Source organism: Arvicanthis niloticus, chromosome 6, assembly GCF_011762505.2.
Source record: "Arvicanthis niloticus isolate mArvNil1 chromosome 6, mArvNil1.pat.X, whole genome shotgun sequence".
Classification (NCBI taxonomy): Eukaryota; Metazoa; Chordata; class Mammalia; order Rodentia; family Muridae; genus Arvicanthis; species Arvicanthis niloticus.
Window position 1 is genome coordinate 94,857,039 of NC_047663.1, and position 68,544 is coordinate 94,925,582.

The 68,544-nt window shown below is 49.2% G+C and overlaps 4 protein-coding genes and 1 non-coding gene across 9 annotated transcripts; 2 read left to right on the forward strand and 3 right to left on the reverse strand.

The window, feature by feature from the left end:
• Positions 1-1,310: 1,310 nt before the first annotated feature.
• Positions 1,311-10,054, reverse strand: Nagpa (N-acetylglucosamine-1-phosphodiester alpha-N-acetylglucosaminidase). Its single transcript, XM_034507884.2, has 10 exons — positions 9,924-10,054; positions 9,368-9,826; positions 7,429-7,568; positions 5,971-6,079; positions 5,643-5,771; positions 4,729-4,934; positions 4,573-4,620; positions 3,702-3,803; positions 3,545-3,608; positions 1,311-2,086 (listed from the first exon to the last, which is right to left on the reverse strand). The coding sequence occupies exons 1-10, from the start codon at positions 10,007-10,009 to the stop codon at positions 1,876-1,878; spliced, it is 1,554 nt and encodes a 517-aa protein (XP_034363775.1). The 5' UTR covers positions 10,010-10,054; the 3' UTR covers positions 1,311-1,875.
• A 1,853-nt stretch (positions 10,055-11,907) lies between these two features.
• LOC117712253 (U6 spliceosomal RNA) lies at positions 11,908-12,014 on the forward strand. Its single transcript, XR_004607301.1, has one exon. It is a non-coding gene; the product is annotated as a U6 spliceosomal RNA (small nuclear RNA).
• An 8,144-nt stretch (positions 12,015-20,158) lies between these two features.
• Positions 20,159-30,906, reverse strand: C6H16orf89 (chromosome 6 C16orf89 homolog). 2 transcript variants are annotated; one of them, XM_034507225.2, is made up of 8 exons: positions 30,647-30,903; positions 28,700-28,849; positions 25,908-26,058; positions 24,849-24,966; positions 24,070-24,205; positions 22,917-23,021; positions 20,975-21,055; positions 20,159-20,623 (listed from the first exon to the last, which is right to left on the reverse strand). In XM_034507225.2, exons 1-8 carry the CDS (start codon positions 30,840-30,842, stop codon positions 20,394-20,396), a joined length of 1,167 nt encoding a protein of 388 aa, XP_034363116.1. In that variant the 5' UTR covers positions 30,843-30,903; the 3' UTR covers positions 20,159-20,393. The 2 variants fall into 2 exon arrangements, with proteins under 2 accessions (XP_034363116.1, XP_076793461.1); XM_076937346.1 differs by lacking the exons at positions 20,159-20,623; positions 24,070-24,205 and having other exon boundaries at positions 20,996-21,055; positions 30,647-30,906.
• A 4,689-nt stretch (positions 30,907-35,595) lies between these two features.
• Alg1 (ALG1 chitobiosyldiphosphodolichol beta-mannosyltransferase) lies at positions 35,596-46,841 on the forward strand. Its single transcript, XM_034505643.2, has 13 exons — positions 35,596-35,851; positions 36,929-37,006; positions 37,140-37,243; positions 38,264-38,412; positions 40,462-40,551; positions 40,843-40,953; positions 41,874-41,995; positions 42,106-42,144; positions 42,387-42,446; positions 43,248-43,358; positions 44,511-44,625; positions 45,618-45,693; positions 46,352-46,841. Exons 1-13 carry the CDS (start codon positions 35,644-35,646, stop codon positions 46,481-46,483), a joined length of 1,395 nt encoding a protein of 464 aa, XP_034361534.1. The 5' UTR covers positions 35,596-35,643; the 3' UTR covers positions 46,484-46,841.
• Eef2kmt (eukaryotic elongation factor 2 lysine methyltransferase) lies at positions 46,058-57,242 on the reverse strand. Of its 4 annotated transcripts, none has more exons than XM_034505645.2 (8): positions 57,103-57,242; positions 53,669-53,731; positions 51,674-51,754; positions 50,514-50,615; positions 50,087-50,220; positions 49,740-50,005; positions 48,590-48,736; positions 46,058-47,117 (listed from the first exon to the last, which is right to left on the reverse strand). In XM_034505645.2, exons 1-8 carry the CDS (start codon positions 57,196-57,198, stop codon positions 46,999-47,001), a joined length of 1,008 nt encoding a protein of 335 aa, XP_034361536.1. In that variant the 5' UTR covers positions 57,199-57,242; the 3' UTR covers positions 46,058-46,998. The 4 variants fall into 4 exon arrangements, with proteins under 4 accessions (XP_034361536.1, XP_034361537.1, XP_034361538.1 ...); XM_034505646.2 differs by having other exon boundaries at positions 46,865-47,117; positions 48,614-48,736; XM_034505647.2 differs by lacking the exon at positions 50,514-50,615 and having other exon boundaries at positions 46,865-47,117.
• Positions 57,243-68,544: the final 11,302 nt, after the last annotated feature.

The window sequence follows — 68,544 nt, forward strand, 5'->3', positions numbered from 1 at the left end:
AACACCTCAAATACAAAATGTGGAGTATGAGGAGAAAACAGGGAACTTAGTATTGGAACCCAGGCTTGTTGTGAAGGAGGTAAGGAGGGGTGAGGTGGGACCAGCAGTGCAGAGAGGGGTGTTCTTGGGGCAACACCCACCTTAACTAGTCATTTGCCTCCAACTTGTGAAAAGGAAAGGGCTGAGGAATTGTCTGCTTAAACAACAACAACAAATCAAATTGTCTGCAAGTGAGCCTAAGGGGACCAGGGTCCATCCCATGTGGATAATGAAACCCGGTAGTGACTTCCACGTGGTTCTGACTTTAGAGTCATGAAAAATATACAAGTAAAGGGGTTTAGGATACATCCTCCTTGATTAAGGAGAGTCACTAAGTCCAGGCGTGTGGAAGGGGAGTCCCTCCCTGCAGGGAAGGCTGTGAGAGGCCATTGCATGAATCGGTGAAGGTGAAGCCTGGATTGCATTGAGAACTCCAAGGTGTTAGAGGTGCCACAGCCAGGAGGTCTCTGCCAAGGAGAGCTGCTCACAGGGACCCAGGCCAAGAAAGAGAAGTGTGTCGCAGGTGGCAAAGCTTGAGGGAGTAGGAGCTCTGAAGAGCCCTTGACAGCAGACCCTGAGCTGCAGTTTGGAGTCTGCCCTGTCAGGTCTCTGCCTTGCTTTGCCTCAGCAGTTCCTGGCAATGCCCCCAGTCCTCTCTTTTGGAATGGCAACATATGAACACATATGTGCTGTGTCATTGTATGTTGGGCCTATGTCATTTGCCTTTTTATTTTACAGGGAGTTACAATTAAGAGAGTGCCTTGAGTCTCAGAAAAGACTTTGAAACAGTGTTGAGACTGGGAAAGAGTATGGGGAAAGTTGGACTAAGAGTGTTTTTGCATTGTGATATGGCTGCCCATGGGGTGTAGGGATCGGTTTCAGTGAGAATAGCTCCCATAGGTTCATCTGAATCCCCACTTGATGGAACTGTTTGGGTAGGATCAGGAGGAGGGGCCCTGGAGGGAGGTGTATCACTGGGGGTAAGTTTTGAGGTACTGTCTCTCATCTGATCCTTTGCTCCACCATCATGGATTCTGACACTCTGAAACCGTAAGTCAAATTAAATTGCTTTCTTAGATAAGTTGCTTGGGTTGTGTTTTATCACAGCAATAGAAAAATAACTAGGACAACCGCCTATAGTAAATGGTTAGGGCCAATCAAAGTGTAGCCTAGCCTGCAGCAGCAGCACTTACTGGAGTTTGCAGGAACACAGAACACTGCTATATTGCTGCAGCAGCTCAGGACTCAGACCTCACACGCCCCCTGGTGGCTCATTTTAGTATCCCAATTTATTCAAGTGTTAGAAAACTCCTTTGGGGAGCAAGACAACAAAAATAGGTCTGTAAACAAGGCGACTTCCTTCCCTCCTCATCCCTTCTTATGAGGAGCTTCCTGTGACAGGATGCAGAGTTCCAGTTGGCAGTCCATCGATGAGGCTGCATAAAAGGCAGTGTGCCATGGCTGAGCCAGCGGGGGGGGGGGGGGGGGTCTTTCTATTCCACCCCTATGCAGGTAGCCCAGGAGAGTGGCCACTCTTGTCATGACTGGGTTACAGAGTTCCATTTGCTAGTGGCTTCCTGGGAGTCTTTGGCAGTGGCGAGACCCCTGCGGGAGACAGGCCTCTCTGGGCAGCAGATATAGGCAGGTGGGGAAGCAGGTGCAAGCTCTCCAGAGCTCCTTATTGCTGGGGTGGCATGAGCCACAGCATGGGTACATGGCCAGGCAAGGGGTGGGCGCAGAGCATCCATGCCTGTGGCCTTACACATCCCCTTGTAAAAGTGAGGAGCAGGGACAGTATTATCTGGAGCATGCCACTGGGGGCAGCCGAGGTCTCTGTCAGTCCTTGAAGGGGTTGCAAGTTTCCTCTGTTTGCTCCTTCTCTGCAGCCAGCACTTCCCCATTCAGCTCCTGCAGTGGGTGGTACACATAGTCCCCATCCAGGTGCCGGTTCCTCTCTGTCCTGGAGCCCAGGAACAAGGACACGTTGACCCCGGTGCTGATCAGCAGCAGAAAAATTAGGGTAAGGGTAAGAGCCAGCCACGTGGTCCTAAGGCAGAAAAGAGAGACTTAGGCAGGGGGTGGGGGGGTGGGGTGGGGGGGGTTGTCAGCCAGAACCCACACTGGGAATGCTAGCCCAATGGGCAGGGAGGGGAGTAGGTATATGGAAGACACATGCAGGGACTACCAGAGACAGTCTCTGATGTTTTAAGAACATTTAAAAATATTTTTAGGAGCTGGGGAAATAGCTCATGCTTGTCTTGTAAACATGAAGACCCAATTTAAGTCCAGCAGAGCTGGGTGTGGTGGGGCCTTTAATCTCAGCACAAGTTCCAGGACAGCCAGGGTTACACAGAGACACAAAACAAAAGCCAGACATGATGGTACACAGCTTGGAAGATTGGAAGGTGGGTGCTCACCGGCCAGCTAGTCTAACCTAACCTGGGAGTTTCAGGTCAATGATAAACAAGGTGGACAGCTACCGAGAATGACAACCAAGGTTGTGGTCTGGCACGCACACACACACACACACACACACACACACACACACACACACACACACCAATGTGAATGTTACTGCTTTCAGATATTACTAATGTATTTTTTGCAGTACGGGAATTGAACCTGGGTCTTTGTGTGTGCTAGGCAATTGCTCTACCACTGAGCTACATCCTAACTGCCCCCCCCCTTTATGTTGTAATAGGATCTCACTAAGTTGCCCAGGTTGGTCTTGAACTCAATCTGTAGCTTAAGCTGGCCTTGAACTTGCTATTCTTATGCTTCAGCTTCCTGGAATAGCTAGGATGACAGGCTTCTGCTAGAAGGTCCAGCTCAAGAATGTTCATTCTGTCTGTCTGTCTGCCTATTCTATCTCTTGTCTATCTTATCTGTCTGTCCTATCTATCTGTCTGTCCTATCTATCTATCTATCTATCTATCTATCTATCTATCTTGTCTTCCATATCTCCATAACCACATTAAACTCCTGATCCTTCTGCTTCCACCACCCAACTGCTGGAATTATAGGCATGTGCCACCATGCCTAGGTTAGGAAGTGCTGAGGACTGAACCCAGGGCTTCCTGCATGCAAGGCAATCAATCTGCCAAGTGACCCACAGCCCCTGATTCACAATCCTTTACATGAGTCATGTGGAGATGGAACTGGAGACTCAGGAAGCAGCAGAAAGGAAGCAACTGCAACACAAAGCCTGAACACACAGAGTCCAGAAGTAAGGTGAGGCCTTCCTGTCTCTACAGCCCTGCTCCAGCATCTAAGTGGAGCCTCTGTGGCCAGAGATATCAGGCCCATGGCCTGCTGCCTTTGACTTCCACTGGGCAGTGGCCCAGGGTCCTTCTCGCTTGCAATCCTGGATGCCAGTTTTACCTGTGACTATCCCTGAGCTTACAAAGTAGAGAACCACTTGCAACCTCCTGGCCTGGCTTATGCCTGGACGGATGCCACGCCTCATGGATGGGACCAGGGGCTCAGCCTGTGTTGGAACACCTACCTGGTGAAAGAGGCCAGCTCTCCTGCCCTTGGTGTGGCCTCAGTTGGCTGGAGACACTGCTTCACTGCAAGACACCAGAAAGAAGGGCTGAGAAGAGCCCACCCACCCCAGACCTGCCCCAAGGGTTCCCATTTCAAGAACCTTCAAGGCTCTGTACCTTGAGAGAAGCTGCAGTTGCCAGTCTGGGGGTCACAGGGACACTGGTGCTCACACTGGCAAGGCCTCTGGCAACCTGGCCCATACCAGCCCAGAGGACACTCTGTGGAGAGGAGATGGTGGCAGGTAGGTCTCACCTTGGGTGGCATGATCACTGTTATAGGACAACCTGGCTCTTGGGTGTGTGCATGGGCATGCTGAAGAAGATGCCTCCAGATCCCTGGGGCCCCACCCTCTAAGGTAACTCAGCTGTAAACAGGGTTGTGGCTCAGTTTCTTCAGTGCTTGTCTGAGATACATGGGGCGCTGGGTTTGATTCCTAGCAACCTATAAGCTGGTGCTATGCCTCTAATACTAGCACTTGAGAGGAGGAAGCAGGAAGCCGGTGTTTGAGGCCATTCTTGGTTACATAGTAAGTTAGAGAACAGTCTAGGCTGCATAAGACCTTGTCTCAAATAAAACCCAAGTATACTGCCTAGACTTAAGGTGGGCTCTAGAGTGTATGACCTTAAAAGAATGAAGAAACTGAATGGGAAGCCAACTGAGGCTGACACTGACAAGATCCGACTGACACCTAGGAGCACCAGGAGCTGCTTTCCAGGTGTTAAGGACTTTGGTGGCTCTCCCTCAGGTGCGTGGCATGCCCACACCTTGGTTTTTGCTATTGGTCCTTGGAGTTGAGTGGACACTACTGAAAATCTGGCCTCCTCCTTAGTGGGAACTTTTCAGCAGGGAAGACAAAAGGTGATTCACATGAGAAATGAGAAGCTCTGAAGGTAACTTCCAAGCCAGGAGGGATGAAGGCATCGTAACAACTGCATGCAGCCGGGCCATGCCCTCCAGGAGCATTTGCAGGCCACTGGCAGCTCTCACCTTCACTGCAGTTGGATCCTGTCCACCCAGCATCACAACGACAGCCAGCTGCCAAAGCAAGACCATGGAGGCCAGGTGAGAACAAAGGCAGGAATCTTAACATGGGAGAGCTAGGGTCCCACCAGCTCACCACCCTCCTGTGGGCTCCCCACTCACTCTCTGTGCACAGCCCATGCTGGCTGCAGTTGGAGGGGCCACAGTCCAGCTCACTGCAGGCATCACCCCGCCAGAAGTGGCCGGTGCATTCGCAATGGCCATCCACACAGGTCCCATGGCCACTGCAGTTGGGTGGCTGGCAGCGGGGTTCATGCACACACACCACAGTGGAAACACGGCGGGGACAGCGCCACATATTGTCCTGGCTGTGGGGGATGCACTGTGAGAAGAGGCCTAGGCCTTGGTGCTGGTCCCTGCTGCAGCCTATGAAGGCTGTTCCAGTTTGCCTTCATCTCCGTTCTGACAGTCGTGTGTGTGTGTGTGTGTGTGTGTGTGTGTGTGTGTGTGTGTGTGTGTGTGTGTATGTGTGTGTTTTCACTTACACACATATGGAGTCAGGACAACCTGAGGTACCTGCCATTTGAAACTTTTATTTTATTTATCTTTCTCTGGCTTAGACCTTGCCAACAAGTAGGCTAGGCTGGCGGCCAGAGTGTCAGGATTCACCTGTCTCTTCCTCAGCAAGGCTGGGATTGCAAGCATGTGCCATTCATAGCTGGCTTCCCGTATGGGTTGCTGAGTTTGAACTCAGGCTTTTCCTACTGAGCTACAGCTCCAGCCTCTCCCTGGGTCATTTATAGGATTTCCCCATTGCCTACAGTTTGCCTTCTGGTGAAGGCTCCCTCAACCCATGCCAGGTGTTTCCTCAGCTCTTACTTCACTGTCCTTGAGGAGGCCTTTCCTGACCTGTCCCAGTTTCCCATGTGTGGGTTCCCTGAGGAAAGAAATCGTGACTCTTCTGCTTACTTTTTTGTGAGGGCCCGGCACACAACAGGGCTTCAGTATTGATGAGTGAGACAGTCCAAGGGAGGGCATTACTTCACCTCTCTCAGAGGTGGTTCAGGTGCTCTTACCAGTGATCTGAGGGGTAACTGGCCAGGGTCCCATTGAGCACAAAGGTGGCAGAACCGCCTCCATCCAGGTTGATGGCATTAACCACATCTTGTCGCAGCAGGAAATCTGCCATCTCCCACAGGTTGAGGCTGTGCAGAGGGGGGATGTAGCTGAGTCCCCATGGGCTCTGGCTTAACTGTCTTCCTTCATAGATACTATTGCCCCCACTGAGGCAGATGAAACTTCCAAAATGGCTCAAAAGCTGTCTTGTCCCACCCACACCTCAGAAACTACTGGAAGGCAGAGGCAACTGAGTACAAACATTCTTGGGGGATCCCTGGGACTCACCCGCGCTGCTCCGTCTGCCCATCGGCATGGAAGAGTATAAGCTGCCCCTTACGGTCATGCCCCACGGCTGTCCTGGCTGACACCACGTTCACAAATTTGCTAAAAGAACCTGAAGGAGAAGGGTCCTGGGTGCTTACCCAGCTCTCCAGGAGACCCTTTAGGCTCCCCCACTTTCTTTTGATGGTACTGGGTTCCTTCCCTCATGCACTGAGGTAAGTGGGTCACTGAGCCACATCCCAGCCCCGCCTCCCATGAGCCTTCATGTCACAGCCACAGATTACACTTCATGTAATCTCAGTCTCCAGAAACTTCTATCCTGTGGAACAAAATCCACAGGCCTTGCCTGAGGTCCTAGGCCTCACTTCTGTTCTTGTTCACCCAGCAGCTACTCTCTGCTTAGGGCCTTGCAGTCTGCACTCTGCCAGGAACCACATGCCTCTGCCCTGAGTTCTTCTGATAGCTTGTTCCTTTGATCCAAAGACAGCCTCTTTAGTCTCCCTGTCCCCCTACACTATACCCTGAAATAGCCAGACTCTCGGGACCAAAGCATCTTTTCCCACCCCAGTATTTTCCACTCTGGAGATACGCATGTGTGTGCACATGCCCGTAGAGGTCAGAGGATAACCTTGGGTGTTGGTCCTCAGGTGCCATTCACTTTCTGTTTGAAACAGGGTCTCTTGTTAGCTTGGAATATCACCACGTGGCCATGGACCCACCCATCCCTGCCTCCATCTCAGCATCCCTGGGACTGCAAGTGTGCAGTGACACTTGGCTTTTTATGTTTCTTCCTGGGGTTCACACTCGGGTCCTCACACTTTTAAGGCAAACACTTTACTGACCAAGCGGTGGTTTCTGGATGGGAGGTGTAGGGAGGGTGGCCTCATGGTTCTGCATTAATTACAAACTCCCAGGCCATGTGGAAGCCATTGTGCCACAGATCTGCAGCACTTTGCTCACACTGGTGTTTCCGGTCCCCACCGGGTCCCCTTTCTCCGGTTTCTTTCTTGGCACTTGCCAATTCTTTCCAGCTTATTGCCAAGGATTCTCCTTATACATTGTACAAGACTGAATCCCCGCGATTCCCACTGTAGTGCTAAGCACTAAATAGCTGCTCAGTAAATGCTTGGGAACACTAAAGGACAGCCCACTCACACTGTTCCTGGGTCTGAAGAAAGCTGATGCTGGGGGCCAGGAAGGTGGCTTAGTGGATAAAGTGCCTCCTGTCACACTTGACAGTCTGAGCTCAATACTCAGGATGCATGTGGCAAAAGGAGAGAAGGAGCTGTCCCTTGACCCTCCCCCACACACCATGGCATGTGTGCCCCCCTGCACACAAACACCATGGCATGTGTGCCCCCCTGCACACAAACACCATGGCATGTGTGCCCCCCTGCACACACAAAGTAAATAAATCAAAACACAATAAAAAGAATGCTCTAGGTGCCTCTGCTTCCTGACCTGTCTCCTGCGTCTCGTCACACTCGGTGGCTTGGCTCTCGTTGATGTAGATGCTTCCATTGCGGATAAGCCACACAACCCCGCTCAGCAGCTGCACGAATGGATTCCCAGTGTCCAGAACCTCCTCCTCAGACAGGTACCTGGAAACGGGGAGGCAGGAGATTCACTCATTGGCAAGAACAGCTTTGGTTACCAAGGGGCTTCTTGGTGTTCATTTTTTTTTTTCAGTTTTTCTAACTGATTCTGAAATTAGCATCTGTTAGATTCTAATACCCTGGCTGCTTAAGCAAAAGTCAAACAGCCAACCAGACGAAGCATCTGTCAGCACCAGCCGTCTGGACTCCACAGACACTTTGAGTCAGCCACACAAAGACTGCATCTGATTGCTTAGGTTCCTGAAGGCACAGCCTCAGCCGGGCTGTTTGAAGTGGCTTGTGCTGGATGACTCTGCAACTCTTCCTACCTAGGCCAGAAGGAGAGCACATCCCCTGACAGTCTAGCAGGACTCGGCTGGGATGCATGCTAAAGAGGCAAGGCTGTGATCGGTGCAAACGCAAACTTCCATGTGCACTCGAGGAGTGCTCTGATTGGTGCATGTATTCAGTTCAGTTTGGAGGTGAGCTGGAAGTCGCTCTCCCGTGTGCCTACATTAGATGCAACCAAAGAACCTGCATCTCTTGCCATCTTTAGTAACATCTGCTGACCCCATAATACAAAGAAGTAGCAGTGAGCTATGCATGGACAGAATAGGCAGCTGCTTGGCAGTTAACAAGTGAGGACGGGCTGGAAAGACAGTGCAGTGGGTAAAGATCTTCCCACACGAGCATGTGGACCTTCGTTCAGATCCCCAGCACCCATGTAAAAGGTAGCTGAGACAGCACACACCTGTAGCTTAGTGCTGGGGTGGGGTCGACAGGGGGAAGCAGGAGGGTCCCTAGGGTTTGCTGGCCAGCCAGGTTAACTGAACCAGTAAGCTCTGGATTCAGACTTTGTGTCAGAAAATAAGATAGAGGAAAAGAGAATAGAAGACACTTGAAGTCAAACTCTGGCCTCCACATGGGCACACACAGATGCACACACATTTAAAAAAAGTAGGAGGTGAGCAGGCCTGACCACTGACCACTGTAGAAAGAGTAATAGGGGTACTGAGACGGTGGCCATGGCAACAAGTCCGGAACAGGAACCCAAGAGAGGAACAAGGGAGACAGCTGGAATGTAGAGAGGATGAAGGGCCGAGCCAGGGAAGAGAAACTGCAGGCTGGGCACTGGCAGAATTAGAATCTATGACAACCTAAGATCAACAGTGGTGACTCTGGCTGATGTTGAAGGATGAAGAACCAGATACATGGGCAGGCCCAGGAATTGCAAGCATGGGCTGCGAAGAGCCGGGGGCAAAGCCCACTTCCAGCCTTGGCAAAAAACCAGAACCTTAGAAGAGAGCTGGAACACTAGATGGCGCTACCTTCTATTCCTTCCTGCCTGCTGTCAACTCTGGCTGCTGTCAAATTTCAAGAAATACAGAAACTGCTAAAGGTAGCCCTCAACAAGCTCCTTGCCTACCCTGGATTTCTATCCAGGAGAGCAAAAAGCCTCCAGCTTGCTGTCTGGGACTGTTCCATAAACTTTACACTATTTCCAATTGGTTCCATGGCTTCGCTGAATACGAAATGTTTGTTTTCTCTAATACTAGGCAAAGTTCGCTATGGCACAAACTGTGTTCAGGCTCACGGTCGCCTCCCCAAGGCCCCACACAAGGCCTGATCACAGAAGGAGCGTTCAGTGACATGAGTAAACTTAAAGGAAGGAAGGTGTCAGAGTAACTACTCTGAAGATGAATGACAGGAAGCTTGGTTAGGTGACCTGGGCTCGGAGGCATGGCTCTAAAAGAACATCAGAGACCCTCTGCCCTCGACAGCCCCGGGACTCCCCGCCTCCTCACCCGGTGACTAATGTCCCGTCGCGTCGGATCCCGAACTGCGCGTTCTGCAGCCCCCCAGAGCTGCTCACCAGCCTCCCGTCGCTCACCACGTTCCCCAAGCACTCGCCAGTGCCCATGCGGAAGAAGCCACCGTTCTGAGCGACGCGGCAACCGGCCGGGACAGCTGTGTCCTCCACAGTAGCGCGGCGCCTCTGCGCGCAGCCTCCGGGTCCTCCGGGCTCCAGCACCGAGAAAGTGCGTAGGGGCTCGGCGACCCGCGTCAGGTGGCCGGCCACCGCGCGTCCCTCGAAGTGCGACACAAAGGTGCGCACGGCCGCGTGGTGGCTGGCGCCGGGGTTCGAGGGTGGCGGAGGCCAGCTCTCCTGCTCTGGGCTGCCTGCGCGCATCCGGGCGCAGTCCCGCGGGGGACGTCTGCGCGCGAGTGGGTAAGGCAGCAGCAAGTCATCCTCGCGGGAAACCCTGCGGGGACGGGGCGATCGTGAGGTCGGAGGGCTATGCCTAAGAGCACTCAGGATAGCGGGATCCCAGCCAGGTTGGCCCCAGAGGCTGCACTCACCCGAAGCCTAGGCTGCACCACGCCACCCCGAGCAAGCCGAGCAGCGCGGGTATGAAGAACAGCCGGGGCCCCCTGGGCGCCGCCATATTGGATTGGTGCTCCGGTCACGTGGGCTCGCCCCACGTGATTCCAGGCCGGGCTTTTGAGTGCTTTCAGGTACCAAGGAACCGAATACCTTCCTGTTTATGAGATTACGCATTCGAATTCCATCAGGGAGGGTAAGGCTGGAAGGGAGATTGATAGCTTTTTATTTTTATATGTCAAACTCACAGAAAATTGCAAGAACAGATGTTGGGGATGTGTAAGTCGGTATAGGACTTGCTTAGCATGCTTGAAGCCCTAGGTTCCTTCTGCGCTGCACTGCACAAGCCTATAGTATTGGCCTATGCCGCAATCCCAGCATTCAGGAGAGGCAGGAGAAGCAGAAGTTAAAGGTCATCCTTGGCTACATAGCTAGTTTGAGATCAGTCTGAGCTACTTGAGACTTGACAAGTGGGGAGGGAGGAAAATTTAGAGGAGGAGGAGGAAGAGGAGGAGCAATTTGTAAGAATAAAGTTTGCAGCCCACCCGTGGTGGTGCACACCTTTAATCCTGGCATTTGGAGGCAGAGGCAGGCGGATCTCTGTGAGTTCAAGGCTAGCCTGGTCTACAGAGTGAGTTCCAGATCAGCCAGGGTTGTTGTATTTCTTAGGCAATATAAAGAGACTGAAGGGCAGAAAAAGAGACCAGAGCTTGATCTTTGTAGACGGGTTGTCTATCCCAAAAGAGCAACAGAGATTCTCCTGCAGGGAAAGAGTTGCCTGTGTGAGAAAGAGGCAAAAATGATTCTTTGTAGGGGTAGAGTGAGGGTTTTGTTTGCATCCTAAGGGACTAGCGGGGTTTTGAAGGCTCTCTTTCCCTGAGTTTAGGGTGCAGCTGCAGGGTGCAGGGCTGTCCTGGGTACATGGTGGTTCTAGGCAATATTCTCTTATGCAGTCACAGGTACCAGGGCAGCCCCGCATTTTTTCTATGCAAGGTCACTTGTAGGAACCCTGTCTTGTGAACAAAGGTATTCTATCAAAGACACTGGTGAGTTTCAGTATCCAAAGCATAACAGATTTTACCCACTACACCTATCAGGACCTTAATCATTGCCCCCACCCCAGCCCCCAGCAGCAATACAATCTAAGATCCAACTTAATTGTTCTCTTTGGTCACCTTTAGGGAACTTCTCAGCCTTTATCTTTCATGACTTTGGTGATTTTGAAGTCAGGCATACTTTGTATAGCCTGGCGGGGACCAAAATCAAAATGTGGGGATCCTTGCTAAAGTGAACAGACAAGCAAAACCATCCAAACTGGTACCATCTAGAATAGGTTCTCTTTTTCTTTTTCTTTTTCTTTTCTTTTCTTTTCTTTTCTCTTTTCTTTCTTTCTTTTGACATAGGGTTTTGTTTTTTGACATAGGGTTTCTCTGCATAACTGGCTGTCCTAGAACTAGCTTTGCAGATCAGGCTGGCCTCAAACTCAGAGATGCACCTGCCTCTGCCTCCTGAGTGGTGGAATTGAAGGTGTGAGCCACTGCCACCTTTCAGGTTCCTTTTCTTTACCAGTTAAAGAATTAAAAGACAAGAAACATTTGAAAGTCAAGCAAAGCCAAACTTTAACCAAAGAGGACAATTTTATTAGAGTTTAAGAAGACACACTCCTGGGCAGGTGAGGTGTACATCTCAGCAGCTGTCCGAAGGAAGAGAAAGGAGAAGGAAAAACTTCCGTGCAGTTTGAGTTAGGTCAGCATGAAGGTCGGCTTCATGGCAGGATGGAGTAAGAGAATGTAAGGAAGTCCAAAGTATCAGAGAAAGCATACTTAGGTTCTGGCCAGTTTCTGAAAGGCAGAGCATCTGAGAGGGAAACACACACACACACACACACACACACTGAATTCTTAAAATAAAAAAAGTAGGATTTTTTTTCCTAAAAAGGCGTCTTTTAAAAAGTATATTAGCGTTCTCGCTTCGGCAGCACATATACTAAAATTGGAATGATACAGAGAAGATTAGCACGGCCCCTGCGCAAGGATGACACACAAATTCGTGAAGCGTTCCATATTTTAGTCAGGCACTGGTAGGAGAGGAGATCCTTGGTCCCACGAAGACTGGATGACCCAGTGTGGGGGAATTCGAGGGCGGGGAGGGGGGAGTGGGTGGATAGGTGGAGGCACATCCTCATAGAAGTAGCAGGAGCGGGGACGGGATACGGGGTTTCTTGGGGTGTGGAAATGGGGAAAGGGGATAACATCTGAAATGTAAATAAAAATATCCAATAATAATATTAATATTAATAATAATAATAACCTTAGCTCATTGAAGAGAAAAGCATTGTGTCTTTTTAGTGTGGCTTATGCTGTGCAGGCATTCCTAAGGCTTGTCCCGTGGTCCTAGGGGGAGTTCCTTTGCCAGACCTGTCTGACTGGACTAACTCTTGTGCTTTGGGTAGCTTGGTTTAACTTTATTTTTGTTTAGTTTTGTTTTTGAGACAGAGTCTCTGATTTATAGGCAGGCTGGCTTGAAATTCAGTATGTAGACTGATCTGTAGCCTCTTGCTTCTGCTTAATTCCCAAGTGACAAGATTAAAAGCACAGGTCCCCAGCCTGGCCCTGTTTTTGGGTATCTTAGAATGATAGGTCTCCACTTTTTCTTCCTCTTGACCAGAAGAAACTAATTTTCCTCTAGGATGTAGGGGCGGGTGGCGAGATGGCTAGGCCCATAAATGAACTCACTGTGTAACCTGGGATCAAGACCCTGAACCCACAGAGAGGAGGAATGTGAGAACTGACTGTAGAAAGACTGACCTACACGTGTGCACCATGGCCTACGTGCCCACTCGTATCACACACACAGACTGTAATAACTGACTAACTCGGAATTCCCAGGTGACAAGTGTCCTGTATTATAGCAAATCCTGAGCCTGGGACGCTCCTGGTGAGTGTCACTTTGAAGCAGAGGTTGTCCTGCAGCACTGCCTGTCAGAGGGCTCTTTTTGGGGCTTACCCTAGGGCAGTGCCCAGTGCCTGACTTCCTCAGGGTATTGCCAATCTAGTAGGTGCTCAAGGGTTTGAGTAGGTTTAGCCCCTTTCTGTCTACAGTGAGCAGTGTGTGTCCTTGAATTTAGAGCCATGCTCCTTGGGGCCTGTGTATGATCAGGCTCAGCCACCTGTACTTGGTCATGTCCTTCCCAAAATTTATGTTCTTTGCAAGACCTCAGAATGGATTTCTTTGTATGTCTGGGTTCGTTAGACACAATTAGTTCAGATGAAGCCATCCTAGAGCTGAGGGGGTTGCAAACCTAGTCTGACTGCTATACTGAGAAGAAACAGATACACACAGGAGAGGCAAGGCTACATGGAGACATTGCAGCCACTGGAGTGGAGCAGCCACAAGCCAAGTGATGTCTAAGATGACCAACAGCCACAGCTATCCAGAGGCAGGCAGTAGACTGTGTGCCATGGACTGAGCCCAGATTCTTCTGAGATCTCCGAGAGAGCCTGCATGGCTGGTGTGCTAAATTCTTAGAAGCTAATACAGTTAAAGCCAGAAACGGGCTCTTCACAAGTGATTCTGAGGCCTGAAGTAACCATAGCTCACTCCTGTGAATGCTGTTCAGAGAGGCTGCTCTTCTGGGGGGTGGGGTTAAATGATATGGTTTGACCCCACTATGTTGGTGTGGCAGGACCATGTCTCTGTTCTTTGCTAAAGGCAGTTAGCCAGCAAGCCAAGCCTGCCAGCATCCTTCCTGACTTCAAAAGTTCTTTCTTCACTGGCTGCCAGGAGCAGACCACTGATAAGGCAAGTTCTTTGTTTTTCATCTGAGTTAGAGTGTTGGCAAAATATTTTTGTACATTGTGTAAAGTTTACCCCTGTATTATTTCAAATGGTGATTTCTCTGTCCCACTACCTGGTTTCAATCCATACGTGGTTTTCTTATATTTACTCTTTTTTTTTTTTTTTTTTTTGGTTTTTCGAGACAGGGTTTCTCTGTGTAGTCCTGGCTGTCCTGGAACTCACTCTGTAGACCAGGCTGGCCTCGAACTCAGAAATCCGCCTGCCTCTGCCTCTGCCTCTGCCTCCGCCTCTCTGCCTCCGCCTCCTCTGCCTCCGCCTCCTCCGCCTCCGCCTCCTCCGCCTCCGCCTCCGCCTCCTCCGCCTCCGCCTCCTCCGCCTCCGCCTCCGCCTCCGCCTCCGCCTCCGCCTCCGCCTCCGCCTCCGCCTCCGCCTCCGCCTCCGCCTCCCAAGTGCTGGAATTAAAGGCGTGAGCCGCCCGGTGCGGTGTATTTACTCTTAGAAGCTGCTGCCTCAAGTTTGTATAAACATTGCTCTCCCTCCGGTCTTTGTCTTGTCAATAAAAGCCAATGGGCCAATACAGAGCTTTAGAGAGAATAGGCGGAACTTCTGATTCTAGGAGGGGCGGAGAAAGAGACAGAAAGGAAAGAGGGGAGCCATGAAGAGAGGCTGAGGAAGCTGAGGAAGCATCAGAAGAGAGCTGGAACAAGAGAGGAAAGATGCAGGTAATATGGGGATATGTGTGGAGGAAGCCTGACCAGCCCGAGGGTTAGAATGGAGTAATGATTTGACTCAGTATTTGACTCAAGGAAATTTTAATAAATCTTAGTCTCTCTGAGTGGTTTTTGGGGACTAGCAAAGGCAAAGAAATACAGCTGCCAGATTAGTTTACTATTCACTGTTATAATTAAAATGATACATGTTACATAGCAATTCATGTCTGTCTGTCTGTTTGTGCTTGGGATTGATATTAGGAAATACAGTGTCCATTCTTCTACCTCATTCATTGGGGAAAGGCCTCTCAATCAATTCACCATGAGTAGTCTCACTAGCTAGCTTGCTCTGGGGATCCCTAATGATTTGGTCTCCTGGTAGAGCACTGGTTTGAGAAAGCCGGAGACGCAGCAGGTGTCCATTGCCTGGGTAGGGATGGCACGTATCTCAGCAGGCCCCCAGATTCCAAGCTCCTGACCGGAGGCCTATGATCTCCATTTGATCTGCGCCTTTGATCTGTGCCTTGCAGTCAAGATGCAGCCCCTCCCAAAGGGCACAGGCAGAGGGCGTGACTACAGGCCTCTGCCTCAAGAGATTTACAACTAATGAGATACCTGAAGGCCTGAGGGCATAGCCAATTCTTCCCCAGCCCCTCCCCCTTCTCCCTCCCTATGTAACTCAGGTCTGCCCTGATTTTTCACTCTCTGTGTGTGCACACGCACACACGCACATCCAGACTCAACTACCATCCATCATGAAAATAAATCTCTTAAACCTATGGACTCCACGTGTCTTCTGGGGCCCACCGTGGGGGATCGCAGAGCCACTGCAGCCACAGCCAGCCGCTGTGCCTAACTTCCCTCCTGGAGGAACTTTCTGCCACCCTACCCACACCTATCTGCCTTCAGAGGCTAGAATTACAGGGCCACTGCACCCACCTTGCATTTATGTGGCTTCTAGAGATTTGAAATCTCCTCCCTATGCCTTTGCACCAAGCACCTTAGCTGCTGAGCCATCTTCCCAGCCCCCATGTCCAAGATTAGTTGTTTGGAGGGAGACGGACATAAGACAGGCACATTGTGAAGAGCCCAGAGGACCTCATGTTGCTGGTGCATGGGGAGAGGGCTCCTTCAGCCCATGCAGACTGAGCCATGAAAGAGGAAAGGGGCATCTCCTGATGCCAGCATCTGGATCTGTTGGTGTGGAAACAGGAAAAACACACAAACAACAATGATAACAACGAACCAAGACCAAGCTGGGCACTGCTGCTGCAAGCCTTTAACCCCAGTGCCCAGGAGGCAGAGGCAGGTGGATCTCTGTGAGTTCAAGGCCAACCTGGTCTACAGAACAAGTTCCAGTATGTCCAGGGCTACATAGGGAAACCTTGTCTTGATAAACAAACAAACAAACAAACATAAGAACAAAACCATAACAAGAAAACAAGATGAACCCATACATTAGCAACAGCCCTGTCTCATCCTTTGTCAGATGTCTTCCTGCATGCATGAGGCACACGGCCATGTCTGAGGCCAAAGGAGACACAACATAAAAGAATCAGGGGGTATTGTTGTTTGTTTTTTAGCTTTCTCCCCAGCGCTCCTTCTGCTGCAGCCTTCATCCTCTTGTATAGCATCCTGGCCTTGGGGGTTGCTCTGGGCCTGCTGATAACACTGGGAGATGATGGTTGATGTGAGCCCGGGAGAAATCTCAGGAAGGGGTGGAAGAGAATTACAAGTTGCAGTGGGCAGTGGGCAGGCCCACCTGTGTTACTGCTTTTGAATGAAATACTTCTCGAATGATCAGCATCTACAGTCCCAGGCAAAGGCAAGACAGTGAATGGGGATGTAGGGATACGGAGGCAGAGATGCCGGGACAATTATCTCATATTAGTCCCCGCTCTGGGAGAGTTAGTGTTATTAGCAAAGACAACCTCAAGCTTCTGCAGTTACCTAGAAAACTGTGGTACCTCCACAGCAGCCATCATTGAGGCAGAAAGAACAGCCCGGTATGTATGGAGTGAATTCCAGAATTAAGCTTTAAGGTTTCATGTAGCCCAGGCTGATCTTGAACCTTGATCTTCCCAACTCCACTTTACAGGGGCTGGGACTGAAGGCTTGTACTACCATGCCTGTTGTTTTTATGTGGTGCAGGGGCTAGAATTCAGGGCCTTAACCTTGTCCTTCCTCTGCTCGCTCTCTCTCTCTCTCTCTCTCTCTCTCTCTCTCTCTCTCTCTCTCTCTCTCTCTCTCTCTGTGTGTGTGTGTGTGTGTATGTGTGTGTGTACACACACAATGTTAACTTGATGCTGGAGTTTGAACTCTGGGCCTCAGGTCCTCTCAGCCAAACTACATCCCCAGCCCTCAGTGTGGTTCTGGCATTTCCTGAGAGGATGCTCTTATCTTAAAACTGACCTGCCAGCACAGGCTCTCCTCCCTTCTTCCAGGCCTGGTCAGTAACTTAAGCCTTGGGACCACATCATTGTTCAGCTCAGTCACTAACCCAGCTCAGATTCAGGAAGGATGGGGTGGACATAATTCTTCCGTAGTCCGTTTATATGAAGCCAACGTCTCCGAAACCTGAGATCCTGTCTTGGTAACTTTGTGTTGATGCCGTGATGCTAAGGGAATCCTTAAAGGCCAGTAGGTGTCAGGGTCTGGTTCCTGCTTCCCTAAGAAGACAGCAGCCTCAGAAGCACATCACAGCTGCTGGGCCTGACAACTTAGGAGGGATTGTGGTAGGGCTAGGGGACGATTAGGAGAAAGGAGAGGTTGAAAAAATCAGTCCCACACCTCCACCACTGGTTTTCAGCAGGGCACAAGAACAAGGGGTTAGTTACTTACTGAAAACCTTAATGACAGGCTGGAGAGATGGCTCAGTGGTTAAGAGCAATGGCTGCTCTTCCAGAGGTCCTGAGTTCAATTCCCAGAAACCACATGGTGGCTCACAACCATCTGTAATTCCCTCTTCTGGTGTGTCTGAAGACAGTGACAGTGTATTTAAAAATATAAAAACTAATAAATCTTTAAAAAATATCTTAATGACATATCTCTTCTTTAAACTTTTTTTATCTAGCATGTGTGTGTGTGTGTGTGTGTGTGTGTGCGCGCGCGCGCGCGAGCGCTCTTGGATGTGTGAAGGTCAAAGGGCAGCCTTTAGGAGTTGAGTCTAGCTTCCCCTCTGTTGAGGCAAGCTCTTTCTCATTTCTGCTGCTGTGCTGTGTAGTTGGGTTGGCTGTCAAGCTCTTAGAGTTTCCCATCTCCAGGTAGGAGGGATGGAATTATAGATATGCACCACCACATTCATCTTTTAAAAATGATTTATTTATTTGTGCATAGGGGTGTGTGGGTTCTGTGCATGCCAAGACACAAGTGTGTGGGTCTGAAGACAGTTTGAGGGGTGGGTTCTCTCCTATGACAGTTCTGGGGTCAAGTTCAGATCACTAGGCAAGTGTCTTTACCCCATAAGTCATCTTGTCAGATATCACATCTGTGTGTTTTTGAGACAAGGTCTAGCTAATAGGATTGCAGAGATCAGCCTGCCTCTGCCTCCCAAGTGCTGGGACTAAAGAAAGGCTCGAGCTTTCTTGCCCCACCTGTATCTGGTTTGTATTGAAGGATTGAAATTGTGTTGTCAGGTTTGCCTGCTGATTCCTTTGTGGCAGTTTGAGACGCTGTCTCATGCAGTACAGGCTAATCTTAGATTTAGTATGTAGCCAACGATGACCCAAGACTCCTGATCCTCCTGCCTCCACCTCCCAAGTGCTGGGATTCCAGGTGTGTGTCACCATGCCAGATGACTACACAAGGGGCAGTTAATTCCAGGCTGTGGTGTGGCTCGACTATCACATAAGGATAGCAGCAGCCTTTCCACTATGGCAGAGCACGTTCTGGGTGTGGAGTGAGTTGGGAGCTTGTTTTCTACTCTAAAGCTGGTACAAGCAATGCTTATAGTGTGCCATCTACAGATGGTACTGAACCCCTAAGAATGTTCTAGAAGCCCTTTTCTAAAATTCTGAAGCATTTAGATAATGTCCTGACTTGGTAGAGAGGAAGAAGTGTGAGGGGGAAAGACACTCTGGGGAGGGCCAGCCATGCCTTCTGATGCTCTGGGACACTACCCTCATCCTGTGACAATCTAACCTCATGACTCCATGTGACACTGGCTTGGCACTAGGTGTGACAGGCACAGCATTTGACACTCTAAGGACATCATCTCCACACTGTGATTGTCATACTGAGATAGGTACTATCATCACCCTGATGTTACCGAATGGAAAACTGAGTCGCAGAGAAGTCATGTGATGCAGTGATGTTGTCCAGTGACCCAGAACACTGGAGTCTGTGGTCAAAGCCACAGTGCGAGCCACTGGGCAGTCTGCACTGCCTTTTGTACACTACTGGATGTAGAAGTCAGCATGTGTCAACTCTCATGCCACAGGCTACCTTAGCCTCACCATCTCCTCCATCCCTCACACTGCAATTTAACTACCACTCTAGTACTATTAAGAAGGGACCTCAGGCACAGTGGCACACACCAAACCCCAGTACTTGGGAGCCTGAGGTAGAAGGAGTGTGCTGCAAGTTTGAGGCTGGCATGGGCCACAGTGCCAGACACTGTTTTAGGAAACACAAACAAACAAACAAACCTAAACAACAAAATCTGAAGTAAAATGACAAACAATGAGGTGAGTCTGTTAGGAGGAGACCTGGTTGTGGGTCCTCCTGGTAGGAGCTGTGCCACTCCGTCAGGAGTGTGTTTGTTATCATGGTGTGCATCTGTCTTACTCCAGGCCTTCCCCCCCATCTTTGTCTCATACATCCTTGCCCGTCTGCCATGTTATGAAGCAGTGTACAGGCCCTACTTGATGCCAGTACCACGGCCCTGCACTTTGCAGACTCCAGAATTGTAGACAAGGAAACCTATGTGGTGGTTTGAGTAGGTATGGCCCTCATAGACTCATGTATTTGAATGCTTGCCCATAGGGAGTGGCACTATTAGGAGGTGTGGCCTTGCTGGAAGAAGTGTGTCACGATGGGGGCAGGCTTTGATGTCTCATATGCTCAAGCTCTGCCCAGTGTGGTACACAGTCTCCTGTTGCTGCCTTCAGATCAAGATGTAGAACTTTCAACTCCTTACCCAGTACCATGTCTGCCTTCAGGCTGCAATGCTTTCTGCCTTGATGATAATGGACTGAACTTCCCAAACTGTAAGCCATCCCCAGTTTATTGTGGTCCTTTATAAGAGTTGCCTTGGTCATGGTGTCTCTTCACAGCAATGAAATCCTAACCAAGCCAACTTCCCTTACTTACCTAGACTGGGTTCTTTTGTTATAGTTGCGGAGAACAGAGTAAGACACTGGTCCATTCAGGATTTGTGTTGATTGAGATAGGGGACTTGAAAAAGAGATCCTGAAGTCATCCAAGATTGTCCTTATGCCTGAGAAAATATGACTGGACTCCCAACAGGGCATGGTGGCACACACTTGTGATTTTAGCACTGAGGAAGTGGAGGCAGGAGAATCTTGAGCCCAATCTAGACTGCACGTGAAGATCTGACACACAGATGGACATGCACCTTTAATCCCAGCAGTTGAAGGCAGAAGCAGGCAGGGTTTCTGTGAGTTCCAGTCCAGCCAGGGATACACAGTGAGAACCTGACTCAACAAATGATCTGACACATATACACAAAAGACAAAAGACTCAGCTCCAGTTAACTGTGCTTTATGTATTCTGATGACATCTGGTCCACCCTACTTTCCAACCCTGCCTTCCCTGGTCCTGCTGTCTCAAGACTTTTAAACACCCAGAAGTGGTGATGGGGTTACAGCTGGTCACTTTTCTAAAAAAACTCCTCAGCCTTGTGACCCCTGAATCCAGTACTTAAGAAGAAATGTCAAGAGGCCTGCCAACCCTCTGGACATCAGGGCTGGAAGCACCGTCTTAGTAGTTGCCTGCTGGTGATTGTGTGGATGGATATGGCTCTCCGTTTTCTGGGTGGTATTCTGGATAAGCGTCTCCATTTTCTGGGTGGTATTCTGGATAAGCGTCTCCATTTTCTGGGTGGTATTCTGGATATGCATCTCCATTGTCTGGGTGGTATTCTGCCAGGATGTAGAGAAAGCCACCCAGGGCTGCCACTGCGGTGGCTGTGTTGTGGCAAGAACAGCCATCTGTTGGGGTAGGAGGAGGGAAAGGTCCTGGGAGCAAACTTGGCCGTTTGTCCAATGCAAGCTATCATAAATGCTATATGAGTTTCCCCAGCCAATTACCCCACTGCTGATGCTCTGTACAGAACTAGGACGCCCATCATAGATGCTGACTTTTGCTCGTGTCTCTCTACAACTAAGAGGGCTCAGGCCTGTTTCCAGTGAGAACAAACAGGTAGGAGTAGTTCAGTAGTAGGGCAGTCAGCGAGGAGGCCCAAGGTTTTATCCCCTGGTACTGGGGAAACAGCCACCACCAAGCGGGTGAAAGCCTTGATTGTTTGGGTGATGGGTAAGTGGGCCCAGGGTATTAGTTACCTGCGAACAGTTTTTCCCGCCTTCGCACTCTTCTCAGAATGCCCTGCTGATGTGGAACTTCAGAAGGTTCACCCTTTGTATCTGGAGAAGGGGCAAAGGTGAAGCTCTCAGGGTAAACTTTAACACTCAGTATGCCTCTTCCCCTCTGACCCCTCAAGGGACTCGGATACTCTAGGTTTCTACTGTGCTTGTCTGCAGACCCTACCTTAGGGCCACATTTGTCCTCTATCAAGTTCCCCCCTACATCAGAACCTCTAGAGGGGCTCCTAAAAAGTGCAGGGGTCTACCCTGTCTGATCACTCTTTAAATGTTGGGCCTAGAGCTCTGCATTCTGGAAACCATTGTAATATTGCTTTTGTTTTTACTGAGACGTGGGTCTGTGTAGCCCTGGCTGCCCTGGACCTCACTCTGTAAACCAGTCTGGTCTTGGGCTCACAGAGCTCCACCTATCTCTGCCTCCCAAGTGCAGGGATCAAAGGTGTGTGCCACCAGGCAGAGCTGTTGTGTTGAAGTAGGGTCTCAGCTTCAGCCTCCCAAGCACTGGTGTTATAATAGATGTTATAATCAATGTGAGTCTCTCTGTTTTTGAAATTTCTTTCACTTATTTTATGCTTTTTTATTTTTATGCTATTTTATTTCTATGCTTGTGGTACTTGGGATTGACTCTGGGGTCTTACACATGTGGGCCTGCACTCCGCATTTTTAAAATTATTATTAGAACTGGAGAGACGGACCAGAGGTCAAGAGCACTGACTGCTCTTGCAGAGGTCCAGGTTTGACTCCCAGCACCAACGTGGCAACTCACAACCATCCATAACTGCAGTCCTAAGGGCACTGAGTCCTCTTCTGGCCTCTGGGGGCACTGCATACGTACAGTGCACAGACATAATATATGCAGGGAAAACACTCGCACATATAAAAGTAAATTAAAAAATAAAATTACTATTACATTTAATTATTTGTGCGTGAGTGTGCATGTGTGTGTACGTGTGTGCACATGTGCGTGTGCGTGTGCGTGTGCGTGTGTGTAGAGTTCAGAAGACAACTTGTGGGCATCAGGTCCTTTCTACCATGTGAGTCCAAGTTATCAGATTTGGTGGCAAGGGAGGGCCTTTATACCCTAAGCCTTCTTGAAGCCCCGCCCCCTCTTAAAAGTGATATTTTGAGGCTCAGGCCAGCCTGAAACACGCTCTAAGACTATGTAGGCCTTGGACTTCTGATCCTCTGACCTTACTCTCTTCAGTGGCTAGGATGACAGGGCTGCATCACCAAGCCTTCGCACATTACCACATCTTAGCTTTCCCCTTATCTCAAAGGCAGTTGCTGCTTTAAGGACCCCAAGCTTCTTGATAGAAATTCTGGCATTTGCTGGGTACCTGTCCCGCGGCAGGCACAAGCTAGGGGTTCATGGAAGGAAAGTTCAAGGAAGGTAAATAAATGACTTACGGTCATTATTAGTTCAAAGACAATATGAGGTCATATGTCACAAGGTTGGACAGCCTCATCCCGGGATTCTTAACTGTGTGCCCCCTCCTCGTGGTCTTCCCTGAGAGTTTCTGTGTAAAGAGCCTTCCCCAGTATTCTGTACTTTCTTGGCGCTTGGCTAAAGTTGTCACGACCATATCTATTGGTGTGTTGAGGGGGTTCCTACCCTCTTCCCACAGCTCTAACGTTGTCTGGCACTTAGATAACGTCCGTCTGCCACATTCACAGATACTCAGGGAATGCTGAAGGAACGAATTTGTTAATGCAAGTGCAGCGAGTCAAGCTTCACTACAGATGGCTTCCCACTGGCTGAATTGGGTTCTCAGAATGCCAATTCCTTCTACACCCATGTGTATGCTTGCTTGTTCTAAACCACCATCGGGTCTCAGTGCCAGGACATCCTTTTCTTGAGTGACCTAGAAACAATCCTCCCAGCTGGGGCAGACAGGTAACTCACCAGGCTTCCCGAAGCATCCGGCCTGGGGGTTCTGCCAGCTGAGAATGGCCTCCAGCCAGCGCAGCTTGTAGAAGTCAGAGAAGCCAGCCATACCACAGAACATAACTGTAAACACACCAAGGCACATCTGTAGGCCTGTTTCCACCTCCTCCTGTGTCCCTGGACCACTAACACAAGGGAGGCGCTTAAGGGATTTGTTGGTCTCTGCCTCCTCTGCTCTAGGATTACAGGGCCTGGGTTCTCTTGACCACTAGAGGCTGCCAGGCCCTGGTCCTGCCTCTCCTGTGCTATCACAGAGTTCCTGGAGTCAGGCTTGGTGGAGGTGTTAGGATGTCCCAGTAAAGCAGCAGCCACCCCGGGGCTTCCCTTTCTGTTTATCTCCAGGATCTTGGGGAGTCTGTGTGCCCACTGATCAGTCTGTCCAGAACTCCCCCTGTTCTTGATGGACTTGGTGGACAAAAAAAAGTCACTATGACAAGTAGACACACAATGGTCCGTCACAGTTAAGGCCTTAATAAGCAACGTGTGCAAGTATATATGGTAGCCAGAGGTTAAGTATGGTGTCAATGCTAAAGAATTGCCCACCTTATTTTTTATTGCATTATTTATTTTCTTACAGTGTGTGTGTGTGTGTGTGTGTGTGTGTGTGTGTGTGTGTAGATCAGAGGACAACTCGTGGGAGCTGCTTCACTTCTTCCTCTATGTGGATCTCAGGGACTGAATTCATGTGCACAGGGTTAAAGGTGAGCATGTCTTGTTTTAACCCCCGAGCCATCTAGCCAGCCTCACCCCATTTTTCTAGACAGGGTCTCTTGGAGGGACCTTGGACTTACACGTTCACTTAAGCTGGCTGGCGACCAAGTCCAGGGGATCCACCTGTCTCTGCCTCCCTAGTGCCCCCAGGATCCACCTGTCTCTGCCTCTTCTACTCTAGGATTATAAGATGTGTCATGTGTCACCTCATCTTTTCACAGGAGTGCTGGGATTCAAACTCATGTCCTGATGCTTGTGAAGCAAGCCCGTTACTGACTGAGCTATTCCCCAGCCCTGTACTCTCTGTGTTTACTTGCTTGATTTATCAGTCCCAGTGTGAGCATACAGCCCCTTTGTCAAAAGCTCTCTACTCTACCCCAGATTAGAAGGCCAGGCTCACTGTTTTCCATGAAGAGGTCTTGGGTGGGGTAGGCGTATCCAATGGCCTCAGCTCTCTGGTTCAGGTCCATCATATTGGCACAGAAGATGTCCATGTAGTGCTGGCTCTGGAGGAACAGTCCCTCCGTGCACCCTTGCTGGCGGATAGACAACAAGAGACGTGTAGGTGTCTGGGAGACATGCTCCATTGGGAAGGCCTGCAGTTCTTTGTTGGTCTCTCCTCCTTCCCCAGCCACACCCACTTTGCAGGTCACTGGAGTCAGCTCACACTCAGGCTTGGTTGGGAAGAGCCGAATGACTGTGACTCACTCATTAGCCTTTCTGAGCTTCAAAGTCTTTCTAGAAAGGGAAGGCCATGCAAGTGTGTCCAACTTTTTGACACTCTGAGCTGCTGCCATCTTTACAGGAGAGTTACAGAAGAAGAATCTCAGAAAGCTTTAGAATGTCTTAAGAAGGATGACAGTGTCATGTTGTGCTGCATTCATAGGTTGGACACTAGTGGTAGGGCTTAGACTAGAGGACATTTTGTTTGGTGGGCAACATGGCAAGGCAATGCCGGGCATGAGGACAAACACTGGGCAGCGCTCTGCAAATATTAACCTCTTCCTTGAGGACTTCCCTGAGGAAGGCAGCTCCAAGGGCTGCTGGGAAGTGTGGCTACACAGGGTCACCATGGTGACATTGTGGGAGGGGGAAGGGAGCCACAGAGCATCACCACACCATGCGGTGGGAAGGGGAAGGGGGTTGAGAATCAGCTTGCTTTCTCTGCACAGCACTCACCATTCTGGCCCAGAGGAAGAAGAGCAGCTGATGGGAGAGGCTGTAGCCTGAGCAGCCGGCCTTGGTCATAAGGGTCCTGCAGAAGTTGGAGAGCCTGCAAGGCTGGCTGCTGTCTGTCCTGGGAGGAGACAACCCAGACTGATGAGGACAGTGCTCCTTGTCCATTCCACCCTGGGTCTGGCCATCCTGTGTTCCCCTCAATGATTGTTAGTGTGAGGGTTCTGGGCTGAGCATAAGGGTTGCCAAATAAAACACAGATGTCATGGATCTTACTTTGTTTTGAGACAAGGTCTCATTCTGTAGCCTGGTCATCCAGTCTCAGTTTCCTTGAGTGTGGGTCTACAGGTATATTATACCATATGACACCATGACTGGCCGTGTCCTGGTCTTGATCTAGCTCAGAGGAGACCATGCTGAACTGTCCTGGGCTTGAACAGGCATCAGTGTCTGACTTCCTCTTGCTCCATGGAGTCCCCTAATATCTTTCCTATCAGTCTCCTAAATAAAGAACCATTCAAACCCAGCAACTCGGGGAGTGTGATCTGGACTCAATACACTTGCACATTCTCCATATGACAATACAGGTTACCGAGTGCAGCCCCTTTGTGGGTCATCTGTGGCTTGACACCTTCTCTGAAGGAAGCTGAGAAGATAGCGCCCCCCCCATTCCTGGCCCGCCCCCTGCACTAAAGTGCCCTAGACCTTGCTGCAAGCCCATCAGCTGCAGAAGGAAATAGGGAGTAAGACTATGTTTAGTATTGTCTTCCTGGATCCACGGAGTCTGTAAAGAGCTCCCAGAGATGGAGCGGAAGGTACATGAGGCCCCGGAAGAACTGGCAAGGACTGAGGTTTTGTCCTGTGTGCAGAGGGATTCAGAGAAAGCCACTTTGGGGAAGTCAAATGCTATGGTACAGGGAACGTGAGACCTGGACTCTGCGGAGCAGGGCGGGAGAGGGCTGCTGAGTGTCCGTGCACATTCATGTGTGTTTGCTAAAGGCTCTGATTGTGGCCAAGGAGACACTATGGGGCTTTCAGGTGCCGAGGAGGTGGGGAACCCACCCGGTTCCTAGCAGTTGTACCAGGCACGCATCGCTGCTTTCCTCTGAAAAAGAGTCCAGGGGCTCCAGCCAGGGGTAGACCAGGGAGGCATTGGTGCGTGTCCAGGCATGGGGCAACTTCCAAAACCCAGGCTGAATGCTCGGCTGGAACTCTGCAGAGAAGGAGAGGTGGCCAGTGTACTGAGCGCTCAGGGGCCCAGAGCTACAGCACTGTTGGTTATCCCCAGCCCAGAAAGTGCGGGCTCCTCTGGTCTTAGCTGGAGTCTCTACTGCTGTGAGAAAACATGACAGCCCAAAGCAGCCTGGGGATGGAAAGGGTTTATGTCAGTGTATAACTAACTCTCAGGCCACTCCCTCACTGAGGAAGTACAGGACAGGGTAGGAAACTGGAGGCAGGGGCTGACACAGAAGCTGTGGAGGGGTGCTTGCTCAGCCTGCTTTCTTAGAGCACCCAGGACCTCTCCCCCAGGAGTGGTACCGCCCACAGTGAGAAGGGCCCTCGCACACCAACCAAGAGAAACCACTACGCACCCTCCTACAGGCAAATCCTCTGGAGGCACTATCAGGGTCCTTCCTCCCAGGTGACTCTAGCTTTTGTTAAATTGACATTAAACTAGCAGGGCACCCTCCCAGAGACCTAAGCCCTCAACTGGTGGCAGCTCTGCCTGGGCCTTCCTTGAATTGAGCACATTTGAATGACACCAGTTACCTTTTTTTCCTGTTAGGTCTCATGTAGTAGTCCATAAATCCTTGCTACTGATGAGGGAAATGTTCTGGCCCTGGGAAGTGAGAGGCTTTGTGCACTTCAGGGTATAATGGCTTCCCTTTAAATATTTGAAAAATTATGTGTATGATAGATAGATAGATAGATAGATAGATAGATAGATAGATAGATAGATGGCACCACATGCATGCCTGGTGTCGGGGACTGTGTGCATAGGCAAATCCTACACCCTGTTGATTAGGGGAAGTGTGGTTGTTTTAGACAAGGGCACAAAGGACTAGAGCTGTGGCTTAGTTCTGGAGCGATTACCTAACACACACCAAGTCCTGAGTTTCTGCCCAGCAACCTATAAATCAGCCTTGGTGGTTCATGCCCATGATCCCAGCGCTTGCTGAGGTGGAGGCAAGAAGATCAGGAGTTCAAGGTCATCCTATATATATAGTGAGTATAGTGAGGGGCAAGCCAACTACAAGTCATGCAGCGAGCTCATTGTTTCCAAGGGACCAGGAATAAGACAGCTCTGGCAGACAGGGAAAGGGGACACAGATGAATGTTCAAGGGGTGACAAACTTCCAGCTTCTGCCTCACCTTCCTGACCTGACACCAAGGCCAGGTGGCTTTTCCTCCTGCCTCTGAGGCCTGCCCCTGGCTGGCTGCTCAGATATGCTCAAGACTGGACCAGGTTATGTTTACCCACAGCTGAAGTGGAAATTTCTGGTTTCTTTGGAGACTCAGTTGTGTTATGTGATTGTTTTTTGGAAACTGTCCTAGGAGAGGATGTTTGTGTTGAGGCAGACACATGGGAGGATGTTTTACTAAGAACAGACACGTGGTGTTTTTCTGGAGGCAGCCTGGAAAAACAGCATATGATGCTTTGCTAGAGCAGATGTTTGAGAGAACACATGTTTGGAAAGGGTATAAATAGAGCCCAACAAACAGTGGGTGACGCTAGATGGTCACTTTGCCATTCTTTATTGGGCTTTGATGATGCTGGTCTTCGCTGATGACGTTGGGTGATATTGGTACACCTTACCATTCTTTGTCAGTCATCATTTGTTGTGACTTCATAGAGAGAAACACAACAAAAAAACTTCTGGCAGTGGTCTGTCGGTTTGCCACTGCCTTGGGCTCAGGCCAATTGGCAGAGCCTTGTGGTTTCTTCTGGATTGACTTGCCATTGCTGATTCATGAATGGTGTTTTCAAGCAGATAGAGCTGCTGCTGCTGCTGATTTGTGTGAGTTGAACTGCTGATATCCTGACAACACAGACTGATTTGCTCCAGAGAACTAGTCTCGCAAGGGGGCCACGCCTCCCTCTGTGCACCTTGCTGTGTGCACACTTTAGCCTGTTGATTCTGCTGTGTGAGGTTTTTCTCTGTGGCTACCTGTTGTGCTCCAGAGCTTTCTTGCTTTTTAATTCATTTTTAGTGGAGAAAATGAATGTTATGTAGACCTCTAGATGGTAACAGTTTCAGTTTGTGAAAATCATCAACCATACTGCACTGATTTTCAATGACATAGCTGTCTGTCCTCCACACTCCTGTGAGTAACCTGTTATAAATATTGCTGTGAATAACCCTGATAAACTCACTGCTTCATTATCACTATCTTGGCCTGTCATCATTCCTCTATGTGGGGTAGACAGACATTCATGTCCCCCTCGGAAAAGTGTCACATAATAGGCACTGGAGTTACACATGCTCCCATCCCCACCAGGAACAGATGAGTCAGAATTATAGGTTGGAAGTCTCTGTGTGATCCTTTAAGGGGGAGGGGGGTGATGGACTTTTTCTGATACAAGATACAGAATGGTACGCATAAGGTTCTCTGTGCAAAGTGATGAGGACCTTTTCAACACCTCAGCCATGGAGGCATGCCACCTCAGACCTGCTTGTCTGGTCTAGGATGGGAAATCTGGACTGAAACCAGGAAGTGGGTCACCTGTGCCTTTCTGAAGACTGGTGTGGGCTGTGTGGACCCTGCCTTGCTTCAGGAAGTGCTCATACCTAGGCATTTCAGCGAGCACCCAGGATGCTGCCTTTGATGTGATAGTCCCACCCTGCTCTTACCTCTTAGGTATGTGGGGTCACTCTGCTTGAGGTAGAAGATGGATTTTTGGAGGAGGGCAGACAGTGTGTTGGCCAGTTGTCCAGCGCGCAAGCTGAGTGGCTGCACCAAGGGGTTGTGAGCCCATTTTTCCTGGACTCCTCGAAGTTGCACTGAAAGGGGAGGTTGGAAGTCATTCATTCCAACATCTGACCAAGCACACAGGCAGAGAAAACACCTGAGAGCCTGCTCATGGCCCAAAGTGGAAATGAGGCTTCTATAAAGCTGATCTGGGCTGTGGCTATGGCTAAGAACTTATTCTAGGACTGGGCTTGGGTTCAAGTCTGGATTCTGTATGCTTTCTTTTATCAATTGGCCAGAAAAGGTCACTTAATTTCTCTTCCTTCATCATCATAAAGTATTACTTCTTGGGCGGGGGAGTGCTTTAGGGATAAATGAGCTAACGTGTAGAGACTCAGCATTTTCTACTGTACAAAGAAAGCACTATCTGAAGTCCAGCTTTTTGTATTAACTTGGCAGACAACAGTCTTTGAGGCACAAGTAGGGAGGGACATATGGAAGCATGAATTTGTCTTTAGAGCTAATGTTTATTCATCTACCATTTAACATAACTTGCCGGGCAGTGGTGGCGCACACCTTTAATCCCAGCACTTGGGAGGCAGAGGCAGGCGGATTTCTGAGTTCCAGACCAGCCTGGTCTACCGAGTGAGTTCCAGGACAGCCAGGGCTACACAGAGAAAATCTGTCTCAGAAAAACAAAAGCAAAAACAACAATAAAAAAGAGATATCTTCATAGGTTCTTTTTTTTTTTTTTTTTTTTTTTTTTTTTTTTTTTTTTTTTTGGTTTTTCGAGACAGGGTTTCTTTGTATAGCCTTTGGCTGTCCTGGAACTCACTCGGTAGACCAGGCTGGCCTCGAACTCAGAAACCCGCCTGCCTCTGCCTCCCAAGTGCTGGGATTAAAGGCGTGCGCCACCACCGCCCGGCTCTTCATAGGTTCTTAAATGGGGCTGGGTTGGCATTGTATTTGCCATGCTTAACAAAAGAGCCAGCTCTAGGAAAGTTATGACTTTTATTTAGTTTCTCCCCTCTTCTTCTTCCTCTTCCTCCTCCTCCTCTCCCTTTTGTTTCTCTGTTTGATTTGCTTTTGAAACAGGGTCTCTCTATGTAGTTCTGGCTGTCCTGAAACTCACTATGTATACCAGACTGGCCTCAAGTTCACAATGACCTATCTGCCTCTGTCACCTGAGCACGGGAATACAAGCATACGTCACCACAGCTAGCTTCTCCGCCTTAATTTCTAGAGGAATTTAGCACTGTTTATATGTCTCTGTTTCACTTAGTCTCAGCCTGGAGGGGATGGGAGTCTCCATGGAGATGCCAGGGCACAAGTTCAGGCGGACATCAGGCATGGGATCTTTGTCACGTTGGACAGTGGGCTTCTCTTCACGGTCACCCCCATGTGTACGTGTATGCATGCACACCATTGTGTCTCCAGTGCCTTGGCCAGTTTCCAGCCCACTCTTTACGGATCTTATGCCTCCCAAAGCTAACAAACACTTGGCTGTTTTTCTCAGGATCTTTAGCTGCCTTTGACAGAAGGGGAGGAAACCAGGTAAGGGCACCATGGGGGAGGGTTCCTGTTTTGTCTGCAGCCACCCTTAGGAGAGCGACTTTCCCTGAAGGATCCACAAGGGCTCTCTACCCACCGTGTTTTCAGCCTGTCTGGAAGAGCCATCAAAGGAATCTTTTTCTTCTGAGAATAAAATTTCCAAGTCTTTCTCATATTGCCTTTAAGTCCTTCCTCATTCTACAAAGTTTGCTAAGAGCTGGCTGAGAACCACACACCCAAGAAGCGCTCTGAGTCCTCATCCAAGGGGAGGCGATGGGGTCCCAGGTTCTGGGGGAACTAGTTTTCCTAGCATTCACCTGGGAGCAAGGGTCACATACCTTCCAGCACTTGGAACCCCACCGCACCGTCCAGGTTGATTGTGGGCAGCCTGTCCTCCAGGAACAAGGTGGCCTTTTCTAATGCAGTCAGGATCAAGCTGGCCATGGCTCCCTGTGCAGTGTCTGGCCATGGCAGTGAGGACGACTTTGGTGGCAGGGCCAGCAGCAGGAGGAGAAACAACCTGATCCTCGCCATGACGGGCTTTCTGCTGTCGGATGGTCACACCCTGAAGTGCCAGGAACTTCCCCAGATCCTTTAAGCACTCTGTTCCCGCCTCTTCCTCCACTCCTCTTACCCAGGAAGACTTAGAGACAAGTGCCGGGGCGGGGTTGCAGGGGTCAGCCTCAGGGTCATGGGCATGGTCAGGCCAGTTCTGGATATGGGGTTTGCTGGTTGTCATTTGGGACAGGGAATCCACACTTGTCTTTGTGTATCTGGTGTGAGTGTGTGTGGGTGCATGTACTTTTAGGGATATGTGTGTGTGTGTGTGTGTGTGTGTGTGTGTGTGTGTGTGTGTGTGGCATGCACCACACCCCACCTCTGGTATCACTGTGTAAGAGACACTCACCTTGATTTTTGATATAGAGGCCCCCTGGCTTGGAATTTTTGAAGTAGTCAAGGCTGACTGCCCAGTGAACCCCAGGGATCCTTCTGTCTCTACCATTTCCCTGGTGCCTGGACTACAAGCATATATCATCACACCTGGCTTTTTACGTAGGTTTGAGGGATTGAACTCAGGCCCTTTTGCTTGTTCAGCAAGCACTTCGCTGACTGATCTGTCTCCCCAGTCCCCTTATCTTTCTTGACCTAGTTTTTCACTACTGATTTAGCCAGGTTGACTGAAGCTAAAATAAATCCAAAGTTTGCCTCCCCACCCAGGGTCTTACTATGTAGTCTTGACTGTCCTGGAACTCACTTTGTAGGCTGGCCTCAAACTCAGCAGTCTGCCTGCCTCTGCCTCCCAGGTGCTGGGATTAAAGGCATATTGCATTATGGCCCACAAGTTTGTTTTAAATGAGTTTGGAAGTAGCTCATTGGTAGGCGCACTCTGTCTTCACAAGCATTCTCAGAGTGGGACTTAACCAGTAGAAACAGAATTCAATTATGAAGGTGTGGTGGTTTGAATAAGAATGACCCCCATAGGCTCCTGTGTTTGTCTGCTTGGCCTATAGGGAGTGGCACTACTAGGAGGTGTGGCCTTGTTGGAGGAATGTGTCACTGTGGAGGCTAGCTTTGAGGTCTTTTATGCTAGGCCTAGTGTGGTAGTCTCTTTCTGCTGCCTGAGATTCAAGATGTAGAACTCTCAGCTCCTTCTCCAGCACCATGTCTGCCTGTGCGCTGCCATGCTTCTCACCAAGACAATAATGGACTAAACCCCTGAAACTGTAAGCCAGCCCCAGTGAAATGTTTTCCTTTGTAAGAGTTGCCGTGGTCATGGTGCCTCTTCACAGCAGTAGAAACCCTGACTAAGACAGAAGGTGAGGCACAGAGCTGGGTGTGGTGGAGCATGCTTGTCCTCACAACACTTAGGAGGGTGAGGAAGGAAGGCCTACTGCAAAACTGAGACCAGCTTAGAACGTACAGTGAGTTCAAAGCTAGCCAAAACATCTTAGTTGTCCTGACTCAAAAGTTAAAAAACATAAAAAAAAAGTGCTGGGTCAGTGTTAAAGAGTCTAAGAAATAAAATCTAATGGTTCATTTTCAAAATAAAAGTAGCTTAGGTCCAATTACAGATAAACAGAAAGCATTGGACCCCTGCTGGCAAGCTGCTAGCTACTATTATCCAAACTTTTAATCTAACTAACTACTGCCCCCCAAAACCAGATGTCTAGAGTGGACAATTACTACCGGCCAAAGCTGCCCAGTGATCGACAGGCATAAGATCATGTACTTGGTAAGCTTTAGCATAAAACGGATGTAAACCATAGATGAACCTATACATTTTTGTTGAAGAAGACACAATGATAAGAAGACAAATGTGTCAGGGGGAAAAACAAGACCAGATTGTATCCTCCTGCTTATGCAGCCAATAAGGAAAGGGACATCTTTTAGTCACCGTTCTATTGCTGTGAAGAGATACATGCATGACACAACAACTCTTACAAAAGAAAACATTTAATTGGGGCTGGCTTACAGATCAGAGGTTTAGTTCATTATCCTATGACTTTGGCATCTCCAACATCTTCAACACAATGTAGGCTTCACCTTCACAGCTCCACCCAAAGGACTCCCTTGTTCTATGCCTGGACTTAGTGGCTTTCCTTGGCTGTGGAGGGAGATTCCATATCTCTTTCTTGTATTCTTGATTCTAAAGCCAGAACCCTGTGCCCAAAGCTGCCAAGTTTTGCTGCTCGAAGGGGCTGGAACTTCTGCCTTCTTCAGTTCCATCTGCACCAGCTTTCTGTTGTGGATGGGTCCCGTTGCTGCTTTAGTTTTTCTTTAATTCCCTGTCACACTTTGGAATTTGATTAGCTTGGCTGGCCTTGCCCTGAGATTACTGCTTTTTTTTTATTCTATTAAGCACCAGGCTTTTCTTTTTTAACTCTTTGAGCATATTTTGATGTTTTCTGTGCTTAGCTTACTCCTTTTTCATCTATATCTACATAAAAGTGACGACTAATAACCACATGCCACAGTCATTACTATGCTCTCTTAAAATCTCCTCCAACAATAACATTAATCCAATTCAATTTAGCCTCAGGCAGATGTTTTTGGACAAGAAAGAAATCCCTTTCTTCATCAAAACAGTATAAGAATGGCCTCTAGGCCACCTACTAATATTCTTCTGCTTTGAAGTTTCTTGATACAGGCCTCCACAGTTCAGAACACCCTCAGCACTACTGTCTTCCATGCTCCTACCAGCTTGGCCCATTAAGACATTCAACTGCTTTCCTACTCCAAAGTCCACGTTCCACTAACAATCAGTATGGTCAAGCTTGTCACAACAATACCTCACTCCTGGTACCAACTTCTTTTTTAGTGTTCTGATGCTGTGAAGAGACACCATGATTATGGAAACTCTTATAAGGAAAGCATTTAATTGAGGCTTGCTTACAGTTTCAGAGGCTTAATCCATTATCATTGTCAGGGAGTATGATGCCATGCTGGCAGACATGGTGCTGGAGTAAAGAGTGCTACATCTGGATCCACAGGCATCAAGAAGAGAGACACTGGGCCTGGCTTGGGCTTCTGAAACCTCAAAGCCCACCTCTAGTCACACAATTCCTCTAGCAAGGCCACACCTCCTAATCCTTCTCAACTAATGCCTCTTCCTGATGCCTGAGCATTCAAATATATGAGCTTATGGGGGTCATTCTTACTCAAACCACTAGAGGGAAGAACAGGCTTGCATTAAGATTCTAAGAGCCTTTTTTCTGCTTAGTTAGTAGTATGACTTGGATACTATTCTTGGACGAGTATGTTCACTTTTGCAAAGCTGAACTACTGTGCCTTTGCTATTCTTAAGTCTTCAGTGCTCTCATTATGAAGTGAGTCTGTTAATTCTTACAGTAGAACTTTATTGTCTGGTGAAGTCAGCAACTCTAGAGGACATACCACTATTATTCTCTTATGCATTGCTTTCTTTCTCCCTTTCTTACTGCCCACACTTAAATCTATATTAAAAGTTTTTCTTCTTTCTCTCTCAATCTATCTATCTATCTTTCTTTCTTTCTCTATAACCTATTGCCTATTCTTTCTCTCCCTAAACTGGAGTTTCCTGTTTTTCCTTATAAGCTGGAAGCCAACAAGTCTTAGTGAGCTTTCTGTCTCTGCCCCTCACAGCTGAGATTATAGGCTTTGGGGTGACACCTAGTTTGCTACATGGGTGTTAGGATTTGAACTCTCATCCTCATGATTGCAGGCAAGAGCTCTCTTAACTGCTGAGCCATTTTTTCAGCCATTTATTTATTTATTTATTTATTTATTTATTTAATTTCTGGTCCTAAACTGCCCAGGCAGGTCTTGAACTCGCTATGGAGTTAAGGATGGCCTTGAGCTCCTGGTCTTTTTGCTTCTCCTCCAAAGTGCTAGATTATAGGCATATGCTAGGCCTGGTTCCTTTCTTTTATATTTGGAATGTTGTATTCAGTGTGCATGCATCTTAACAAATGAAGAAATAAACATTTTGTTTAATGAATTTTCTCACTGGAAGGTACGTCTGTTAAACAAAACATGAGCAGCCAGACACTCTATGGTCTCTTGCCTTCTAACAACAAAGATCAGTTTCCATGTGTAGCCATGCTCTCGTTTATACACTCACTCCTCAGGGAATGGCCTCTTTCCTCAACAAAACTAAAAAATTCATCCAAATTGTTTTTATTTATTTAGTATATATATGTGTGTGTGTGTGTGTATGAAGGGGCTGTGTGTCACAGCGTGAGTGTGGAGGTCAGAGGACATAGAGAGTCGAGTCTCTCCTTCCATCATGTGGGTACCTGAGATGGTACCCTATTTTGGCATCAAACACCTTTACTTGAAGAAAACTTCTCATCAGCGTCTCCAAAATTTTATCTCCTTGTTAGATTAATAAAGGCAGCTATGGATAGACAGAAGGTGTAAATAAAGAGAGGCTGGGTCTGGGTCTCATCTTAGCCGAGACAAGTTCATGTATGGCGAGGGTGCATTGCATTTCTGTGTAGATGGCTAAGATACCCACAGAGGATGGGATATGGCCTCTTATAAGGGTAGAAATGATTTCACAGACAGCTTTACTTTCAGAGGAAAACACAGTTCAGAGAACTTGGCTACATCCTACTAATTCTTGGGCTCCTTAAGTAGTTCCTCTAAGGCCTCCTATCCTTTCCAGTCCCCGCCCCTCCGTTCCGAGCCCGCCCCCATCTTCCAGATCCTTTTCCCTTTTCTTCCAGACCCCGCCTTATCCAAGGTACCGCCTCCCCCTACTTTACAGAGGCGGTTTCACCACTCAGTCTGGGTGTGCGCCTGCGCACAGCGAGGCTGCCTGGTCCGGTCACGTGTTCAGCGCCGGCCGGCCAAGATGGCCGCGTCCTGCGTGGTGCTGCTCGCTTTGGCGCTGCTGCTGCCGGTGCTGCTGCTGGGCCTGTGGAAGCGTAGGCGGCAAACGGACAGGGCCCGGCATGTGGTCGTCGTGGTGCTGGGCGACGTGGGTCGCAGCCCCCGCATGCAGTACCACGCGCTGTCATTGGCTCGGAGCGGCTTTTCTGTGACGCTGCTGGGGTTCTACAGTGAGTGCCGGGGACCTGGGAGGGAGGCTCAACCAGGAGCCTTGCTTCTCTCTGTTCTGGGGCCGAGGCGGCAGCGGGCGGCAGCCGCCTTTTATCATATGTGAAGACAACAAATAGATCGGTTGCATGGTGTCCATTGTCACTTGATTCGTTTAGGTAATGCAGAGACGGGCTGGACCCTGGTGTGTGAGACCTCAGTGCTGGTCACTACTTCCTCGTGCTGCCTTTGTCACTGAGTTGACCGACCGAATGTTTCTTCACACCCCTTGTCCAGCGGCAGAACTTTTCTAACTGTGGATGGTTCTCTTGTTCCCTAAGGTGTAGGCAGAGGGGTGTCCACTCTCTCATCATGTCCCCTGTGGATGATTCTTCAGGGGTTTACTCTCACTATGCAGCCCCTAGCTGGTCTGGACCACTATGTAGGCCAGAGTGTCCTAGAACTCACAGAAATCCACTTGCTTCTTTATAGAGTGTTGTGATTAAAGGCATGCACTTACTAAGCCCCTCAGGTATCCAACCTTTTGACACAGCCATATGAAATCTACCAGCATGTTGGGGGCATTCATAGCTATCCTCGAGCACATGCTGGGCACCTCAAATTGGATCTGTGAATTTAGGGGTGGCCCATCTCCATCTAAGGGAAAGTGGGACTAGCTCTTACTGGTCCCTGTGTGGAGTGCTGTCCAGGGCTTGGTTGGGGTGGGACTAATACAGACAGACTGCCATCCAGGAGTCTACTCTTTATCAATTTAATTGGGTCCCTATTGCACGCCAGTCATCAGGTTAAATTAAGTGGATATGGTGAATGCCCTTTGAGGGTATTCTAGTAGAAAACCACAAAGTGACCTCATTTTCCATTCTGGCTACTGGGGACTGGAAAGGTTTTGATAGGTGTTACTCTCCCTCCACCTTGTTTACTTGAGACGGGCTTGCTTTGTAGCACATGCTGGCTTTGAACACTTTATCCTGCCTTAGCCTTCCAAGTACTGGAATTACAGATGTGAAGGAATACATCCAGCTGACTGTAACTCTGATGGCTACTTCTGATACCTTAAAGGGCACATTTTGCATTTACAGATTCCAAACCTCGAGATGAACTCTTGCAGAGTGATAGGATTCAGATTGTGAAGTTGACAGATCTGCAAGGTCTGGGAGGTAGGACCAGTGAACTCCAGGTTCCTAACCTAGGGTTAGGTGGGTCGGAGGGGTGGTTGTGTATTGGGAAGATGGGGGGACTATCAGAGTGCCAAGAGCTCTTTTGTAGAGATGGATGTTTTCTGACTTGCAGCTGGGCCCCGAATTCTCCAGTATGGAGTCAAAGTTGTATTTCAGGCAGTGTACTTGCTATGGAAGATGTTGTGCACGGACCCTGCAGCCTACATCTTCCTCCAGGTATGTGCCAGCTGCTGTCTCCTTCTGTGAGAATCACTGTTAGCAGGTCACTTGCTGGGCTTTTAAACATTCACAAATTGGGTTGTGGGTGTGTGGATTTGATTTCCAGCCCACATACAAAATGAACAAATTATTAAATGTATTTAATGCTTCTGTGTGCATAAACTATAAAAACATGGGGAGGGCTGTTGCACTCATGAACTTGCAACTGTACAATACCAGCAGCTGTACAATACCAAGGCCTAGCCTGCCAGCATTCTAGCATGGATGGGGGTGGGTTCACAGGGCTGGCATCCCTAGCTAAGGAGCTGTTGGCAGTTAATGGTTGTTGAGGGTGTTCTTTCCCAGTGTATCCACTAATAAACTGCCCATACTCCAGTAAATAACCTCTAGTTAAACTCAGTCACTAAAGAAAAAAAAAAAAACAAAAACAAAAAAAAACAGATGAGAACAGGAGGGAGCAGTTGGGAAGGAAACCAGTACAGGGGATGATTGACAGGTGGGGAGGAAGCTAAGAAAGGGAATGGGGGAATGATCAGAACACAATACACATATAAAGTCATGAAACTGTCAGGTAAGTAGTAGAATACTATGAAAAAAACCAATAAGCATGAGTGTGCAGGGTGCCGGAGCAGTGGCTGGCTCAGTGCTCGCTTGCTGTTCTTGCAGAGGACCCAGGTTTCACTCACACCATCTACAATAGGAGTTTACAGCTGTCTGTAGTTCAAGTTCCAGGATCCAACACCATCGTCTGGTCCTCATGCTTGGGTGGCAAATTCTTTACCTACTGAGCCATCGTTGATTTGGGGGTTTCCAGATTGGGCAGTTTGGTTTCTTTCTAACTTCTTACTCCTTTTGTTGTTGTTGATGTTTTTGTTTTTATGGTGGAGAGGGTCTTCTTTCTGCCCATTGGCTGATAAGAACCTTGTAGATCATGGCTTCTTTGCTGTGTGGTCACTCCTCTAGGTTACATGGGCCATGGCCTATGCTTCTTCCACTGCCTCCGAGTCTCTTTCCTAGAACCCTCCAGGTCTGCCTGCTATAGCTGTCTGCTGGTTTGTAGGCTGCATTTGTGGGAGCAAACTGGTCATCGACTGGCACAACTATGGCTACTCCATCATGGGCTTGGTCCACGGCCCCCGCCACCCCATTGTGCTGCTGGCCAAATGGTGAGAATGTCTGAGTGGTTCCCCCTGAGTCCTCATTAGAGTGGGTGGGAGAGAAGGGCCTGGTGAGCAGGCTGGATCTGGAGCAGGGTCCTCAGTTCCACTCTGATCCTGGTTGCCCATCTCACTGTGTGCTTCTTGCTCTGGGGGCCAGCTAGCTGTATCCTCTTCCTCACCCTGCTGGGATTGATTGTTGCTGGTGGGACCAGCAGACCAGGCAGCTCCTGCCTGTCACAGAGCTCCAGCTTCGTGGCAGAATCCAGGCCAGGTCCCTTGTCTCCCACTCTGCCTCCATCACCCCCAATTATGGCGCTCTGTAAAAGTTCGGCTGAGAGTGATGCTGCCTCCTGCTATCCAGGAAGTCAGTCAGGAATCAGCCCCAGGGAGTTGCACTCCAGAGCCGGAGGGAAGCCAAGGCTGCGGAACTCTGGTGTAGCTGACGATCTTCCTCGCTTGGTGCCCAGACTGGCTCTGAATTTGTTGGTCCTCTTGCCTCAGCCGCCTGCACTTTGGGATTACAGGCACAACAAACCACACCCAGTTTAGCAATCTTACTTTTTTTTTTTTTTCTTGAGACAGAGTTTCTCTGTGTAGCCCTGGCTGTCGTGGAACTCACTCTGAAGATCAGGTTGGCCTCGAACTCAGAGATCTGCTTGCCTCTGCTGGGATTAAAGGTGTTGGCCGCCACCAGTTAGCAATCCTACTTTTATTTATTTATTTATTTATTTATTTATTTATTTATTTATTTGGTAATTAAATTTTCTGGTTCATTTTTATTTTTAAAAATTACTTTATTTTCAAAAAAACCCAAAACAACAACAAAAGACAGCTGGGTGGTAGTGGCACATGTGTTTAATCCCAGTACTTGGGAGACAGAGGCAGAGGGGCAGAGGGGCAGAGGGGCAGAGGGGCAGAGGGGCAGAGGGGCAGAGGGGCAGAGGGGCACAGAGGCACAGAGGCAGAGAGGCAGAGGCAGGTAAATCTCTGAGTTCAAGGCCAACCTGGCTACACAGAGAAACACTGTCTCAACAAAATTACTTTTATATATGGATGCTATTTTATATATGGGTGTTTTGCTTTCATGTTTGTCTGTGTACCATGTGTTTGTCTTGTGCCTGCAGAGGACAGACCAGATCCCCTGGGATTGGATTTATAGGTAGTTGTGCTGCCAGATGGGTGTAGGAAATTAAACCCTGGTTCTGTGGAAGAGCAACCAGTGCTGAGGCATTTCTCTGGCCCCTAAACTTGTTTTTTGAGTCTTATTTACTGTAGGCTGGTTTTGATCTACCTTTCAAGTGCTGAGATTACAGGTGTGCACTACCAACACTTAATCTGTGACTGTGCTGGGGATGAAACCCAGGACTTTGATGCATTATGGACAAGCACTCTACCAACTGAACTACATCCCTACTCACTCATATGTATATGTATGTGTATATACACATATGTACATAATACACACATATATTTGAGATAGTATATATTGTGGGCTGGCCTCAAACTCTGAGTATTGTGGGATGACCGTGAACTTCTGATCCTCCTGCCTTTTTCTCCCTTTCAGCGTTTGGGTAGACATGTACCACCATGCCCCGTGTTTTAAGCACTAGAGGTAGAACCAGGGCCTTGAGCTTGCCAGGCTAGCTGTCCACCACCGGAGTCACGTTCCAGCCTACAGCTCAGTAACCTTGGTTTGTTCTCTCTTCCTCATTCTCTTGGGATGAAGCCTCGACATAACTAAACTCCTTCATTCCACAGTGAGAGGCAGCTGCAGCCCTGATTGTGCAGGGTGGCTGAGACGCGGTTAAGCAGCCCTTCTTGGGTTTCTCCTCTTTATTGCATGAGTCTGGATTTGTAGGGATTGATTCCTTTTAAAGTAACTGTGTAGCTGGTCAGTGAGAGAGTAACTTACAGGGAGCTCATGAGCTCGGACAGGTTCAAGGGGCCCTGGCTTTACAGCCCTTCCACTGCCTAGGGGAATCAAGTCATATGGAGGTTGGGGTGACATCCAGGCTCATCCCAGGGTTCCATGCTGATTCCGAAGATATTTTGTAGGTATGAGAAGATCTTTGGACGCCTGTCCCACCTGAACCTGTGTGTGACCAATGCTATGCGGGAGGACCTGGCAGAGAACTGGTGTGTCAGGTATGCCGGGCCTAGGATGCCCATCAATCCATGTGTTTTGCGAGCTGTAGCACAGTTCTGCAGTACTGTGTTGAAGTACTCAGGCCCTGGGAGATGGTTACTGGTTTTGAGAAGCCAAGGGGAGGCAGTAGGCTTTCCCCCTCCCAGCTGTGTGCTGGGACATTTTGTTGCCAAATATCTGCACCATCCTAAGGAATTTTCATTTCTTGTCTCTTGGATTTCCCCAAACTCTCTTGCTTTTTGGGATCCTGCTGCTTAGATTTTTCTCTGCCCACTCCCATCTCACATCAGGGCTGTGACTCTCTACGACAAGCCAGCGTCTTTCTTTAAGGAGACGCCCCTGGACCTGCAGCATGAACTCTTCATGAAGCTGAGCCGCACGTACTCTCCTTTCCAGAGCTGGTATGTCTCCCCTCTCTCTGTGGTCCTCATCTCCTGCAGGCCTGCGGGCTCACTCATCTAGAGGCGGCAAACTAAAGCTGTGGCCTAGAGCTGTGGCCTGCCACCTAGTGCTGTCAAAAGGTTGTATTGGAACACAGCCCACCCATTCACCTTTGTGTTGGTGATGGCTGTTGGAAGCCTGGTGTAGTGATGAATATCTGTAATCCCAGGACTTGGGAGGCTGAGGCAGGAGGATTGTTAAGTTTGAGGCCAGCATGGGCTACATAGCAAGCTCTTACCTTACCCTGAAAACAGTGGTTGCTCTCAAATTGCAGCAGTGGAACTGTATTTCACAGCAGTTGATGCCCCACAAAACCTGAAGAATCTTTACTCTCTGGCCCTTTAAGAAACTGCCTGCTAGCCGGGCAGTGGTGGCGCACGCCTTTAATCCCAGCACTTGGGAGGCAGAGGCAGGTGGATTTCCGAGTTCGAGGCCAGCCTGGTCTACAGAGTGAGTTCCAGGACAGCCAGGGCTACACAGAGAAACCCTGTCTCGAAAAAAAAAAAAAAAAAAAGAAACTGCCTGCTGAGCCCTGTGCTATCTTGTCCTGCTGCTAGTGGGTTCTTGTGCAAGGGACCTGGGTGTCCCCTGGGCATCTCACTGGGCAGAGAAGGTATCTGCCCATGTCTGTTGTGTGCTTTTAGGAACTGAGCATGGCTGTGAGGAGGTGGGTCAGTATATCCTTAATGGGGTGCTAAGCAGGCATAGTGGGGAGCCTATGGAGGTGGCACTGAGTGGTGGAGTGGGTGTTGCTCATGTAACCTCAGTGCCAGCAACCAACATCTGTGAAGTCAGTGGGGTGCCAACCTTGGTGGCCTGCCTCTGGCGTTGTTCCTGTGCCACAGCGTCTAATATCTTATCTCTTTCTCTGATTCTTCAGCTCAGAGCCCTCAGACCCTGACATGGAGAGGACGGCCTTCACTGAGAGGGACCGTCAGAGCAGGGTTGTGAGGCGTCTGCATGGGCGGCCAGCACTGCTTGTCAGCAGCACTAGCTGGACAGGTCTGCCTCCCCCAGCACCTGGGGTTGGTGCCCAGCTTGCTTTGGGATCCAGGGATGGGTATCTGAGGAGGGTGGGAGGGAATTATGACTCCTCTTTTCTCTCCCTGTAGAGGATGAGGACTTCTCCATCCTGCTGCGAGCATTAGAAAGTAGGTGTGTGGCTGCACGAGCAGCTCAGAACTTGTTAGGGGTCATGTGGTCTGGTCCTGGTATCATGGGTAGGCCTGCTTGAGACGGTAGGGGAGGGCACAGAAAGCTTATGCTCTTACGTGGTCACTGAGTGGCTAGACCCTCAGTCTGATGGACCTTGAGACTAGCAGCTCCTGGGGAGCAGCCTCCCACTTCTTACCAGCTTATTTTCTCCTGGTTGGTGTGTCTTTTTTAAAAATAGAGTTTGAGCAAGAAGCACTCAGTGGAGATGGCCTTCCTTCCCTCGTCTGTGTGATAACAGGTACTGATGGGAACACCATGTCACGGTTCAGAAGGGCGGAGGGTAAAGCATGGGCACATGGCCTTTACAGGACACCTCTGTAGGACACTGTCTTGTGGATCATCACCTCAGTTCTCCAGGGTAGTTTCTCTATCTTCCCTAAGGTCTTGCCTGTGTCAGGCAAGTACTCTACCACCCAGCTGTAACTCCAGCTGCCTTTTATCTATTTGTAGAGACAGGGTCTTAGAAGTTGTCCAGGCTGGCCTTGCCCACCCTGTAATCAGGCAAGCCTTGATATAGTAACCCTCTTCAGCCTCCCAAGTAGCTGGCACAGGCCTCTCAATAAGTCCTTGGGTAGTATTTCTACATCCACTTGATGTATCAGGAACCTGATATTCAGAAAGGACTTGAGTACAGATTTCCAGCGTACTGTACTACTTAGCCCACACTCTTTCCTTTCTTTTCCAGAGGATTTCTAACCTCTGTAGCTTGGAAGCAGTGTGTCTTCTGTTCAGTCATAGGGTTGGGCAGCTACATCCTCCTGTTCCCTCGCAGCTGGGTTCTCATGGGACCCTGGGGGACTCAGACATGCTAAGGACGGTCTATGTCACTGGTGCAGGTGGAGATGCTGTGTCCATCTTGCTGGCATCCTAGCATTATCCTAACCCCTTTGCATCTGTAGCCCTGGGCCTGCTGGCTGTGGTGTGCTTAGCATCCCAGCCATGGGATGTCAGGGCCTGATGCGGCCACTGGTGGGTGTGCTTCTGGGAACCTGCCCACTGGCAGAGACAGTGGCCATGGTGACATATCTTCTCTGTGAAGGGAAGGGCCCGCTCAGAGAGCACTACCGCCACCTCATCAGCCAGAAGCATCTTCAGCATGTCCAGTTCTGCACCCCATGGCTGGAGGCCGAGGACTACCCACTGCTTCTAGGTGAGAGGGCAGGCTCCAGGTGAAGACAGAGGCCACACTATCCCACAAGGGCAAACAGAGAACAGGTTACCAATCTGTTTTTGAGACAGGATCTATGTAGCTGAGGGTAGCCTTAAGTTTGTAGCAAAGCCTCCTCCCTCAGTCCTGAGTGCTGGGATTACAGGTGTGCACCACCATGTCTGGATTTTCTGTTCATTTGTTTTTGAGTAAGATTTCGTGTATAGTTGAGGTTGGCCTTGAACTTGTACAATCACCCTGCCTTAGCCTCCCCACTGCTGGGCTTACACAAGTGTTCCACTCCCCATGAGTGTTGATATCTGATTTTTGCTGGATTTGTTGTAGATTTGGTTTCTTTAATTTTTTTTTTTTAAAGTTTTGGTTAAGGTTTTACTTTTGAGACAGTATCTCTGTAGACCAGGCTGACCTTGAACTCAGAGAGATTCAGTGCTGGGATCAAAGGCATGTGCCGCCAGGCCAGCTCTGCCCCAGTTTTAATCTTGAGTTCTTAGAATTATTCTGGCAAAGTGTATCCAAGGAGGTTTGCCACTCTAGGCATTATTTGTTGTGCTGATGTGGGTGTGTAGGGGATAACATACTTGTGTCATGGCAAGTATATGGTGTTCACACAACTAAGGACAACTTAGAGGAGCTGGCTGTCTATCCTCTGTGAGATCCAGGGCCAGGGCGTGGTTGTCAGGCTTGGCAGCAAGCACCTTCACCTGCTCAGCTGATCATTTTTAAGTGGTCACTCGGTCGTGTTCCTGACCAAGCCAAGTGAACCAAAACCAAAGCTCTGCTGTCAACAGTGACTGCCTGGGGTTTTTGTTTTTGTTTTTTTTTCTTTGAAAATGGATTATGGCTTAAGTAGGAACAATAAAGCAATACAAGTAAAACCGAACAAAACCAAAGTAACTGTTAGGCAGAGTGAGACAGGATCCCATGGCCAGCCATGTTTACTATTAGGCAGAGTGAGACAGGATCCCATGGCCAACCATGTTTTGGCTTCTGGTTAGGCTGCCTTGCTTCTTGGTCAGCTTATGTCATTTGTGTTTGGGGACAGTCTCAGGGACAGCCTCTGATTTCTACTAATTGTCTAGGGGTCACTGCATAGGCCTGGGAGAACCTGTCCTAGTGTTTTGACTATCTTTGCAGGGTCAGCGGATCTGGGTGTCTGTCTACACATGTCCTCCAGTGGTCTGGACCTGCCCATGAAGGTGGTGGACATGTTTGGGTGCTACTTGCCTGTGTGTGCCGTGAACTTCAAGTGGTAGGAACAGATACCAAACCTTACTTGGGGGTGTATTCTAGATCAGCAGTTGGGGGCCCTGTGGTTCTGCTAAGCCCCAGTGAAGGTCAGTCAGCTTGGTGAGTACACTCCATGCCATGCCCGTCATCCAGATGTAAGATGTTTTTTAGGATGTCAGAAACATAAGCCTGTAGCCTGGAGGCAAAAGCAAGAGGGTCCTGGAGCTTGAAACTAACTTGTGCTACATTAAGTTTCTGTCTCAGGGAAAAACTGTAGCAAGGAACATGTTGAGTGTGTCTGTATCAACATGTAGCTTTCTTCTTATCCCTGTTCCACTGCTGGGATAGATGATGTCATCTAGAGAGGATGTTCATGGGGACCATATGCAAACACAGCAGCAGTATGGGACATAAGGGACTCCAGAAATGAGTCCTGCAGAGAGAGGGACGGGGCATGGCTGGAGTTTGCTCATGGTTAGCATGCTACTCAGGGTCATGCTGGGAGACGGGAACGGTGGCCAGAGGCACTTGTAGTTGCCTTGCTTTACATCGCTGTTCTGTGGCTGCGCTCTCATGATTGGATTGGATTATCACACCAATGCAATTCTAGAACTCCCTGGCCAGGGTGGATGTGAGCATAGAGGCTTCAGCATGGTAGCTAGGAACCAGCCTCTGGATGGGATGTTCAGGATATACAACTCTTGTGAGCCAGGACTCTCAGGATCAAAATTCCCAGTGACTCTGAAACACTACCCTAAATGTGTGGAGCCAAATAGAGACTTGCTGGGACCCTAGTTCTCAGGGTGAAGAAAAACACAGAAACCATCTCAGCACAGAACGGCCACCTTCCCTTCTCCAAATCAGCCTGGCATTTTGACATGTGCCCTTGTAGGCTTTTCTGTTCAAATACTTCAGCTCAGAACAGAGGCCAACTTCACCTGAGGGGGTAGTGGTGGCCCAGTTCGGTTCCTTTTCTTCTCTGGCCAGCTTTCAAGTCTCTTGTTCTCTCTGCAGTTTGCATGAGCTTGTAAGACATGGAGAGAATGGTCTGGTCTTCAAGGATGCTGAGGAGTTGGCAGCTCAGCTGCAGGTAGTGGGCCTACTCTGTGGGGCTTGGTGGTTTGAAACCTGGCATTGAGCCAGCTCCACGATCCTGCTTCCAGACAGGGACAGCTGTGGTGGAACTCTGGGGTATAGAGGAAGGAAACAGAGGGCTCCAAGGTAGCTTCTCAGCCCGGGCTGTCAGCCAGTCGTTCACATTGCCAGGGGATCGAAGAGCCAGGCACAAACTCCTGCCATTGGGGTTCAAAGATGGCAGCTGTGCTGCCCTTTAAGGAGGGTGGTGGCCAAGGAAGCATCTGCTGAGGGTCTAGCCTTATAAAAGACCGTGTAAGAACTCTGCAATACCATTTTGGTATGGATGGGAATATAGCTGTGGACATGTGCAGATAGTCTGAGTTCCAATAAAACTTTATTTACAAAGCCAGGTGGGCAGGACTCAGCCCGAAGGTTGCAGTTTTCTGGTCCCTTAGACACATTAAAGGCTTCCATGTTAACTGCACCTGCAGGGTATGTTGAGGATAGGAGGGGGAGAAGATAGCAGGAGGAGGCTGGCCATTCTCCAGGGCAGGGCTGTGGGTGAGTAGATGGATCCATCGAGTGTCTAGTGAGGGGAGGGGCACTGCTGGACATGGGCAAGGACCTGGCCTGTCACTGACAGCTAAGTTCCAGTTTTCCTTTTCCTCTAGATGCTTTTCTCAAAGTTTCCTGACCCTGCTGGAAAGCTAAGCCAGTTCCGGAAGAAACTCCAGGAGTCAGAGCAGCTACGATGGGATGAGAGCTGGCAGCAGACTGTGCTCCCTTTGATCACTCACAAGTGACCTCCAGGCCAGAGACTAGGACCCCATCCATCCTGTGCCCACCCTTCCTGCCATGGCTTTTGAGCGCCCCCTAGTGGTCAGAAGCCTGAGGACAGCAGTGGGCGAACACTAGAAAAAGACTGATCAGGCAGCTGCTTCATCCAGCAGCTAAGGCCTCTTCTCTTCTGAGCACTTTTGTTACTTCTGGTGACCCTGCCAACTTCTCAGTCCCTGGGTTTTTGTTTCTGGACTCTTCACATTCCTTGTGTTCTGGTTCTGCTGTGAGCTCTGGGATATCCTGTGTTCACTGGGCTTGGCTGAGCTGTCTGACAGGACAGTCATACTTAATAAACTAATATATTTGTTTGTACAATGGAAATGTCTGCTCCGAGCCTGTGTCCACTCCAGATGAGCTGCCAAGGACAGGCACCAGCACTCAAAGCCTGTGTACATCTGTGGTTTGTTTTTCAATTTTCCTGCTCAACACAAGCTTTTTCAGCTTTCCCATGACAGTGATCTCATTTTTCAAATCACCTTCAAACACCATGGCGACCGGTCAGCATGAGCTTCAGGATTACGATGGCCGAATGTTCTTCGTAAGCGAACAGTTTGCCAGTGTGAGGGGGCATCTCTTCCCAGTAGATCCCAGCACGGTCTAGAGAAGAGTACAGAGATCTCAGGAGGGCAGCTGACACAGGTGTGCTTTTGCTTGGGCCCCAGGTTTCCAGGCCCAGGGCGATGCTCTAAGGGTGTGTATGTGCGGGCATGCTCTGTCTAAAGGATGGCAGAGGTTCTGCTCTCCCATGCTCTGCTTTATTCCCTTAAGCCCCAGCAATCCTGTCTCTGCCCGATAACACTAGAATTACAGGCACTTATGGCCACAACCCAACCTTTTACATGGTGCTGAGGACTCGAACTTGGGTCTCCTTGCTCGAGTTGTAAGCACATTTGCTTTCTGATCTCTCTCAAGCCTGAAGGCGTGGCCTTAAACAGCAGCAGCACCTCTGTGGCTGCCCATTGGGTTCCCTGTCTCTGCACCTGCCTGCCAGTCAGCTGATACGAGCAGAGAGCAGCTGTGATGTAACTGCAGCTGCCTGGCTTTATGGGGTTCGCAAGTACTGTGAGCCAAGATGGTTTCTTAATTAGACTTGTGCTATAAATAAAGCTAGTAGTTTAAAGAACAGAGTAGCACAGACACAAAAAGTATGTGAAGCTCTATAACGCCACCACCTGAGTATAAGCTGGCACACATTCTATAAATTCCTCCTAGCTGTAATTTTTATTTAAGTATTATGGATGGAATGCAGCTGTGTACATAGTAGACAACTATTCTACCACTGAGGTAAGTGCTCTGGTCCCCATAAAGAGTTATTGAAATTATCACAGGCTGGCTGCTCTGTGGTACCCTCTGCCTTTCTTAGGGAAGATGTATTACAGGCTTTGTGTGTATGTGTGTGTGTGTACATGCATGTGCGTGTATGCGTGCACGCGTGATCATCTGAAGGACAGGGCCCTTAGTGCTCCATCAGTGGATTCAGGTAGCGTTCACCTGCTTGTCTGTGGTGACTGGGAGTGTCTGTCAGCCTGTCCATAGATGCTGTGGCAGGTGAGTGGATAGCTGCTGGAGAGGCTTTGGTAAGGGAGCTGGGCCAGGATAACCTCACACTGGACTGGGTATGTGTGCAGTGCCTTGGTTGGGATGCAGGGGCTGTGGAGATGATTTTGAGTGGGTGGGGTGTAGCTTGGACTCAGCCCAGGGGACTTGGACCACAGGAGCCTGGGCCACTCAATCTGAGTGTTTCAGTGTCTATAGCTGAGGTGGGATGACTGGACACATCCCAGGTGCTGGTGAGTGTCAGACTAGATGACAGACAAGACTCACAGTAGTGTCATTTGGGGCTCTACAGATGGTCCTTATCCCTTTCCTAAAAGCACCTTTAGCTACTTTTCTAGTTGAAGAGTGCCCAGAACAATGGTCGCCAACTGTCCACTGCCTCTGCAGGCCAGGCAGTGCCTCAGATGAATGTCACCACAGAAAGATAAGGATGCTGAGGAGCAAGACCAATGTCAGCCCAGTTTTTAAGCCCTCCTCACGACAGAATGGTGGCCCACAGGTCAGGAACTGACCCAGCTCTGTGGTGAACAGCTTGCCTGTGTCCTGGCTGCGGACAGTATAGGCCACATAGACGTCAGGAGCGCTCTTCCTCTGGCAGTCGGCAAGCATCTTCAGGACCCTGAGCAGTGACAGTGTCACCTCCCAGTAGTATAGCACATCTACAACGGAAAGGCTGTTACTGAGGGCCTCACCAGGGTCTACAAGCAGAGCGAGGGTGGGGCTGGCCCCGGGAGCAGCAGTGGTGTTAAGATGTGAGCTATTCCATAGGAAGACCCCAGGTGAAAGGGAGGCCCGGGAAGGAAAGGCCTCTAAAGACCTCTACAGTGGGACTTCCTGTGGAAAATCAGTTCTGTGCCCCTTGCTCACTTAGAAGCTTCGTAGTAAAGCAGATCCTAGCCTGGCTTTGGGCTCTCAAGGGAACTGCAGTGTCAAATGTGCTGTTTTTGATGACCTCTGTTGTGATAGGAGAGTAAGGCTCTGGTGGCGCAGGCAAACACTGCTTTCTCTCAAAGATTCCATTCTGTATCCTAAGAGACTAGTGCTCTTTTGCCATCTCTGAAGGACACGGGACAGGAACTTAGCACCCAAATGGTAGACAGCCAAGGCCACATGGCACAGTGATAGCCTATCTGCATGGAGCCAGCATGGACAGTGTGGCAGGGCCCCTCAGCTCCTGTTCTCTGAACTGGTCCCTGACACCTCACTTAAACACGACCCAGGATGATGCTAAAAATGGGTGGAGAGGTTGGACGTGGCCCTGGGAGGACCACAGGCTGAATACCCCACCTAAAGATCCTAGGTGGCTGTTGGTCACCAGCAATGGAGGGCACAGTCTTAGTGGTGGGTGGGACTGCTCTAATGTTCATTACAGGAGCAGGGAAGGAAATGGGTGGCCTCAGGGTGGCTGTGGCAAGGTACTCCAGGCCAGGCTAGTGTGCCCTGGCACCTGTCCTGATCATCTTAAGTCTTCTGGGGATAGCTGGCTCTTTATGGACAGAGCCACAGCAGTGAGAGCAGCTGTCTCCAGAGAACCTGAGGCTCTGGAGTATGGGCTGTGACATCACCAGGAGCCCAGGGTGTCTCTTTGGGTTCCTGCTGGTCCCTGCCTGCAGCACCCACAACTTCTTCCTGCTGGAATGAGTGTTGCTGCTGGGGCATTACCTGCTGCAATGACAACGTCTGCCTGGAAGTCAGAGAGCTGAGAGGCTGTCACCTCGTCCCAGTCCAGCTGGGCCACTGTCACCTTTGTGCTTCCTGTGTCAATGGGTGTGTGCGGCTCTAAGGAGAAGCCATTGAGGAGAACGTTTCCACGGAGCTGCTCAAGCACTTGGGCATGACAGTCACTGAAGATGTATGCTCTGGGGTAGCATGCCTTGCAAATGGCCAGGCCTGTGAGGCCAGCTCCGCTGCCTAGCTCCAGGACAGTCCTGAGAGGGAGATGGGAACCTGTGTTCACAAACGCACCAGTGCCAACTGCCTTAGTGCCCTGCCCTGTGCCCCAAGATCACCTGTCAGTGAAGGCTGCTGGGTTCTCGATGGCCCACTCTGCCAGGTAGAGAGCAGCGTCCCATGTAACCAAGCCTGTGGTGCCATGGGACACGATGGCTGTGCTTTCAGAGAGTGTGACTGAGTCTCCTGAAGGCTGCAGACAAGAAGGAGAATGAACGGAATCACCAGAGTATGACTGGTGGGACCTAAACCATAGCAAGTGCATGGCTGAGCAGAATGTGACATGGACATGCTGCCTAACGCTCCCAACAATGGAAAGCAGCAACCTCCCTACACCCGGCAACGTGGGTGACCTCAAGGATACTGTGCTGAGTGAAAGGTTCCATCCTGTGTGGTCCCCTTCATCTAACACCTTTGTATGACCCAGTCAGAGAAGAGAGTGTGTGGTGGATAGGGGGAGCACAACGCAACATGCATGTCTCATACCAGCAAATAGCTCCGGTGGCACTGGGTGGACTCTTTGGCCATCAGAACCTCTGCCAGCGCCTCGTACAGTGCATCCAAAGGCTCCGTGGGGACAGCCTCATGCTGGGAACAGATAGCCTTAATTGAGAGGTCACACTGACCCTTGTAAACAACCATTCCGACCCTTGCTTCTGTCTGCTCCTCTGTGAACAGGCCTGGGTAGCTATCAGAGCACTCATGGTGTAGAGATGGAAGCCGAGACCGTGTACATGCTGGGCCGGCTCTGGAGCACGGAGTCATGTTCCAGCCTCATCTTACCAGATTTAGAGGGAGGTTTTGGAGTGGGAGGCATGCCAGCATTTGAACTTAGAATTAAAATGAACAAAATTAAAAGTGCAGTGGTGGGGTACCTCAGGGAGAGATGTGGAGAGAGGGCATGCAGAGGCTAGGAGAGCCACACTGCCTCAGAGAGGTTGCTGTCCATGTGAGTCCCAGGGTGGCAATGCAGAGGCTTTCAAGCTGCTTCTCGGTGCCATTGAGGCATGACTTCACCAGGCCTCCCAGCCCTGTTTCTCCTGGTGCTATCAGGGTCTACAGAGGCACCGGGGTGCTGAGGCCTGGGACCAGAGTGATAGAGAAGCAAGGATCACACCTGTGCTGAGCCTGGTGAGCAGCTGCTAGCCTCAGGAACGACTGAAGCCGCCCTGCTGCTGTTCTCCATGGCTGTCTAGAATGTCATGGAGCACAGGAGCACGTGGAGGACAGGTCTGATCTGTCCTCCAAACGTGTCTTGCCGAGGTTGGGAGGACTCTGGGCCAGCAGCCCAGTCGGGACAATAACAAGGAAGTAGTTGGGAAGGGACTGTGGGAAAAGACTTCCAACAGGGGTGTGTGGCTGGTATGATGGGGGAGGAGGAGGCATCTCTCATTCAGTGGCAGGGACGTCTGGTAGGAAGGAGAAGCTGAGTTTAGGAGAAGCTGCTGCTGAGAGCCCTGGCCGCTCTCCTGTCTTTTCCAACCATGTTCTCCAGTTATACCCCACCAGCAGCCCCTGTAAGGAAGCCCTGGCCCAGAGCTTCAGAACCACTGGCAGGGAGGCGGGGCTGCTGGCGCCTGGCAGAGCTCTGGGGCTCTGTGGCCTCCCACGTGGCCTGGCCCCGGCAGGCGCTGCCCATCACTGACCTTTTGGATGAGCTTCGAGAGAAAGCAGCGGGCGTACTTCACAGAGGGCCCATGCTGTACACACACAGGATGCTTCACAGTCTAGACAACAAAAGACAAGGTGGTTGCTGCAGAGACCTGTCCTCTGTGTCCTAGGAACTTCACATGATTGGAGGGGACTGATGTTCCAGCAAAGATATGCAGGGACAATGGGGTATTTGCCCTGGGCATCTGCAAGATGGAGTCTTTTCTTGAGATGGTTTTGTAAGGGAGCGCAGACTGGCCTCAAATTTGTAATCCTCCTGTTTTAGGATTATGGGTATGTGCTGCCATTCCCAATTTAAGAATAAGTTTTAAGCTCCTTCTCTAAGACATTTGCACGTTGTAGCATATAGCTCTGGGTAGGAACCTGAGGAACAGGCCCTTTCCTGCCCACCCAGAGTGGTAGGTGGGAACAATACTCGTTTGTTGTGAGGATAAAAGTGGACTATCTGGCTTCACAGAGGAGGTGAGGGCCCAGTGGCAGGAACCAGACCTCTCAGATGCCTGTCATCCTGGCTATGAGGCCTTGGTGGTGAGGAGGGTGGGAGATGGCGTTGAGCAGGCAAATATGGGAGAGTAAAGGCTTTGCCTACAGAGGAACTGCCTCAGTGGAAAGCCTCCAGAAGTGAGGTGCAGGGTCTCCAGCTAGCTCTGGCCTGGCAGTTTTGAAAGGTCAGAGGACCAGCAGAAAGCAGGATATGGGAATGGGCCAGGAAGGAGGTGAAGCTTGCTGCCTTGGGAGGGCCGCAGGATCCCCTTAAGGCAGTGCTTCACAGACTTCATAATGCTGTGACCCCTTAATATAGTCCTTAAGTTGTGACCGCCAACCATAAAATAATTTGTTGCTACTCCATAACTAATTTTGCTATGGTATGAATGGTGAGGTAAGTATCTGTATTTTCTGATGGTCTCAGATGTCCCAGAGGGGTCACAACCCACAGGCTGAGAGAACTATTGTTCTAGTCCCTGTCTGGGCTCTAACCACATCATGATCCACAGGTTATTAAGAACTGCTCCCTTAAGGCCTTCAAGGGCTCCCTACTGAGTGATCATTGGTGGGTAACCCCATTAGATCTTAAAGGAATGTGCTCTAAGTTTGGTTGGGTCACCCATGGAAGGCTGTAAGACAAAGCCTGCCTGCCTCCTGCTTCGTCTTTCTGATACAACATAGCTTAGGCTGACTTTGCATTGGCAGTGGTTCAGCACAGAATCCCTCTCTGGGCTCCTAGGGTGGGCTCGGTGGCTAGAGGCAAATATCTTCCCTGAATTTGTATGCAAACTTGCTTCTCTGGAGATTCCTTCTGGGGAGGAAGACTACAGTTTTCTCCTACCGGAAGGTCAGACAGAACTCTTAAAACTACAGTCCTGCCAGGTCAGGACCCTTAAGAAGGTCAAGGCACAGAACATGGTGGTGTGATCTGTCCTTGATTCAGGCCATGGGCACGTGCACTTCTGAGACCAATGCCCACTGCTGCTTCTGATACCAAGCAGGCAAGATGGGCTTTATTATTTTTAACTTAAATGCAAGAGGAACATTTCAAAGCAGCTATCAAATGCTGGAAGCAGTCATCTGTCACATGTCATTTCTGTGGTTCAAGACTTCCCAAGGAGAGATGGGGTGGAGAGATGGCTCACTGGTTGAAAACACTAGCTGCTCTTCCAGGGGACCCAGGTTTGATTTCCAGTACCTATGTGTTAGCTCACAACAGTCTATAATTCCAGTCCCAGGGGATCCGACACTCTTCTGGATTCCAAGGACAGTGTATGCATCTCTCTCTCTCTCTCTCTCTCTCTCTCTCTCTCTCTCTCTCTCTCTCTCTCTCTCTCACACACACACACACACACACACACACTAAGATGATACCTATGGGTAATGCCCATGTAAGTGCTGTATTTTTGTTCTCTGGACACTGGTATTTGGAAAGGATATAGGCAAGGCTTGGGTCCGCTGTCTGGGGATGCTGGGGCTCTTACCTTCTGTAGAATAGCCAGCAATAGCGCAGAACCGGAGGGCTCCCTTAGTTTTTCTTCTAGGCTCTGTTCCAGGGAGAGAGAGAGAGCGATAAATCTCAGGGTCATTTTCTCAGCAACATCACACTTCTGTGGAATATTCTGGTAAAGAGTATCAGTGATCTCTGCCCAGGGACTTGGAGCTAATCTTAAGTGGAAGCCATCAGAGGTGACTTGGTCTAATGTCATGGGCCATGTGTGGCTGAGAATGAGAAGACCAAGTTCTGGGTCAGATCAGATGTGGCTGACCAGCAGTCACGGGGTCACGGCAACTTAAGGGCTGAGCCGGTAAGCTACAAATCAGTTCCAGCACAAAGGCCTGAGACCTGCTCTCTAAGCTAGAATGGGGACTCAGATGTACGGTGCCACACCTAGGCATGCCATCTTTGACAGAGGGATTATAGTTACAACTCCAGTCAGGGCAGGTATGTCACAGCCACTTTATGCCTTCAGAGCACCTCGTGTTGTCCTATCGGGTCCTCTATGTCCTGCCTTGACCCTTTTCTGACCTCACCTACACACAGTCTCACTTCTGCTTACTCCACTGTGGCCACATCAGCTGCTTTGCTGTTCTTAATCACAGGAGCCATGTTTCTATTACAACACTGTCGCGCCCCGCTTGTCCAGCAAGGAAGACGCGACAAACCGGGTTCTTCTCAACAGCCTTTATTGGAAGCGCTCTTTTAGCTTTCTGGGAGAGACTAACTCGAATGCCCAGAACGGGCTGCTTATATACCCCCAGCCCTGGGCGTGGCAAAGCACATGGAGGTGTCCGATTGGTCAATTTGCAATGGCTCATTAGCATACTCATTAGCATACCCCGCCTGGGCGGGGGTGATTGGCCAGGTTCGTGGTACCCTAGTTGTATCTCATTTGCATGCCCCGTTTGGGAGGGGCATGCGCAGTGCACTGATAGTTCTACCTGAGAGCCTGAATAGCCGCCATCTTGGATCGTCGCCTCAGAGCAGCTGACGGGCGAATGTCAGCCTGTCAGCCGCTTTGAGGCTGGGGCGCTGCTTCTCTCGGCTGGCAGCCACAGCCGCTTTTAGTCAGTGGCGCCGAGAGCAAAAACGGGCAGCTGCTTTGAAGCGGCGGCGGTGCCGCTGCTTTTCAAGCTGACAGACCTGCGGTGCCTTCCAGCCGTCAGGTCTGTCAGGTCAGCTGCCTACACAACACCTTGGCTTCCTCTTCTCCATCCTATGGCCGACTGCCTCGAGGCTTGGGTAGCAGTTGAAATGTCTTGTCAGGGAGGCCTTTAATGATTCTACTTTATTTGCCATTTTCTTGTTTATTTTTTCACCCATCTGAGACAGGGTCTCACCTTGTAGCTGGGGCTGGCCTCTCTCCTGCTTTGGTCCTCCAAGCTGTGATTACAGGCATGAGCTCACACACATGGTTTTGCCTGGCGTTTTCTAGTTCCTTACTGTTTTAGGGCTGGCCTCTCATGTGCTCTGATGTGCCCTGGTGTGCAGCTCCCGGATGGCATTCAGTAAATACTGACTGACCCAGTAACTGCTAGGCAGCACTAGGTACACTTCCACAGTCAGGCGGAAGTCAGGGTTTGTACTCAGGTACTCCTATACTGTGAGATGCAGGAGGGGCTGCCTCCCGAGTAGCATCAGCATTAAGGAGGTTAGGACCACAATTGGTGCTCATGGTAAAGTCTTTAGGTTCTTGGTAGAAGCTCTCTTATGTTCATTCTTCTATAAATCGGCAACGGTTTGGGGGATGGGCAATGTGACTCCCTAATTTGGAGCTGTTGGACTCTCCCTTTTCTACCTTGGCTGCCTTCAGCAAAACGATTGTCAGTCTGACAGCTTGTACCAGCCTTGGCTGCCTGAACACTCCATAAACACTTTTAGACAACCAGAGCGGATTGTCATAGTTGCTGAAGGTACAGTCTCAGCTGGAGCTGTTTGAAACACTTTGCACCTGAACTTTTTGCTGTCACAAGCCTGGATGCACAATGTATAATTCTGCACTCATTTCCTTGTGGGACAGAGGGGAGCACGCCCCCTGCTGGCGAGGCGGAAGGAAGGCTGGGATGGAACAAGAGGCAAGGCTGATTGGCTCAAACACCTACATAGCTGCTGCTGTGGTTCAATGCGGGAGTGTAGTGCAAGGAACCTTCCCGCGCTACTTCCTGGGAATGGTCTCTTGCCTACTTTAGTAGCACGGGCTGAGGGGGTAACATGGAGAAAGCAGATAGAGACGGCAGAAAAGCGGCTCAACAGTGGATGGCAGAACTGTAAATGCAGACAGGCAGCTGGCTGTGGTCAAGAGCTAAGGAATCCCCACTCTAAGGCCTGCACAAGAGCTGTATTTTTTTTAAAGGCTGCTGCTAAGGGCCGAGGAAATCCAATACCTATGCCTGCCGGGGAGCTGGCAGCCAAAATGTCCGAAGAACTCCCGGAGGGCCAAGGGCCCTATATGCAAGAAACCTGCCATTGCTACTCTTGCCTGCCTACAGCTGGCACAGAAAAGCACAGCCACCAGAGACCAGCACTCCCAGAACGTCTTGTCTATCTATGATTCCTAGCTGGGCAAAGGAAAAGAAGTTAAGCTGTTTGGTAGCAAGAGGCCGGTATCACTGTATCCTTTACTGTGACTAATTAGAAATGATGGTACAGAGATGTAGCCACTTGTGTAAAGTCCCACAGCACAGGGGTTTGAACTAGAACTATAAGCAGGAAGTTGTCTCCCTGGCCAGAGCTATGGCTCTGATTCTTTCCTTCTTAAACTCCTGGTCAAATGGAGTGACAACAGACAGCCAGTGCTGTGCACTGTGGGTGACCCTGAGCACTTAGCACAGCACGAGAACTATTATTACATTTGACATTGAATGAGGACCTATATGCTATTCGGGTTTCGTTTTATGTTTAAGACCTGAAATGTTTTATGTCGATGAAGTAATACAACTACCTAAACCACTCAACGAAACCGGGCAGACTCTGGAGGAATACAAATCTACAGTGAGTCATGCCGGTGAGCTCACCGCACAAGAGTTAACAGCGAGGCACGCTCTAAAAGAGCCTCGTGTCCGAGTTTCAGGTCCCTAGGCCACAGGGAAGTCCCCTTTTCAGTCTGAACTCCCTCCGGGACGGTTCTGCCTGCAGTCTGCCCTTAAGATGGGGACCTGGCCTCCCTTTCAGGAGAGCTCGGCTCTTGCCGTTTGAAGACGTTTAGTTTTTCAAAGTTGTTTTGCAGCCGCCAAGATGACCGATTACTGGCTTAAAAGTTGCTAAAATAATCCAGCCCGGTTCGTGACCCTGTAAACCCTGCCAGAGAAGGGCTCGCCTGCCTCCCCCAGTCCAGCGGTGAGCAAAGGCGGCCCGAGCCTCCCGGCCCCGCCGCCCGCGGTGCTCGACCCCGATACCCGCCGCGTGCCCGCCGCCCACCTGCCAGGGAAAGGAGGGCAGCGCGCGAGCCGCCAGGAAGCGGCGCTCGAAACTCTGCAGCAGAGACGTGGCCCCCTCGTGGTCCTCAGGCGCCATCGCGGGGCGGGGCCAGGGTTGCCTGGAAACGGGCGGAAGCGAGGCCTGAGACGGAGGAGGCGGGGCAAATAGGAGGCAAGATGTGGGCGGGGGCTAGTCTAGGCTCCGGCCTAGGGGGCGGGGCAAGGCGGTACCCGGGGAACGGGGAGTTCGGTGGGGCAGGGGTAGAGGTGGTCTGTAAACTGCCGGGTCAGGTTGGGCGGCTAATGCCTGGCTGTTGGGGCGCGTTTTAAACAGTTCGCGGAGCTGGAACTGGCAATGTAGAGGCAGGGCCTAGACTGGCCTGGAGGCGGGGCTTAGAGGGCGGTCCTTGGCCGGAACTAGGGTGGAGTCTAGGGATTGGAAGGCGGGCCCGAGCGGGTATAGGGGCGGGGCTGAGATTGAGGTTGAGCCGCGCTTAGGGGGCGGTCTTTGGATGGTTTGGAGGCGGGCTCACATCAGCCGGGGGCGGGGCTAAGGTGGGGCTGCCCGCGTGGTAGCCGCGGCAGACTTTGGAGGGGTAGATCTAACTCTACCTGGTTGTTACGAAGTAATACCTGGGATCCTTAAGCCTAGCTACTGACCAGCCTGTCGGCAGGGTTGTGGTCTAGTTCGGGGTGGAGTCGGGTGGACCAAGGTGCGGCCTTACATGTTGCACCCGGAGCGGGTCTCATGCCGGGGTTTTGGTCCAGGAGGCAAGAACCTAGGCCAGTTGATCTTGGCCCAATGGGGTTTGCAGTCGGGGCGGGTGGCCTTATCAACACCCTCAGGGACCCAGGAAAGGCACTCTCAGTGTACTTCAGCCTTTGGTTCTGCAATCCAACATCACCTAATTCTTATTAAACACCTCCTGTATGATTGGCACTGACAAGACCAGGGGCTGCAACACAATGGTATAAAGCCAGTGTGGTCTCTGCTCTTCAGGGTTTGGAGCTTAAAGCGGAACTGGGCATTGAAATAATTCCGCGTGCGCGCGCGCGCGCACACACACACACACACACACACACACACACACACCCAAGAAGCCAGGCCAGCAAAGGGGACCAAGGAGGGATTGGTCTTTTATTCCCTGAGCTGGATTGATTTAAATAAAAATGAACTGTGATTGTTTCGTGGGGTTTTGTCTTTTATTTTTTTACATTGTCATTTGTGTATGTGTACATATATATACCTATATATTATGTAACAGCAGTATCTGATCTGAAAATTAGTGCACAGAATTGCCGAGGCTTCCAGCAGGAGTTTCATTTGATCCTGCAAGGAAAAGAATCTGAAGTAAGAGTGGGAGTTAGCTGCTGCGGGTGGCAGAGTATTCTGTTCAAAGTAAACATGCCTCCCTAGAAGTTGAAAGGCAGGATGCTGGCAAGCCACTCTTGCTGTCCCCCAAGTGTGCACTGTCGTTCAAGGTATAACAGTTCAGTTTAGCAAATGTCTCAAAAACTCCATTTGGAAGCTTCTAGAGCTTGTTAAATATACTTGCTGAATGTAGATGAGGGGGATAGATTGCACCCCAAGAAATCCTGAGGTCTGTTTTGGAGAACAACAGGGGGAATTGATTGTAGTCAGGTCTGTGACCTTCTAAGAAGCCAGGCCAGCATAGGGGACCAAGAAGGGATTGGTCTTTTATTCTTTAAGCTGGGTTGGTTTAAATAAAATGAACTGAGATTGTTTCTATAGGGTTTTGTCTTTAAATTTTTTTACGTTGATTATTTGTGTATGTGTGTGTGCGTGATCCACCATACATAAATAGATGTCAGAGGATGGCTTGGAGGAGTTGGTTCTTTCCTTCTACCATGTGGGTTGAACTCAAGTCATTTGGCAAGTGCCTCTACTCACTGAGCTATCAAAGTAGCATTATTGATTTGTTTTATAGTGTCTTGCTATATAGACCTGGCTCGGTTGGTATTCTCTTTGTAGCCCATCTTGGCCTTAACCTTGCAGTAATGCTCCTGCCTCAGCCTCCAAAGCACCTAAGCTTCTAGGTGTGTGCCACCATGCCAGACTATTACTGTGATTTCACACTGCACACTCCTCATGCTGCCGTCACCCAGATTCTGAGGCTTCCCAAGGAGGATGGGTCCTGGTGACTGAGGAAGGCTGGCTTCAGAGATGGCCTCAGGGGCACTTGCTTGCCTGTGCCATTTTGATCAGCTCCCTGCTACAGTTGGTGATGCAAGAAATGGGAACCAGAGAGATACACTTGTACATCACTCATATTAGCTATTAATCACTGTTGCTACAGAACAAAAGAGCAACAGTCAGCATCATAGTAATACTACGTGATGTATCCTAAGGTATTAGTAAATGTAGGCTGGTCTAGCCTTTTACACCACAGATAGGAACGGACTGAAAAAAGACACTACAGGGGCTACAGAGCCGTCTTATCTTGGAGTGTGACAAAAACCATGCCTGTTAATTAGATCTGAATGTAGGAGAGACAAGTCACAGAAAGATCCTGTGTTGTTGTGTCAGTGTGTGTGTGTGTGTGTGTGTGTGTGTGTGTACAGTGCATCTCCACTACTGTTCCTGTTCCCCTTGGGTTTTTTGAGACAGGGACTTCCTCTCATTGTCCTGGAGTCCACTGCTAGTCTGACTGGTCAGAGAGCACCAGGGATCTACCTGCTCCCCACAAATTAACACCGGTGTTACAAGTGTAGATGAGTCTGGGGGATTAAATTCCCATCCTCACATGTGTAAGGCAAGCCTTTTACCCACTGAACTATTATCCCAGTTCACTGAAGGACTTTTGAGAACCCAGGAACCTCACAGGGGTGATGTGTTTGGGTGTGAGGAAAGGATAAGACCCCTCTTTGTCATGCGGAGTGCTGATTCCGGATGTCGAGGTCTGATCTGAGTGCTTCAGCACCTTCATTGTAAGAGGCAGTAGGTGCATGAGCTATATTAAAGGCTCCCTATAATCTAATAATAACCTAATGCATTTTAGCTATATGAAGCCATTGCCTTTTAGAAATTATGCTTTGGGTTTGGGTGTTCAATCAGCATGAGGAAGTCTTTCCCTCTATCTCTTCTCTGGCTAATGGTTTCTCTAAGAAAAAAGGCCAATTGATTTCTTTCTAGAATGTTGCTTCAGGGTGCAGTGACCTTTTATAGGTCATGTTTCAACTTATAGAAAAATTTTATAGTTCAAATATAAATTGCACCAAATGCAGACTCTATAATGGAATTTAAGGTTAAATAAAGTTTCAACCTTCCTCAGGCTGTTTCCAGCATCCAAGAAGCCCCGCAGCTTTGGAGACAGGTGCTATGTTAAAGTCTCGGCAGGGTCGGGCGTAATGCATATAGGAAGCCTGGTGTAATAATCTAACTACTGGGACACACAAAGAGAAACACCAGGATTTATACGATGGTTTCGTTGTTTTTGTTCTGTTTGCTTTTGAGATAAGGTCTCTTGCAGCCTAGGCTGCCTTCCAACTTTCTATGTAGCTAAGGATAACCTGCCCCCACCTCCCAAAGTACTAGGATTACAAGCACGGGCCATCAAACCCTTTGGAAGCAGTGCTGGAGACTGAATCCAAGGCTTCAAGCATGGTAGGTAAGCACTCTACCTACTGAGCTACACTGTCAGCTCCAGACTAGATATTTGGGTTTGTGGTGGAACTAGTATTAAGGGTTGAATTGTCTCCTCTGCAGAGGCAGGCTGGAATTCTTAACCCCTGGCTCCTGGGAGTGTGGATAGTTTTTGAAAGTGGAGTGGCCACAGATATTATCAACTTAAGAGGAAAACCTGCCAGAGTAGAGGGCGTCCTGGGTACCGGTGGCTCTCCTCATAGGAGAGGAAGATGCCATATAAACTGAAAAACACAGAAGAAGATGGCCACATTGCTTTAGAGCTCAGAGTGATGCAGCTATACACCCAGCAGCACCACAGAGGACTGCTCTAACATCAAATGCTGGAAGACCCAAAGCCAGGGGAGGGGCTAGGACTGCCAACACCTTCCTTTCGGATTTCTGCCCTCCAGGTTTGTAAGACACTAGGCATCTCGTGCTTTAAGCCAGTGTGGCACTTGGCTATTGAAGCCCTAGAAATAAAAACAACTGGCCACATTACAGCGGGGACTTCTTTGTACAATAAGACCATGGGGGATTTGGTAAAGAATCAGAGTTTCAAATGGTGCTATGGATGGTGGTATGCACCTGTATGTAACTCCAGAACCCAGGAAGCTGAGGCAGAACGATCTAAAAGTTTAAGGCCAGACTAGCAAGAGCCCATCTTAAAAATGAACAATCAGAAGAGTGGTGGCCCATACTTGTCATCCCGGCAGAGGATCAGGAGTTCAAGGACACTTTTGACTACATCGGGAGTTCGAGGCCAGCCTTGGCTGTGTGAGACCCTGTCTTGGAATAAAATGAAGTGGGCACTGTCCTAGGCACCAAACCCAAAGATCACTCATTTCTTTTTCTAATTAGAGGCTGCATGTGTCATACATCAAACAGAACCAGAGGACCTTTGTCACAACACTAAGCCTGATTGCTGTGAACCCCTGTATTTTTTTTTAATGAGAACATTTTTAATAGTCTGATTATTAAGAATCTGTCCTACTTGTTTCTGGGCCCCTGGGAAGTTTCCCATACATGCTCCACTGAATATTAATTATGGAAATCAAATGGACATTTAGCCCAAGAAAATTCTCACTGTAGTGAACTTTCAGAGAGCAAGTCATTGAAAGCCGATTCACTAAATGACCCCAGCTAAATGACGAATTTGCCTAATGACCATTCTGCACAAGGACTCATTTGCTAAAAGCCAATTTTCTGAAAAATCATCTTGAGAGATATGTTCTGCTTCTCAGAGACTGAGCCACATTTCTACAATCAGTCAGTGGAGTGGCCCACACCTGTAATCCAGCGCTCATGGGGCTTCAGAGGATTGAAAGTTCAAGGCTAGTCTGGGCTATAGAGCCAAATGCTGCCTCAAAACAAGAAAGGCACCTCAGGTGATGAATAGCTGTGTTTTACTGAGCATGGCTCTGCCAACACCCTTGTTAAATTCTGGCTGGGTGACAAGCCCAGAGGAAGTAGATTGTCCAAGCGATGACTGCATATGGTTTCTGCTCACAGCATGTGTCCTTCATACCATACTGGGGGCTACATCTGTCACAGGTTTACTTCTGAGGTCTTCTAGATTTTTTTGTTGCTGATAGCAGCAAAATGCGAACTGTTTTGCTTTTGTCTCATATTTAGCTTCAGTTTTAGCTTTTTCCTTTGGGAGTTTGTTATCATTTCATTTATACAATTAAGACAGTTATGTTTATTTATTTGTGTATGTGTGCGGTATGTGTGTGTATGACACATGTATGGAATTACCTTTCTCCTTCCATTATGTGAGACCCTAGGATTGAACTCAGGTTGTTGGGTTTAGGGGAAAGCACCCTTACTACTGAGCTATCTTTCTAGGTTTATCTTTTTTTTTTTTTATAACAGCTCTGTGAGTGTGTTTGTGTGTGTATGTGCATGTGCGTGTATGTACATGTGTGGAGGACAGGGAACAACTCCCAGGAGCCTGTTCTCTCTTTCCATCGTGGGCTCCTGGGATCAAACTCTTATCAGGCTTGTAGGCTAAGCACTTTTACTCCCCTGGCCATCTTGTTGGCCCAACTTTTCTTTATTTTGTCTCACGGGGATTTAGGAACTCTATTCTCTATAGGTTCTATGGGCTGAGCTCCTGGGTGGATATGTGCACACCATCAGTAACTGTTCTGTTGAGGAACCCAAATACTCCACAGTGCTACCTTCAACAAACATTTCTAAGAAATAATCTGAACACTTATTTAAGACATTTATTTTTATTATTTTTAATTACATATATGTGTGTGTGTATGTATTAGGGTTTCTCTTTACAGAAAATAGAGTAAATGGATCTCTCTCTTTCTTTTCTTTTTTGTTTTTCGAGACAGGGTTTCTTTGTGTAGCCCTGGCTGTCCTGGAACTCACTCTGTAGACCAGGCTGGCCTTGAACTCAGAAATCCACCTGCCTCTGCCTCCAAGTGCTGGGATTAAAGGTGTGCGCCACCACTGTCCAGCTCTCTCTCTCTCTCTCTCTCTCTCTCTCTCTCTCTCTCTCTCTCTCTTTCTCTCTTTCATGCTGCAGACTTTACTTCAGTTTCAGTGTACTTTTATACACGAATGTAACAAAGTGAGCAATGATCTATCTATCTATCTATCTATCTATCTATCTATCTATCTATCTGGATTTATTGGAATGACTTATAGACTGCAGTCTAGCTGACTGTGAACTGGAAGTCCAAGAATCTAGTAATTGCTTAGTCCCCAAAGCTGGACATCTCAGCTGGCCTCCAGTATATGCAGCAATCCCAAAGAAATAGGCTCCAGTATTAGTAAAGGAATGTGTGCGCTAGCAAGGCAAGGGCACATGTGGGAACACCATCAAAAGAATGACGCATGGTGAGCACTGCCCTGGGGAACTGTGAGCGAGGGAGGCTCCAGGAAAGACAGCAGAGGAACGTCCACCTCAGCTGCATTTTGTTCCCTGGTTGTTAGGGATGGGATTTCGTGCCTCCCGTGACAAATATTTACATTAAAAATGTAAGATATGGTCATTCTTGTTGGATGTCAGAATATAACTATAGAACCCAGTCTGGTCAGTGCACCCTGAATCTGGAAATGGCCTTCTGCCTTGCTTTAGTGCTCTCCCAGATATAATCTATAGTATGTGCCATACAGTTGTGTTTAGATCGGTCTGATCTGAGGAAGTTCTGGGAAAGGGCTGCTCTGTTAATATTTAGTATGTGTTTACTGATATTTATTTACATGTTTTTCTGAACTCAGACTACCTCTCTTGTTCATTGCTCTCTTTACATTCCTGTATAAAAGCACACTGAAACTGAAGTCAGGTTGTCTACAACATCAGACTATAGTCGGCCCTGTTCCCTCAGGTCCTCAGATCCCAGGTCTAGCAGACACGATCTGTACAAGTCGGCTGAAAAGTCCACAGGCAAGCAAGCAAAGAGCAAAAGCTTCTTATTTCTATATCCTTATATAGTCTTCCAGCAGAAAGTATGGGCCAGACTAAAGACATGGATCTTTCTGCCTCAAGATCCAAACCAAAGATGTATGTCTTTCTACCTCAAAGGTTCAGACTAGAAGTGGACTCATTTACTTGATCCAGCCTACAATTTCACTTACTGCAAATCAAGGGGAAAAATCTCTCACAGCTGTGCCATCCATTTCTGGGCTGTAGTTCATTTTAGATGGAGTCATTTTGGCAACCAATAATAGCCATCCTGGTGTATCATTGTATAGCTATGTACATGTGAGTGCGGGTGCTGACAGAGACCACAGACATCCGGAGTTACAGGCTATTGTGAGTTGCCTGATGTGGGGACTGGGGACTGGACTCAGGTCCGCAGCAATAGCAGCATATGTTGAGTTATCTCTCCACTCTCCTGTTTTAAAAATGTTTTTTAAATAAAGTGTGTCTATAGGGGGCTGTGCACACATGAGTGCAGATGCCCGAGGAAGCCAGAAGAGGGAATCAGATCCTTCGGAGAGGAAGTTAACAGGCAGTTGTGGTCCACCCACTGTGGATGTTGGGAATCAAACTAGCTAGGGTCCTCTGCAAGATCATATATATATGGGTTTCACTGTGTAGCCCTGGCTTTCTTGGAACTCATTTTATGCACCAGGTTGGCCTCAAACTCAAAGAGGTCCTTCTGCCTCCGCCTCCGCCTCCGCCTCCGCCTCCGCCTCCGCCTCCGCCTCCGCCTCCGCCTCCGCCTCCGCCTCCGCCTCCGCCTCCGCCTCCGCCTCCCAACTGCTGAGATGAAGGATGTACATCACCAACACCCAGTCAGAGTAGTATATATTCTTAACTGCTGAGTTGTGTCTCCAGCCCTTTCAAATTTATTTTTTAAAATTTTGTTAATGTATGCATATGTGTCACTGTTACAATTTTCAGAAGTTCTCTCCTTCTATCATGTGAGCAGTTGTGGAGGGCAGAATTGGATCTCAGGTATCTTCCTGGATCTCCACTTTAATTCTTGAGACAGTGTCTCTCATTGAACCTGGAGCTTGTTATTTTGGCTTGTCTGGCTAGCTGGCCAGCAAGGTCTCAAGATTTTCCCATTCCTCACCTCCTGGGTGCCAGAGCTGTAGGAGCGCACTACCATGCCTGACTTCTTACATGAAGGTTAGGGATTCGAACTCACATCCTCATGTTTGCACAGCTAGCGCTTTACCTGAGGAGCCACCCCCCCAAGACTCTGTCTTTATTACTTTGAATGCTTTGTTTCTTTTACATTATGGCTGATGGTTTTATCTGCCACTCCCCTTCCACTTCTTTTACCTACACTGTTATGCATGATCTTGCAGAACACCTTTGTGCTTGACAGGAAACTCTGGTTAAGACAAGTGCTGGTCATCATCACTTGGGATACACTGTAAAAACAACCCCCAGGTAGTTACAGTAGCCCAGGGAAGCCAGAGTGATGTGCCAGAGTCAATTACTAATCCCCAGGGACTGAGGATAGTTTAATCTTGTTCACAGGGTTGCACTGCATGCTCCACTTGCTAACAAGCTAGATGGATGTTAAGATCAGGTAGTGACAAGAAGCCAAAACCTTGAGGTCTGTGGAGTTTCTCTCAGCCAAACCTTGAGCATAGAATATACCTGCCTATGATCACTCTAATGTCCTTTTCAGATGTCAGAGGAGGAAGTATCCAACCAAAGAGAATATATTCTCTATGGTGAAACTCAACTCTGTGGGGTGATGTTGCCTCAGCATCTGTAGCCTCACCCTGCAGAAGGGATGCTGGCTACTTGTTGCTCGCCACTGTCCAGTAGGACGCACAAAGGACCATGTGTTACTTTCACTGCACCACACTGCATAATGGATGGTTTTGGGATCAGCGTGATTTCCTTTCTCCAGCCTCACTTCTTCTTCTTTTTCTTAAATACAAATTTAAGGTTAGCATGTAGAGTACTGGGCTTCCTGTGGCCTTCCCACACAGATGCCAGCACATCATGTGGTCGTTCATTCCTTTTCTAGTGCATCTGTTCTCTCATTCAGTTCACAGGTATTTGAGTGCATATGATAGATGTATCTGCACATAGCTGAGTGTGCAAATAAAATGGGGTACAAACAGTCATTTTCTTCTTGGAGTTTATGCTACATGGTGAGAGAGTGGTTTAATGAGAGAGAGAGAAAAAGAGAGAGAGAGAAGACAGACAGACAGAGACAGATAGAGATAAAGAGAGACAGAGAGAGGGACAGACAGAGACAGAGAGAAAGAGAGAGACAATATGAAGTTGGATGAATAAGAAGGTGGAGAAGATCTGGGAAAGGTTAGGGGAGGGAAAATATAAAATATATTGAATAAAGAATTCAAATTAGGGCTGGAGAGATGGCTCAGTGGTTGAGAGCACTGACTGCTCTTCCAGAGGTCCTGAGTTCAATTCCCAGCAACCACATGATGGCTCATAACCAACTGTAATGGGATTTGATGCCCTTTTATTAAAAAAAAGAATTCAAATAAAAAAGACTTTAAAAAGGGCTATATTAAAATATGGGGTATAGGGTGAGGGAGAAGGCTCAGCGATTAAGAGCACTTGCTACTCTTGTCGAGGACCTGAGTTTGCTGGACAGCTCACATCTGTCTATAACCCCAGCTCCAGGGATCTGACATCCTCTTCTGAACCCCATGGGCACCTCCACACACACACACACACACACACACACACGCACGCACGCACGCACGCACGCACGCACGCACGCACGCACGCACGCATACACAAGGATAAGGACAAATCTTTGAGGTATGGGTTGACACTTTGGAAAGACAAGAGACCTCTGGAGACCAGAGTGCTTTTCCCTCACACAGGCCTGCAGCTTGGGTTCTCCTCTGTGAATCCATTTCTTAGCATTCCTGGACAAATTGGGTCCATCTGTGGAATCCACCTCAAGGCGTGGAACTTGCATGGCCAGCACTTCCTCAGCAGACAGCGACAGCCTCATTAACCTCCGCTCATTCTCAGGAGATTGTGTAGGGAGGGCCTGTGGTGGTGCTGAAGTGTATACATTGAGCACATTAGAGCAGGGTTGTATGTTTTGCTGAGCAAGCACAGGACTTTCCCAGCTCCAGTTTCTGGTATGGCTGACTGGTGTGTGCATGTGTGGCCACTGGGATGCGCGTGCTGTGGTGTGCTGACTAAGATTCCTTTGAGTAAATACCCAGGAGGGGTATGTCTGGGTCAGGTGGTAGTTGTATTTTTAGTTTCTTGAGGAACCTCCGTGCTGACTTCCACAATGGCTGTGCTAGTTTGCTTTGCCACCAGATCTACCTAAAGGCTCCATTTCCCTACGTCCACATCAGCATTTATCTGTTTCTGTGCAACAGCCAGGATGACTGGGGTGAGCTGGGACCTCAGTGCAGTTTTGACTTACGTTTCCCTGATGTCTCATGTAAGAGGAGCTAAGGTGGGAGGAGTAAGTGAGGAAGAGGGGGAGTAAGGGAGGAAGAGGAGAAGGAAGAGGAGGAGCTAGGAGAGGAGAAAGAGAGGAGAACAAGGAGGCAGATGGTCGAGTGTCTCTGCCAGTCAAAGGTAGTTGATATATCTAGGTTGGGTATTGGGTCACACTTCTGATTGTATGGGCATCTTGTTATTGATCATTTTTATTACCAAATATATAAAGCCTTTGGATAATCTAAGCTTTAGAATCTCATCTGTACCGAGCCAGTGTGGTTGGTGGGATGGTCCCAGTCTTGCGGAGACAGCATGGGAGATTGGCAGAGCCATCTCCCATGCTGGTGTCTTGTGGGTGGCAAGGCTGGTGTCTCTGGTGGGCCATTTCTAGCTGCAGTGCCTATGTGGCCTCCAGAACACGGCATGTGATCTAGCCAGAGCTGCCGCAGCCTAGACAGTCAGCTTGGCCGGAAGACCTTTTAAAATAATTATTACAACAGTCTCAGCCTCTGATTTGTGCAGTGGTGGTGTCTGTGGGTTAGGCAGCATAAGGTGCATCATGGGTTAGAACTCACATCCCATCTTCTCTACACCTTTGCTCCCTACTGGGAGGGTTATTTGTGATGCCTATGTACACTTATGACACAGGAGAGAAGGGGAAGACCCAGCCTCGGGAGTGACATTGTTGAGCCAGAATGCATTCCACAGGTGAGGCAAATGTGGGAGCAAGCCTTTAGACAGTTGCCTGAGGACAGTGTGACGGAGCACACTCCATCCCAGACAGAACTCCTTAGAGGGTGTCTCCTGCCCCATCCCATCACCCTGGCCCTGGGCCCCAGCACTGTGTGTCTCTTCTGAGCTACTCTGGCAGGAGGCTGCCAGGGTGTCTGTGTAGACAGGTGTCAAGGCCTTTGTTTATACTGTCA

Coding starts and splice junctions, on each gene's coding strand:
- Alg1 (XM_034505643.2), top strand. CDS start 35,644: ATGGCCGCGTCCTGCGTGGTGCTGCTCGCTTTGGCGCTGCTGCTGCCG. Junction 37,007..37,139: donor AGATCTGCAAGGTCTGGGAG/GTAGGACCAGTG, acceptor TCTGACTTGCAG/CTGGGCCCCGAATTCTCCAG. Junction 42,447..43,247: donor CCTCGTCTGTGTGATAACAG/GTACTGATGGGA, acceptor TTCTCTGTGAAG/GGAAGGGCCCGCTCAGAGAG.
- Eef2kmt (XM_034505645.2), bottom strand. CDS start 57,198: ATGGCGCCTGAGGACCACGAGGGGGCCACGTCTCTGCTGCAGAGTTTC. Junction 50,006..50,086: donor CCAGCAGCCTTCACTGACAG/GTGATCTTGGGG, acceptor TCTCCCTCTCAG/GACTGTCCTGGAGCTAGGCA. Junction 48,737..49,739: donor AGACGTTGTCATTGCAGCAG/GTAATGCCCCAG, acceptor TTTCCGTTGTAG/ATGTGCTATACTACTGGGAG.
- Nagpa (XM_034507884.2), bottom strand. CDS start 10,009: ATGGCGGCGCCCAGGGGGCCCCGGCTGTTCTTCATACCCGCGCTGCTC. Junction 7,569..9,367: donor GACGGGACATTAGTCACCGG/GTGAGGAGGCGG, acceptor CCCCGTTTCCAG/GTACCTGTCTGAGGAGGAGG. Junction 3,804..4,572: donor AGGATCCAACTGCAGTGAAG/GTGAGAGCTGCC, acceptor TCCTCTCCACAG/AGTGTCCTCTGGGCTGGTAT.
- C6H16orf89 (XM_034507225.2), bottom strand. CDS start 30,842: ATGGCGAGGATCAGGTTGTTTCTCCTCCTGCTGCTGGCCCTGCCACCA. Junction 24,967..25,907: donor GTACAACTGCTAGGAACCGG/GTGGGTTCCCCA, acceptor GTCTCCTCCCAG/GACAGACAGCAGCCAGCCTT. Junction 21,056..22,916: donor CGGATGCTTCGGGAAGCCTG/GTGAGTTACCTG, acceptor CCCCTTCTCCAG/ATACAAAGGGTGAACCTTCT.